Source organism: Podarcis muralis, chromosome 1, assembly GCF_964188315.1.
Source record: "Podarcis muralis chromosome 1, rPodMur119.hap1.1, whole genome shotgun sequence".
NCBI lineage: Eukaryota > Metazoa > Chordata > Lepidosauria > Squamata > Lacertidae > Podarcis > Podarcis muralis.
Genome location: NC_135655.1, coordinates 30,583,506 through 30,655,594, shown reverse-complemented (window position 1 = coordinate 30,655,594; position 72,089 = coordinate 30,583,506). Strand labels below are relative to the sequence as shown.

Genomic DNA, 72,089 nt, shown 5'->3' with positions numbered 1-72,089 from the left:
ACACATGGGAGAATAAAATAGGCACATTTGTTTTATGATACATGGACTAACAAATTCATAGTAGATAGCATGTGTGTGTGAGCTCCTTCTTCGGAATCTGGCCTGCTATGTCAAAGAAATTTTGAAATACTTCAGAACGGATCCGCAGTTACAGTGCTAAAGCTGCTTTCTGAACCGTACAGCTTTGTAGAGGAACTCAGGACGAGAGAAGCAGGCTCCCTTCAGCAATCACTAGAGGTCTCTCTCTACCAATGAGTTCTTGTCTGGAGGGCAAGAGGAGAGAAACACACTTGCTCTCAATAATTTCTTCATTGGGCACTTGACATCTCGCAGCTTTCTGGAGAGCACAAACCCAACTCACCTACAGAGGTCTGTATTTCTGTGGTCCAGTGCTCCCCTAGATGCAAACTGACAGGGAATGCCCTGCATCATGGCTTGCAATTGCTCCATAACTTCCGCAGCGCCTGAAGTGAAGGAGGGCCTTTTTGCACAGTTTCATGTACGATAAATGCATCTTTTGTTTCTCATTTGTTGCCTGTTTCCTCCAAGGTTGTGGAGGGACACAGCATTTTCCCACCTCTCAAAGCACAACGTTTTGTATTTGGGGATGTGCAATTGCTCATTCATTGTTATTATTTTCTGTGACATGATTAATGATGAAAAATACAACTCACCCACCTGCATGCCTGCACAATTTTGGGGCTGTGCACTCCCCTGTTTTACAGCTACAATAAAAAAAAGCACTTATCTAGTGAGAGGCAGAGTTCAGAACTTTTGTTGAGTTTTCTGAAAAATATGTGTAATCAGCTTTTTTCTTTTTTAAAAGGGAGGCCAATAGACTCCTGCAGCAACGCTAATTGTTATCTCTCCCGCCCCCATTACCTGGAGACAGGTGACTTTGTTACTGTCACTGTAAAAAAAAAGGTTTCCAGAAATATACTGCATTATATGAAATGGAGACATACAGGGAGGGAGCCAGGGGCTTGCCCAAGACTTAGGGGTCAGCAGAGGGACAGCCAAGCTTGCAGGAAACACCCATTTATTCAGGATGGTGAAAACTGTTAAGAGCTTCAAAAAGATTTCTCCAAATCTGTAACTGGGCAGCAAAAATGGCAATGCAAATAAACATAAAGTTGAAACAAAAATTCCTAACTTCTCACTGATGGGGCAGCAACAGCAGGCAAATGAGCTCAGGATCGTGATGGATAGTTCAATTAAGACATTAACTCATTGCGCAGGCAACGGATTATTTAAAAAGGGATTAAAATTAAAACTGCAAGTATAATGTCCATATGCCACATTAGGTATCCTATATTTGGCTCAGGTCGTCCCCTCTCAAAAAGGATATTATGGGACTGGAAAGATGCAAAAAGCAGAAACCAAAATGATCAGGCAGTTCCCCGGGAAATGTTTTTTTCCATTTCAGTTTAGGGAGCAACAACAAAATAACCAAGGAGATCCTGATAAAGGTTTATAAATGGTACATGATGTGGAAAAAGTGTCCAGAGTTTAGTTTTATTTTATCATTCTCTCTCCTAATTCTGTACTTGGTGTCATTCAGGATGGACAAAAGAACTTCATTGCACGGCACATAATTTTGCTGTTGCAAGATGTAGCAATGGCCATTATCTTAAATGGCTTTAAGAGGGGATTAAGCAAATTAATGGAGGACAGGGCTAGTCATGATGGCTAAACAAATCAGTATTATTGCTCAATAAATAGCCAATGTTGCCTAACTGCCCCAGAAACAAATCAGAACTATTCTTTGATAAACAGCTGAAGTTGTGTAACCTTTCCACAAAGAAATAAGGATGAACAGTCAACCTACAGGTCACTGAGAAGCGAACTTCATTTGGGGTTACAGAATGCAACATGGTCTAATTTGTGGTATGCATATGGAATAGTCAAGCCATCTTAACATTTGCCACATTTGAGTCCACGTGGCCGATTTCTGGGCACTGATTTAGATTGATTCTATATCACTTAACCAGAAAGAAATGCAGGGGGTATTCCCTTCTCAAAAAAATAAATAAATGCAGGTAATATTTTTCCTGGGCTATCCTTGTGTTAGGATACCACCCATGCAGATGGCCAGTCTGACCTAGTTCCTGTCAGCTCTTTGATCTATAAGGGGCCGAGATGGTTTGGCCTTATAGGTTTGCAGGCCTTAGAGCTCTATAGAGATATCAAAAGTGCTAAAATAGCATTTTCAGTCCCTGCAGTCAGCATCTTATTTAAGTGCTTTAAGAAAGTGATCTTGCTAAGGAAGCAAGTTTTATAAGGGATTTTCTAGGAAGTTCTTTCCCGTGTAGATAACTTTGTTATCTTGTCATCGTCGTGAAAACCCCCGGCACCGCCATCTTTTGTGCCACCTAGTCAGCAATTTCTTTGGTCGCCATTTGAATCCCTCGCAATCATCATCAATCTATCCAGCCTGCCACAAGGCTGGAGAGGATCAATCTAAGAGCAAAGAAGACTGGGCTGTTTGCAGATCTTTGGGGGCTCTCGGGGGAACCTCACAGCGTTTTGATGAGAGTGAGCGTGGCAGGAAGCTGGGGTGATAGATTGAAGAAGATGAGGCCATTGCTTGGTTGAGAGGTGATATGCAGCAGCTGTGACAGGTGCCTATGTCTGTCCCCTGAACCTGCAATCTCTCCTAATAGGGAAGATTGAGGAGCCCAGAATGAAACATGTCATGTCCAAGAGAGATGGGGAGACAGGTGGGGACTCCAGGGTTGCAAGCTGCAGAACGGAGATGAAGGGAGGGAAAGGAGCACTCGTGGCGACGCAGACACTCATCAATGTGTTCTTTGTACGCTTCCGAAATGGCAAAGCTCTTGTTAGATGGTGTTTTAAAACTTGCAGTTTGTTTGGTGAAATTGAAAGAATTAAACTGAGAAAAGGCAAATCCATAGCTGAATGCCAAAGAGACATGCTTCCAAGATAGTAACATCAAATTCAATGGGATTTCCTTCCAAACAGACGTTGTTTTGGATTGAGGTGTGATTCTTCTTCTTCCTGGGGAGTTATCTGATATTAACACTGCCAATTCTTCATCAAAGAAATCTCCTTTTCCATTAGTAATTTGAAGCCAGAGAGAAATTAAATGGGTATACCTTTTTGTTCTGCGTAAATCAGATAATCTGCCTTTAATAATTACAGATGGAAATCTGAACAGAGAGTACTTCATTCATGGAAGGAGTTTCTTTGAAGGAAAGCAGAGTTGCAACTCCCTTTCTGTGAACAGAAGATCCTTCCTTTCATGGGATGACTACATTGGATCCCACCCAATGTGTTAAACTATTTGTGTTGTAAAATTCTATAGCAGTTTCCCTGGGAAAGATGACCAAGGTAACCCATCTATGGCACAATCCAGATCTCCTACCTATCTTCCTTTCTTCTGTGCAAATTCCCCTCACTTCCTTGGTTTGCTTTACTTTGCTTCACTTTCCTTGGTGTAGCATTATCTCTATGGTTGTATGCACACTTCAGCCTCTGAAACACCCCAGTTTGAGTTTTTCTAATGGTGCTTTTGTAGACATTGTTTTTCAAGGTTTATAATTTCTCTGACAACTGCATATCTCTTTTTGCAGGGGACTCTGGGTATGCTCAGAGGCTGCTCGTTCTGGTGCCACAGAAGGGCTAATTACTGCCTGCAAATGTGTGTCTTATTATTGCAAGACATCAATGGCATTGTAAGCTCATTGTAAGAGTCTCTCTGCCCTATCTCCAGACAGGAAGGAACTTCACACAGCTTGATTTATTGAATGAGGACTGCAAAAGGACTGCAAAAGAAAAGAAAAGAAAAAGACACTTCAGGCTCAGATGTATTGGCCCCCTGTTATACCAATCAATTCCACTAGAGCCATTGTGGTTTCTTAAAGGGCAACACACAGCTATGTTTGGTTGACGGGCAATGCACGAAATGGATGCACCTCAAATCTATCAAACTGCCACCATAAGCAGTCAGATGATATGGTTCTTTGTGAAAATAGTTTATAGTGATTGCAGCATTAAGTTGATCAAGGCTTTGGGGTTTTGATAAACTGTAGGTATTACTTTTATTTATTTATTTTTATGCTATGGTGGAATCTAGTCCCTTTGCAATTGATCAGTACTTCCAATGGACCTGACTGATTCATTTGCATTTCTGGTTACAGAGCCATTTTGCAACTCAATTCCTTTTCCTAAAAATATGAAATAACAATTAAAAACAGTGACCACCCTGCTCCTCCCCACTTAATTAATTGTTTCATGAACTTGTTTGGTCCTAGAATTAGTTGTCTTCTATCCAATACTGAAATCGCCCATTTAAGCACAGGAGTAAACTTTTCATCCAATGTGCTTCTGGTTTTTATTATTATTCTCATCAGTTTGTCAAGTTTTTTAAATTACTGTTTGAGATCAATTTGATTTAACATAGTTGTGCAAGACCTGTGATAATAAAAGGAAAAATTATCCTTCTTGATTGAGTAGGCAAATTGCAAAAGACATTGGACTTGTATATGGTTGCAGCTGTTTGCGTTCCATTTACCGTAATCTGCATCATCCCCTAAACTGCAAAAACCCAAGACAGTGATCCAACTACTTGGGGAAAATCAGGCTCCAAATCACTCTGCTCAGGTTCGCAGAAAATTTGTTTCGGTGTTTTGGGGTAGATGGATCAGCTGTCAATTTCTGCCTCTCCCCTTTCCACGACCACTACTTCCTCAGTGCTTTCAATTCTTTTCCAAACTATTTCTCTCCTTTTGACCCCTCAGATTTGCACAATCAGAAAACTGCACAAGAAAACCATATTAAAAAATTCTAGGGGCAGGAATATAAAGGAGGGAAAAGTGGAGCATGGGAAGGAGAGAAAAAGTATACTTAGCGCCTCACACAAAAACACAGAGAACAGCTCAGACATAAACTGAATATACCATCACACAGAAAGCACCCTGCTCACACTCTCTCTCACACAGAAAGTGCCCCATACAAAGCAACAGGAAGTGTGTGCACAAACACAAAATCAGAAAATAATAATAATTCTACATTGGATATGTTGGGCAGCAATCTGAAAAGTGTGATTTTCAATTGGTTTTCTTCATTTTCCATCATAATCGTAAGGATGAGTCAGGATTATAGCCTTTTAAATATATATAATTCTTTTGGTCCCTCAGATCTACACAAAATCAGAAAACTGCACACAAACACATTTACAATTGCCTGACCGTGCACGTTTGCACAATTTAATGGCAATTTTAAAAAAACAAACCAGAACAAAAACAAGGTGCATGTGCAGCTATCTGTGCACATGCCCTATCAGTAATTAATTGGCACTATAGAATCAACAAATTAAAAGCAATGCCTACTGGTATGAATGTCAGGAGGGAGGGGGATGAAATTGCTCCTCGTATATAAAGTCAGATGCAGATCCCTCTGGTCTAATTCAAATGGGGAAAATGAAGATTAACAGCTGAATAATGTTCAAATGTAGACAAGCCCATAGGCACTGCTGTATTTAAACAGTTCCAAGTTAGAGAACCTTCCAGATCTACAGCAAAACACCTAGCGATCCAATAGTAGATCCTGGTCTATCTTCTGCCATGTACTCTAATCAAGAATTATGCTGCAAATATGTAGAGGCTGTTACATGAATACTAAGTTATGAGTGTTATCTTTGTGAGGCTTGCAAGTTTATCATTTGTTCATTTCTGGTTAAGTTACCATGTTTTGTGTTTCTTTTAAATGGGAGCAAATTTGCCCAGGCTGGGGCAGATTTAATCACTGTCAGCTAATTCATGTAACAAAAGGTGTGTAGATGATAATAATAATAATAATAATAATAATAATAATAATAATAATAATAATTTATTTATACCCCGCCCTCCCCAGCCAAGACCGGGCTCAGGGCAGCTAACAACCAATCATAAAAACAAGTTGATTAAAACACAACTTAAAAAACAAGATTAAAATACAGCATTAAAACATTAAGATGCAGCCTCTTCAGAAGAGGAGAAGGAAAAAAGAAAGAGGGGGAGGGAATCAAATTGATTCTAAGCCAAAGGCCAGGTGGAACAACTCTGTCTTACACGCCCTGCAGAAAGAAATCAGATCCCGCAGGGCCCTGGTCTCATGAGGCAGAGCGTTCCACCAGGCCAGAGCCAGTGTTGAAAAGGCCCTGGCTCTGGTTGAGGCTAGTCTAACTTCCTTAGAGCCCGGGACCTCTAGGGTGTTGCTATTTATGGACCTTAAGGTCCTTCGTGGGGCATACCAGGAGAGGCGGTCCCGTAGGTACGAGGGTCCCATCATTTCATTAGGATGCCATTCCAATCCTTCTCAGCCACACCTAAAACCACACCACTTTTTTCAACAGCTGCCATAGAGCAGAGGCGTAGCGTGGTGGGTGCTGTGGCCCCGGGCACAATTTTGAGAGGGGGCGCAAACAGGCACCCCCATAGCAGGCTCCTTCATCGGAGCCTGGCTCTGCACCAGAAGGAGCTGGACCTTTGGCTGCAGTGCTTGTGCCTGGTGCAGTTCTGCCCCTGGGTCACACCTGACCCGGCAGAGGAGAGCAGGTGAGTGGGTCTGACCTGGCAGCGGAGAGCATCCCACCTTGGCTGCGGCAAGGAACACCCAGCTGCAGTAGCTCTGCCTCCGCTGCCAGGCCTGACCTGATAGTGGGGAGTAAGGGGGAGAGGGAGCAGCAAAGCTGCTGCCCGCTATCCATGGCCACGGCCTGGCCGTAGCAGCTCTACTGCAGAATCAAGCCTGACCCGGTGGCAGAGAGTGGGAGTGGGAGGAAGTTTCTCCACGCCTCTCCTACCCTGAACTGTGGTGCCTGGGAGGGCATCCTCTACGCCCCGCCCCCCTTGGGGGCACGCTCCTGCACCCACCCCGGGCAGCACGGGCATATACTCCTCCGCTGCCATAGAGCCCATCTTGGGGCTTATCCACACCTCCATTTGCTCTGCTGCTTTCTCCCTGGAAAACCAGTGGTTTAGAGCTGAATCAGAACAAATGGCAATTGGGATTTTCGCAGGTTGCTGTTTGTTCTGAGTTAGCGCTAAAGAGCAGGTTTTCCAGGGGAAAGCAGCAGGGCTAAGGCAAAACTGCTTGGACCTGTGTCTAGAAAGTGCGGGACAAGCAGAAATGTGAAACAAAACTATCCGACTTTGTTTTTTTAAAAAACTGCTTCCACTTCACTACCGTCATTAGGCAGGCGACTGATTTTAGGTGCCATGAAAGGGCACCAAATGGTTAGTTATTACTGTATTTTTACTGCCAGCGAGGGAGGTGGAGAGATGCTTGTGGGATTTTCTGCTCAGCTGCCAAAATAACTTAGCTGGCCTTGGGCACCATGCGCCCCGACTTGATGGGCGAGCGCAACATTTGCTGCTCCACCATTTCTCCTTTAGGAAGCGTTGGGTACTGGTGGTGCCTTTGTAACCTTTTTTTTATAGCGTTGCACATGGCTCTGATCGCTATTGCTTTTCTAAAGGCATGCAGAGCAGCTCTGAGCAACAGCATGTTTCCTAAATGATTCATGTTTTGTGTGCTCACAGCTTATTTCCGTCATGTGCTCACCTGCTGTTTGCCCCTTCACCTTGGTGCATGGACATGCCTGCCTGCCATTTATAAGGCAACCTGTTTCTTCTGCCAAGAAAGAGCAGTGCTATGGGAAAGAATGGTGCAGTGGACGAGCTGCTGTGTTATACTAGTAATTTTACAGCAGATAAACTGCTCTGCTTGAGGGCTGCAGGCCCCAACAGGCTGTGAGGCAGGTGGCCCGGCTCTGCCGCTGAAGTCTATTCATTTTAATAAGAGGGACACCCTGTGTTATTAAGAAGAGTGTTTATTACTGTCGCGGTGTGCTGACAGCAGCTTCCATCATTGTTAAACGGCAGGTGTGGGGAGGAGGGCACGGAGCTACATACACTACTCTGAAAGACTGGGGCCCTGCTAGTCTGGGGGGTGGGAGTTGCAAGAGGCCCTTCCGGGCTCCCAGAGACTCTTCTAGCTGTGAAGCAAAATAGGTGTGCCTGAGAGATGCAGCTTGTTAAAGGGACAGAGTTGTTAGGAGCAGTGGTGTAGCGTGGGTTGCCAGAGCCCAGGGCCACGCAGAGGGGTGGGTGTGAGGGAAACAGGCGGAGTACGCATGCACATTCAACTGCCTAACGGCGTCCATATCACCCAAGAGATTGCAGCTGCAGAGGTAAGAGTTGTTCCATTGTCTGGAGAGGTCATTTCCTGGTTCGCATGGAGAAGCCATTTTCAATGGAGCCCAGCAACGGAAGCATGCTGCTGTATTGAGGCAGCACTGGTTATCAAAATTTTGTGCCCTTAACCATTCTGCACCTGGGGCAATCGCCCCTGTGGCCCGTCCATGCTACGCCACTGCCTTGGAGATCCCTTCCAACTCTACAATTCTACGATTCTATGATTCTATAACTATGTAGCATGGTAGAGGGACATGACTGATGACTTAGCCAGTACTGTATTGAGTTCACTGGGATGCACACTTGTCATTCCTGTTGTGAAGCTCGGGGGGATCTGTGTTTTGCACGGCCGCTGTAGAATTTGCTGCCTGTCTTCCCCATTCTGTGGATCTGCTTAAGGCTTCTTATTACATGAAAAGTTTCCCCTTGTAGTTTGGCCCGTATCTTCATGGTGTCCAGCCATTATAGTTTCCTGAATATCTAATCCTGCCTAAATATCAGCGGTATGTATAAAGCGGAATTTATGAAAATAGTAAAGTCCAATGAATAGGAGCCTGAGTGATGATCTGGTTTCCAGTTCAGATTTCAGCTCAGATATGAACTCAATGGGAAGCATCAGGCAAAGCCAATGTGGATGTCAAGTGTCCAGCCCATGCTCCATTTTTAATACATCTGTAATAATGCTGTTTATCTTACAGGTTTGTTGGAAAGGCAATAATTGTGAAGCACTCTGACCACCTAGCAAAAGCAGTAGATTAAAATATCATTAGGAAATAGGTATGATGTCTATTTTGGCACCGTGGGTACAGGTTTGTGGTTTGATTCAAATTTGTACCCAGTACAAATTTGCCAGTCGTGCAAGGACTGGCAAATTGCTTCTGTTGAATAGTGGGTAGAAATGGCAGACGACACAGCGATTTCTCCAAAGCAGCTCTTTTGTAAGCTGGAACAGAACTGAACAGCAAACAGCTCAGCCGGCCTGCTTTTATAGGCAGCCGGCTGTCAACATTGTAGCAACAACAACCCAGGGTTTCCCGCCTAAAATACATAACTGACGTGGACCTGAGTGAAAACTATCTACAGTATCCCCCTGCTGGCCCAGGGTGAGAACTTCAGTACATAACAGCTTCAGTCTGACTTTGAAACTAGTTCACAAAGCTTCGCCAGTCTACTAAATTTTGAAATTCTGAATAATTTAGTACTTTGAGAGTAGACAATTTATGACTAAAAAGTGCAACTGAGAGCCAAGTACAGTACTGTCATTTTACCACACATCTACACTTGAACTGTAACAAAATCCTTCCTTCACTTTGGATGATGGCTCAGGTGTGCAAGAGGCAGGAGAGCTTATTCCAGAGCAGTTTAGTTGCCTTTATGGGCTCAGAGAGACCTCAATTTCATAAGTCTGTACACAGCATTAAGTGAGAGAGCGGATGGGTTATTTTCTCCAGCCATTTCTCAGATGTTTTGGACTATAGTTATATGTAAAGCTGCCTTTAAAGACAGTTTGGAAACTTCACTTGGTGCAGAATTTGGCGGCCAGGTTGCTCAAAAGGGAAAAGCAGTTTGAACATATCACACCAATCTTGGCCTGACTGCATTGGCTGCCAGTTACCGTAGTTTCCAGGTCCAATTCAAAGTGCTGGTTTTGACCTATAAAGCCTTAAGTGGCTCAGGACTGCAATACCTCAAGGATCACCTCTTCCCATATAAACTGACCTGAACTCTGTGATCATCATCTGAAGCTCTTCCTTGTGTGCCTCATCCACAAGAGGTCCGGAGGGTGGCAACACAAGAATGGGCCTTTTCCACAGGATTCATCTGGCACCTTCATTATACACCCCAGACAATCTTACTCGACTCCAAGTGATCACCAACGAAGAAAGAAGATGACACCTTTAGGCCCCAGGCAAAAACATCCCTCTTCAACCAGGCCTTTGGCTGATTAATATTCTACAGTCTTTGAAATGTGTTTGTGGGAGGCTGGGTTATTGTTTCATTTTTGCTTTAACTATTCATTCTGTGCTTATATCCTGTATTTTTATCTTATGAACCGCTCTGAGATCTTCAGATGAAGGGTGGTACCTAAATTTAATAAATAATTTAGCTCCCATAAGCGCTTATCATCCCTTATGGCACGCTAGGGTTGATAGTAGTTGCAGACCAAAACATTTGGAGGGAACCAGCCTCATGTGCTGAAAACTAGCAGCTAAAGTCCTGACCTTCTTGTCCAGCTCAGCCCTCTCTGTTTGGACCTGTTGATAGAAACATCTTATGGTCACTGGTCTTTTTGCTGAAAACGGCTTTAGGTATTCGACTGGCGCTAACCCTCTTCCCTGGGGCTCTTGTCAACCAGGCATGACATTAAGGCTCTTCTAGGTCTTTGTAGGATGTGCAAGGTTGATGGGGACCGGCGCATGTCACTCTAGGCCACTTCCTCATCACCATAACTCTAGGGTGAATAACAAGAAGCCGAGAATCTGCTAGCGCAGGCTCTGGCACGGCACCCTTTCACTCTTTTATTTGCCCCAGAGATTTATGCTGCCTATCTCCCTTCCCTTTGTCCACTGGCCGGGCCCTATAAGTCATGTCCCCTGCCTGACAGGTCACATGGGCTGTGCTGCTGCTCTGTCAGAGTGAGTGATGCCAAGTAGTGATTAAAAGAGTAGAGGGGTGAGAGGTCAGCAGCAGACGGCATGATGGGAGTGTGGAATGTAATTATCAGTCCTATGACATACTGCTGGGGGCCTTAACGGATCAACACACATTGGCTGGGGGTGGGGAAGGAGGTTCTAAGGAATGGATGGACAGAGGAAACAGCAGAAGGAAATGTCTGGGGTTTTTCCTCGCCTTAACCCACCCCAAGCAAGCACAGGGACCGAAAGGGATATTCCCAAACATTCCATGCAAATCTACAGGGTTTGTAAGCCATTTAAACAGTTTTCTGGAAACAGGGCTGAGGAGTAACATCCTCAAGAGACCATTATGACATTAATGTTATGGACTACAACTTCCAGCATCCCTGGCGACTGGCCATGCTGGCTGACGGTGAAGGGAGGATGTAGTACACAACATCTGGAAGGCTGTAAAAGGATCCCTCAAGAGCTATATGAGATGGCTCAAGACACCCCAGTTTGGCTTGCCCTGCAAGACCCATTGCTATAACTGGTCTACGGTGGAGTCATAGGAGTGCTGCCTTTTGTGTGGTAATTGCAGTTATCATAGTTGTCTGGTTATTTGAAGGTTTTGTTATCTGTCGGAGTTATCTTTTAAACATCTGCAGGTCAAATGAAAAAGGGGTTTTCTCCAATATGAGCTTATTTATGTCATGAATGGGGTTTCAACAAGTTGCCAGAATTTGGGGCCCAGATTGAAGCACTCATATGGTGTTTTTTTATGCTTAATATTGAAGTGCTATAATTTAGACTATACTTCTCTGTAGACGGTAAAAGATTTATTATCTGCCTTTTATGTATTTACCGTATTTTTCGCTCTATAAGACGCACCAGACCACAAGACGCACCTAGTTTTTTGGAGGAGGAAAACAAGAAAAAAAATATTTTGAATCTCAGAAGCCAGAACAGCAAGAAGGATCGCTACGCAGTGAAAGCAGCAATCCCTCTTGCTGTTCTGGCTTCTGGGATAGCTGTGCAGCCTGCATTCGCTCCATAAGACGCACACACATTTCCCCTTACTTTTTAGGAGGGAAAAAGTGAGTCTTATAGAGCAAAAAATACGGTATTTAAAAGCACTTAATAAACGGCTTAATACCTAAGCTCTGTGCAATATATAGTTGTTGTTGTTGTTGTTGTTGTTGTTGTTGTTGTTGTTGTTGTTGTTGTTGTTGTTGTTAATATCCTGCTTTTCCCCCTAACAGGGACTCAAGACAGCTTACAGCTAAAATAGCTCTTACTGTTGAATAACTCTTACTGTCAGAAAGTTCTTTCTGGTGTTGTGTTGGAATCTCCTTTCTTGTAACTTGAACCCATTGGTACATGTCTTACCTTCCAGAGCAGGTGAAAACAAGCTTGTTGCATCTTCTATGTGACAGCCTTTAAGATATTTGTAGATGGCAATCATATTTCCTCTCAGTCTCCTCTTTTATAGGCTAAACGTACCTAGCTCCTTCAACTATTCCTCATAAGTCTTGGTTTCCAGACCCTTTATCATCTTGGTTGCCCTTCTTGGCACCCATTCCAGCTTATCAATATCCTTCTTAAATTGTGGTGCCCAGAACTGGACACATTATTCCAGGTGTGGTTTGACCAAGGCAGAATAGAGCCTTGGACCCTATACTTCTGTTGATGCAGCCCAGAATAGCATTAGCCTTTTTTGCTGCTGCATCACACTGTTGTCTCATGTTAAGCTTTTGTTTTACTAAGACCCCTAGATCCTTTTCACATATACTACTAGCAAGCCAAGTGCCCCCCATGTTATACTGGTGCCACTTGTTCTTCCTGCGTGTTAGTTTTGTTCGTTTAGACCCAGTTATCCAATCTGTTCAAGTCATCTTGCATCCAAAGGCAAACTTGAAATGCAGTAAGGGGGAAATGAACTCACTACATTTTAAGTTGTTAATGTGAAGATAGCAGTGGATTTTGATAAAACTGTATTGGATAACCATACAAAAGTGGAAATATATTGGACTTATGCTGTATTAGATGGGCCTTTGGTGTGATGCTGTAGACCTCTTTGTATACTGATTGTCAAGTACTGTAGTCCCATATAAACAGATCAGAGATGGATCAATCCGTTTCTGTTCTGTTTCCCTTGCATGTTCGTTCCCCTCTTAGTCCATTCTGTCCCAATTCTGCATAAATGTGCTGGGTTTAAAAAACAAAAAGCAAAAACAACCCCACCCCACTAAATGTTCTGCAGGGTGGTCCAATAATTGCCCCCCCCCCACTTTAAACATTTTTTTCTTCCTCAAACAGTTTTTTTCTAGGTTCTTGGAGCATTCTAGAAAATACAGTTACTGCCATTTGCCTTAAAGATGATGCTGAAGATGCTCTGGGAGAGATGGTATGCCCATGGGGATAGACATGTTTTCTTCTAAACAAGGCCTTTGGAAGGGGAGGGGTGTGTCATAATCTCCCATCACTCCCAGAGTCTAAAGGGGATTTTCAGCCTCATATTCAAGGCACCTCCACAGCAGTAGAAAACTTTAATCTACATAAAGATGTCCTTTCTGGCTTTAGACAGTTTGCCAAATCATTGCTATAGTGGAGAAGTAAATGGTTATGTTCAGCATTTGTTTATTCCCTTATCTAACCTTCACCCACCTGGTGCCCTCCAGCTAGGGCTGATGGGAACTGTAGTCCAAAGCATCGGGATGGCACCAGGTTGAAGGCTGCTGCAGTGAATGATAAAATAGCGTTGATCACATTGGTTGAGTAATATCAGCATATCCATGGCTTCTCTTACATATAGCTGATTAGTTCTGTGCAACTCTATAAATCATTTCTCAACTTAACAATAAAAGGGATTAATGTGCATATCACCAAAAGAGATTGCACATACCTATTGCAATAATCAGTGTTAGTTTTGGAAGTAGGGTTTCTTTCAAGAAGTTTGGCAGCAGCTATGTAAGACCTGGCAGTCTTATGCGGGGGAAAGTACCAAAGGTGCCAAACTGGTTACATAGGGCTGCCCTGGAAGCTGCAAGGTGTGCAGAACGTCATGGGCAGAATTTTAATTGGTAGAGTCAGGTGAAATCCTATTATACCAATTCTAAAAGAGCTGTATTGGTCACTCTCTCAAGCACAATTCAATGAACTGGTGCTGGCCCTAAATTGCTTTTAGGGCTGCCATTACCGGGATTTCAAAGGCGGAATTGCAATTTGATGTCCAAAGCGATGCTTTGTCCTGGATAGTAGGCAAGTCAATTGAAAATTATTCGTAAAAGCTCAACAACTTTTGGGGTGTCCAGGTTTTTACTTTTTGAAATATGGCAACCCTAAGTTAGACTATTGGTCGATCTAGCTCAGTATTATTGACACTGACGGGCTTCAGGTAGGAGTCTTTCCCGGAGACCACAGGGATTGGACCTGGGACCTTTCACCATATTATTGTAATTTATAAAGCTGTGACTCACGCATTCCCCGCCCCCAATACAACTGAGAGATCTGTAAGCTGAGTGATAAGATAAAAAGGAGTAGGGAAAATATAGAAAATAAAGAATTTACTAAAGAGCAGATTGAGGTTTTTTAAATTAAAAATCTGGGTTCAAAGCTGAATCTCTGATCTGTGAATTTAACTACACTAACTCATGGGCCATAATGAGTAAAAAATACTAGTGGAAACAGCTCAGTAACAAGTGAAATAATTCACGAAACTAGGCTGGCATACACTTGCAGAAATGAATTTTGGTATTCTTGAAATCCATTGCTAAAGCAAAACACAGCATCATGTGGCTGATTCATTATTCTGATTATATGTGCATTTTAGACTTCTCTCATAAATACTTGAACCACAGCTAGGCTACAACTTTATTTCAAATCACTCGAAGAAGTTCATGTGTATACACACACACACACACACACACACACACACACGTGTATATGTATGTGTGAAACTTGGTACAAGATGAACTTCTGATAAATTACTCCAGAACTGATAAATTGCTCCAGAAGAGAGTAGCAGAAAGTTGGATGAAGGGGTAAGAGGAAGGAAAAGCAGCCCGGGAGATGAGTGAAATGTAGCCCTGGAAATGGAGATCAGGGGTGCGGGGAAATGAGACATGGCAACGGAAGAAAGGGATTGGACAAAAACAGGCAGGGAGAATGAGAGCAATTGACAGGAGTGGAAGCTGCTGTGAGGAGGGGAGGTAAGAGTGTGAAAAGGGGGAGGTGTGAGAGCCCCAGTGAAGAGAAGACAGCGTGACTGTGCCTGATCTACACTGACGAGTACCAATGTTAACTGTCACCTCTCATCTCTAAACTAAATCACACCTGGAATTGGAGGCAGCGAGGAACTGATAGTCAGTCTCAGCAAGACGACAAGTCAATCAGAGCGGAGATGCGTGGAGAGACACCAGCTTTATAGGGCTCAGCGCCTTCATTCATCCTGGGATTTACACCTGTCAGCTTCCTGGAGGGGGGAGTGATGGCATTCACTTCAACACTGCTTAACATGGGACAGCAGTGACATGCCCTCCTTCTTGAAGCACACCTGTTTCTGTAGTTGCCCTCTTCCCTTCATGGTCACACTTTGCATCCCAAAAACCAGGGATGGCAAAACTGTAGGCCTCTGGATGTTGCTGGATGACAGCTGCCTTAATCCCTGACCATTGGGCATCCTAGCTGGGGCTGATGGGAGCTGGAATCCAACCACATCTGGTGGGACACAGCTTTGCCACTTCTCCCTAAGAGTATTGACTATGTATTTCAGACAGGATTGGCCAACCCTTTCATTCAGTAGGCTGAGGCAGCTTGCCTCAGGTGGCAGATTGTGGGAAATATAGTGGTACCTCTAGTTACGTACTTAATTCGTTCCGGAGGTCCGTTCTTAACCTGAAACTGTTCTTAATCTGAAGCACCACTTTAGCTAATGGGACCTCCTGCTGCCGCAGGAACACAATTTCTGTTCTCATCCTGAAGCAAAGTTCTTAACCCGAGGTACTATTTCTGGGTTAGCGGAGTCTGTAACCTGAAGTGTATGTAACCTGAAGCACATCTAACCCAATGTACCACTGTATTTATGCCAATTGTCAATTATTCAATCTGCAAATGGTATCTGCAACTCAACGTCACAGTGCAAAGAACTCCAATTCTATGTGCCAGGCAGCCACAACTTCTTCAGGAGATACCTTTCCACCTTTTGCCATTTTTTTAAAAAATTATCCACAACAGATACTCAGCATTGTGCGGTCACTGTGCCTTCTCGGTAATTGAACTGGATCTGTCTGTCATCTATCTATCTATCTATCTATCTATCTATCTATCTATCTATCTATCTATCATCTATCTATCTATCTATCTATCTATCTATCATCTATCTATCTATCTAATCTACCTCACCCCTTTAGATTTTCCCTCTATCAATCCTTCCCAGTGCCAGATTCCTGTCAGCTTTGGGTTTCTTGAAACTGATACCTTCTCCTTGTTTCTCAATAGCCCTGCTTTAACTACCTAAGCATCATAGCAGCACCTATGTTCCCTGTTAGCTAATACATGATGGTTTTTGCCACCACGAAGGATGCTATTTGGATGTTCTGCCTCATGCATCAAACTATTTTGGGCCTTCTCTGTTTTAAACAGTTGAAGGGAATATGAAAGATGAGCCATTCTGCACGCATCCATTTTTCTGTCTCACTATACTATTTTGTCGAATAGGTTTCACAGGGTGTTTTTTTTTAAGCACTACATAAACTTCCAAACCTTGTTTGACCAGAAACCAGTGGAGACTGGTCCATTAGAAAAAAAATAGGGAACTGCCCTACCAACTTCATTCTTGATTCCTTCAAGCCCAAAAGCCATATGACTTGCAACCAGTCCTGACTGTCTGCTCCCACCTCAGTCTCTGTTTTCCTTTTGTAGAACTCAGTAGGAAGAAGGACAGAACCTAAACTGGAATTAGTTGACTGTCCCTGTCATTGGTTCTGACTCTGCCTACTGTTGGCCTCCCTGCATTCTGCCCTGTGGGTCCTCCTGGTGGTTACCAGCCTCTACGGCCAGAAACCACAATAGGACAACAACAAATGAATGAGCACATGTATTGCAAACAATGATGGTTCTGTCAAACCAGCATAAACCTCCTGTAAGTGAATCATCTGTCCACAACTTTGTGTGAGTCAGGAATGGCACAATATGCTGTACTGGAGAGGTCCTGAAGCTCTTCCCACTTCCAGTCTATAAAGATGAGACCTGGACCATTCCAGGCTAGGGTTCAGATGGTGACACTGAAGGCAGTTAATTGAAATGACTGGTGATTCTAAGCAGCTTGAGTAAGTCCTCTGCTCTGCCATCATGTAACTACCCTGCTGCCTGGAGCTGTTGATATTTATTAGAAGAGAGAAATCAATGCCAGGTTGAAAAGCAAGCACTACCTCCCCAAATTCCCACAGTTACAAATCCTCTCCCTTTTTAAAAGCACCCCAGATCAGGACGCTCCCTGCTGGCTAAATCCTGGGTACCAAAGCTGGTGTTACAAGCTTTGAACAGCCTGATCTCTTAATCCAGCTGTGCTCATTCATTTGAAACTGAAAGCAGCTCCTTTTTATGTCGTCCGCTTCTCGGCATTAACTTCTCTTTGATGTAATTCTCGCTTCCGATGCTCTTTCCCTTCATGGGGAAGATTAGTGTGAAATTGGCCTGCTTCTCCAGAGACCGCAGTGTTAAGCCTCCAATACCGGATACTTATTGGAAATCTTTAACCAAAGTGGGCAGTTGGTAGGGGAGCTGAGGGGACTGCGTCTAGTGTTTTGGACTTCACGCTATTTGACGAACTGTGGCGCAAGAAACTGGGAGTACTGATGCTGCAAAATCCTAGCTTTTAACCACACTTTGCAAATAAGATCCAAGAGCCCTGCAGAGTAACCCAGAAGACATACTGACTGACCCACAAACGAAAACAAAGACACATATCCCCAACAACTTCCACTATAATATATTGCAAGCAGAAGTCCAATTTGCCATTGTGACCCCCAAACTATAGAATTCCCTGTTTCTTAAGACTTGGCTCTGTACCAGACATTTTCTCTCGAATTGCCATCCTTTGTTCATTCACTTTTCATGAAGCATCCAGATGACATTTCCCCCAGATGGTCGCATTTCAATGTTTTCTGTGTTGTCCTTATACACCTGTGGCATTCTTTTCACAATAAAATATAACTGCAATGCCAGTTTTTCTGGTGTGAACTGGCAAAACACTAAGGAGGCTTCCCAGCGCCCTGTGACTTTAATTAAAGATTCCTGTTCGCATGTACAACCCATTTTATTGCTTCCTGATTAGCGTAGCAGGGAGATTAGTGGCGAGTTGCTTCTTAATTAGTCAGTATTTGTTCCTTAAGTATACTGATTTCTCTCCATTATGTTTTTCTTTTCATTTTTTAAATGGCAAAATAGCACAGTTTTATAAGAAAACTTAAAAGGGGGAAATAATTAAAGGAAACTCACAGTCGTGCAGGAAAGAAGCTGATTAATTAAAGGCCAATTCATGACTAATCATCAAGATATGCTGAGAAACGAGCAATAAAAAACATAAATCCTGCAAGAAGGAAACATTTAATTAATGTTGCAGGGAACTTAAACGATACTCATTTTTGAGTAAATATAGGAGGATATTAGGATTGAGGAAGGGCATTGCTGGATAACACAGTGCTGTATTAAAAGCTGTGTAAATTTATCATTTTAATTCCATTTCCATCTAATTCCAGAAAAGCAATGTTTCATCTTTTGGAGGGAAGTAAATACCTATTTAAGATACCCCTTTAAGATGAAAATCCTCTGCCCTGATCTCTGAGCTGTGGGTTATGAGGTTATGAGGGAAAGGGGTGCACTTGGCAAATGCTCAGAGACACTATTATTTATCATTCCAACTGTTCCAGGCCAAGCTCTGACATGGGAAACGGTCACTTTCTCCTGTCCTTTCCATTGATGTCCCATAGAACCTCAGAGTTACATGGCAGTCCCTCAGAGTTCTTGGGTAGTTCTCAGACCAAATGGAGATCTGTTTAGGTTCAGCAAGGTTTCTGCATCATGTGCCTACAGACCATATCCTACGGTTTGGTTCAACTCATGCCCAGATAGACTCCTGCTGCTGCTACTCTGCCCCTTCTTAGGCCCACGTCCCTTGCATATCTCCAGTGCCACAGCCTCAGGAACAGCCTGGAGCACCCTCCCTGGGCTCAGCCTTGTGCTTCCTCTTCCTTGGACACCACCCCTCCCTCTCCCAGGTTCGCAAATCACTCCTTCCCATGTCAGCCAGCAAATTGGTTTATCCTCCCCCCATCTCGGCTTTCATTACCTTGCCGAAATGAAGCGATATCTCCTCGGTGGAGGCTTCCCGTCGCCGCAGCCGGTACCCAAATCATGAGAGCTGGCATAATAAATGAAGACAAAGTGCCGGCGGTCTGGGCCATCTCTCCCACTGCACCACCAGCCGCTGCCAGCTTCATTATTCGCTTAAGTTGCCGGAGAAAATTACTTAACCCTGACCCGTGTATTAGGGGCCTGTATTAATGCCGCGACAGGCGCCTCTTACAGCAAAGAACAATTTATTAGAGCCGAAACAGGCTGCTTTTCTCTGTCATTTTTCCAATCTGAGCTTTGAACACACATCATTAAACTTGTCTGACTCTCTCCCCTTCTCCATCATTCCTTTTTTATTTTTTTAAAACAGAAAGTGCTCTAGAGAATGGAGATTGTTCTGAACCTGCTAACAAAGTGCCTCGGACTTTGCCCCCTCCCATCTCCCATGCTTCCTATCCCTCCCTGTATCTCCATCTCTGTCTAATTTGTGTCTACTCCATTCCACACTTTCTTTCCTTTGTATTTCATGTTTTGAAGATTCTCCCTCACGGTCTCTCTCTCTCTCTCTCTCTGTTTTCCCATTCTGCCTTGTTATGGAAGGTTTCACTGAGGCATTTGCAAAACCGAGCTGGTTCTTAGCGAAAGCCTAACCCTGAGAGTTTTGCCATTGTATTTCACTGTTACAACCCAAGCCTATACATATTTACACAGAAGTAAATCCCACTGAGTTCACTCATAGGGGAGAAATGCAGAAGAGTAGGGAATATTAGGGTCTTCATAGGGCTGGGGGAGATATTTGATTCAGTTTGCATTTAAAAGCGAACCTATCTACCTAATTCACACTTTCTGAAAAATATGTGAACAAAAGCACAGTCATCCTTTAAAATTCACACTTTTCTGAATTTTGCAATGCAATTTTCCAGTCAAGTAATGCATAAAAATGCATAAAATAGTGCAGAGTGCATACATGTGCATATATACTGGTAAAAATAACATACACAAATGCTTTGCATACACAAATGCCCACCCTGTGGAACGTCCTCCCATCAGATGTCAAACAGATAAATGACGCTTTGACTTTTAGAAGACAACTGAATGCAGCCCGGTTCAGGGAAGTTTTTAATGGTTGATGCTTTATTGTGTTTTTAATATTTTGTTGGGAGCCACCTAGAGTGGCTGGGGCAACTCAGTCAGATGGGCAGCACATGTAACAACAACAACAAAAATATGTTTTGCAAATATGTCCTTATTGTGTAAAATTGCACACCAAAAAGTGTATACTAGGAGAAATTCATATGAAAACGCTGGAGAATTTTCACAAGGTCTTCTTTTTGGATGTGGAAATGTCAAGACTGGAAAATGAGAAACGAAGAGAAACAAAAATTGACAGATTCACCCAACCCTGATCTTCAGCCATTTCCCTGATCTCTGCAACAGGGTCAAACTAAATTAACATAGTAGCTTGGTGAGTATGTGGGCTCCCAGTGACTGTGGACACTTCACTCTTCCCTGTTTGTTATGCTACACCCTCTCATTGAGCTAAGCCATAGCTCATGATTTAGCTGTGTTCAGATTTATCAGGAGTTGGATAGAAATAAACTGAACTAAACTAAAACTGGCCTGTTTGGCACCTCATGCTGAGCCAAACCATGGCATAGTGCAGGGGTGCCCAAACTTTTTTCAAAGAGGGCCAGATTTGATGAAGTGAACATGTGTTGTTGAGGTTTTTTAAGGATTGAAGTTTACCCCCAAAATAGTTGAGCTTTTTTTAGGATTGAAGTTGCTGGGCTTTGGGGGGGATTTTACACCAGGTCATATACTGCCACAGAGGTGGCTTACAGATAAACTAAGAACAACTAAAAAATATAGAGGGGATCAAGTAAAATAAAATAAATAAGAACAGAATTAAAACTATCTGCTGTATTTACTTGAGTCTAATACAGTGTTTCCCAACCGGTGTTCCGCGGCACACTACTGTGCCGCGAGACGCTGCCTGGTGTGCCGTGGGAGGGAGGCGGGCGAGTCGCACGGCGTCTCGGCGTCGGGCGGCAGCGAGCCCAGGAAGCGGCCCAGCCGGCCGGGGTCGCCCGCCTGCAGCAGCGCCTCGCACCCGCACGAGACCTGCTCCGCCGAGAAGCGGGCGAGCGCGGAGGATCGGGCTCGGCGGAGGCCAGCCCCGCGCTTGGAGAGGACGCAGCAGCCGTCGCCAAACCCGATCCTCCTCCTCCTGCTCCGCCGCCGTCCTCTGGCTCTCGGCCAGGAGGAGCCTGCGGCGACGGGGCAGGCGCCGAAGTTGGCAGAAGTTGGCGCGCCTCATCGGCAGCGCCTTCGTCCTCCTCCTCCTGCCTCTGCTCTCCTCCGGCGGCGGGGGCGCGCCGCCCTCCCCGGCCGGGGGGCTCGGCGGGGCCCGCGGGGAAGGAGGCCATGTTCGCGGCGCGCGGGATCGCGGCCCCCCTCGCCCGCCTCCGGCCCGCTCCCCTCCCCCTGCGCGCTGCCCTAGCCGTGCGGGTCTCCTCCCCCTGCGCCGCCGTCCCCTTTCCACATCCTAGGAGCCGCGGTCCGCCTACCGCCCCCGGGCCGCGGCACGGCTCCCAGCCCGGGCTGGCCTCCGCCTCCTGGGACGCGCGCCCACCCCCGCGGCCCCCCAAACTTCGGAGCAACTCTCCAGACGCTTCTCCCCCGCCTCGGTCTCCCTCCTTTCCACTTCTCTTCCCCCCTTCCTTCCCTCTCTCTCCCACCCGCCTTTCCTTCTATTAACTTTCCTTTCCCCTCCCTTCGTCCTTCCTACTTTTACTCCTGGGCTCCTCCCCCCTTTGCGCAGCCACAAATCAATCTCTCTCTCTTTTTTCCCCTCTCTCTCTTCTTTGCTCAGACGCAAAAAAGCGCCGCTTTTTGGAAACCCGGACTGCTGTCCCCGCTGAAACAATACTTTAAAAAAGGAAGAACCCACTGGCTCTTATTTCTGTTTAAAGCAGTAGATCCCGAACTCTTTTGGCCCACTGCCCCCTTGGTTCCACATCCCCCAGTGTCCCCTATGCTTACTCTATAGAAAGCATTACAGGGGTTAACGCGGCTCGCTAAGGAAGATATTAATAGAATTCTGCATTTGGGGGGAGACCCTAACAGTCATCTACCATTACCTTCTATGCTGTTACTATTTTTTTATTTTTTTTTACATAAGTAAAAAGTGACCTTTCCCCATCTGGCATGGTGGTGTGCCTCGAGATTTTTTTCATGACACAAGTGTGCCTTTGCCCAAAAAAGGTTGGGAAACACTGGTCTAATACACCATCAAATCTAGTGTGCACCTCAAATTTCAGAACCTTAAAACCAAAAAAAGTATTTGCTGGCAAATGTAAATGTGCCATTGAATCTAATGCACACAATAATTTTTGCAACGTAATTTGGCCAAAAAGGGTAAGCATTAGAATCGAGTAAATACAGTATCTATGATCTATTAAACCATAAAATCACAGCAAAATCAGTATGCTACCATCCATCTCATTACATACAGTCAGTTCCAATAAACATTCACCTACTGACAGAAGGACAACAAGGAGGGAACCACTCTAACTTCTCTAGGGAGGGAGTTCCAAAGTCTGGGAGCAGCCACCAAGAAGGTCCTCTCCCAAACCCCCTACCAAGCATGCCTGCGTGTCATAGACTGGCTGGATGGAAAAGTGGTGGGCACCAGCTGGGGAACTCCCAGGGGAAGAAGGTTCAGAGCCAGAGGACTGGTGGTGGGACAACCATGAGTGGTTAGAGGGAGAAGAGAGAGCAGACTGGGAAGAGGAGGGGTCAGGAGCTGAAGAAGTAGCAGGGTTTAGTGAGCAGGAAGAGGCTGTGGCAGAGAGCAGTCCAGGCTCAGTGGCAGAAGCAAAGGGTGTGTGTGTGTGTGTGTGTGTGTGTGTGTGTGTGTGTCAAGAGGCAGAGATGAATCTGGCTGCTGAAGAAGCCAGTGAGTCTTCCCCACTTGCTGTGACCAGCTCCCCTCCTCCCTGGTCTCCCACAACACAGAGATGAATGAAGAGAGTAGAGCAAATAGAGACAAGACAAAGGAGCCTCAGTTTACTGGGAAAGGAACTGGGAGAGAAGCCTTAGAGAGCAGTGGGAATATGGGGACCTTCAGTCCTCGCAACTGCCCCATGGAGGAAACACCTCCTAGGATGAGTTGCTGAGATCACTAGGCCTGTGCTGTTTTGGTTTCTTTGAATGAAGAGTTACTGGTAACTTCACTGACACTGGGTGTTCAATTGCTAACGTATTCCTGACTCCAGCTCCTGACACTAAGAGGGTGGCAGGACCAAGAGAAGGGTCTCCCTTGAAGATCTCAGAACCTGGGCAGGGTTTGATATCCAAAGGGGCAGATGGAAGCTGAATCTCCACTTCCCACACACATACTTGTATTCCTGTAGTCCTTTTCTCCATTAGCCTTGGTCAGTGAGTCAAGCTGGGGTGGGGGGAGTATAAGACAGAGGAGGGGAGAGTTGCTAGAGACCTAGGAAACAGTTCAGTTAGATAGGAAGGGTTGTTCTCATACGGAGCAGAGCTAGGGTCAGGCTATCACATGAAGCTTGGCAACAAAACTGCTGTTTTTGCTGCTGCAGCTAATGTGAATTTCTAGGATTATATATCCACCCTTAAAAACGATGCTTCTTCCCTTGCTTGGTTCTCCAGTGATGCTTCTTCATTCCTTTCTTTTTTATGAGCCACTCTCTCAATTTCCAAGCAATTTTCTTTATGTATCTATATGTCGGGCTGGTTTTAAATCGGACCTGTCTTTCCCTTTCTTCTCCCTACTATTCTTCTTTTAATTAGGACATGATCCATCCCCTCCTACACCTCTACCCCTTGACTGGGTTCCTTTTGTGCTGAATACATTGCAACACTTCCAGTCATTATTGTGGATGTGAGGCCCCCCTCACACAACAGACAGATACTCAGTGGCCTGCTTCTCTGTGGACCAGACTCAGCACACTCAGGATAGACTCATTAAAAATCAAAACAAAAGAACCCTCCTCTTATAACTGGCACATCTCTTTCTCTCATTTTCTCTTTTTCCTATAATTTCTTCAGCCTCTTCCACAAGGCCGTAGCAAAAAAGCTGGCACCCACCTTGAGTTATTCCTTAGTGTTATTCTTTAACTTACTATAAATAGCATTATTCTTCCAGTTCATCAATATCAGTCTCTTGGCTACCATTAGATATGATCCCTTTTAATAAATGGATCGACAATATAACATATATAATTTATGAACGGACTGCTTACAGACGTAGGCTTTGTTTGGATTAATATGACAATATTTGGAATGAGTTTATACAAAATGTAGTAGGCTATTGAGATTTACATATGTATTAGGAAAATAATATCAAATTTATTTAAGAATGTATGGGTTAGGTTTTTTCCGTATATTGTATTTGTATATTGTTTCTTTCTACACATTTTTCTTTGAATCACTTTCTTTCTTTATAACATAAACCTTTTCAATAAAATATTAATACCAAAAAATTTACTATAAATAAAAAATCAATAAATAAAAAAGAAGTAAAAATAGTAATGTATTTTACTTACAAAAACATAAGGAAAATGTGAACCAATACTGTACTCATGTATTCAATAAGAAGTAAATGTGATCCCACCTTTTAGAGATCTGGTCAGTGAGTACTAAAACAAAGATGACTGGCAAACTGTTAGGCTATGTTAATATCTGATTTATTGTATTTAAGTATTTTAATATATATTAAATAATTATAATTTAACCATGTTAGACTAGCTGTAGTTGGGTTTTGCCAACTATGAGTTGGGTCTTTTGTTGCACTGATATGCAGCCAAATTCACAACCCAGCTTAGCTGAAGTACTAAGATACACAGGTACTTCAAGAAAGGTGTTTACTGCAGGATTGGTGCGGCTCATTAAGTGTTTCTGCATAAAAATGCCAGTTTATATTCTCCCCCAATCCATTCCCAGAAAAAAAAAATAAGTAAAAAAAAACCTTTAGGAAACCTTTAGGAAATGACCTGTTTGTGATATCTCGGTGACTCTTTCGCAAATTAACCAACCTTCCTACCTGGACTTCAGTCACTTTCAAAACCTGACAGAGGTGCACTTAATGCATTTCTGTCTTTCACAGATGCACACCAACAATGGTTCAGTGGTTCAAAAGTGCTTTGAGTATCATGAATCACAGATGGAGCCCAGGCAGACCCAACCACCTAACCATCTCAATGCGAAAGAACTGGATTCAGGCCCCACCTTGCTCTTCCTCTGATGACATAACTGACCCTGCCAAAGCTGACTATTATAGCCACTAGCGGTGAGGCCAAAGCGAAAAATGTGCAGCCCTGGGAGCAGGGGGATGGAGACATGGTTTTTCATCCTTAGGAACCCCTAGAAGAGATTGGATCACAAGCAAATTTGCATATAGATATGGGTGATCCAGTAGACATTGTGTGCTTTCAAAAAGCTTTTGATAGGGTCCCTCATCAGTATCTGGTTATGGAACAGGAAGCAAAGAATGGGAATAAATAGTACTCACAGTGGAGGGATGTAGAAAAGTCCCCAAGGAGCAGAAATGGGACATGTGCTTTTAAACTTCTCCATAAATGATCTAGAGAGGAGTGAGCATTGGGATAGTAAAGTTTGCTGATGATCAGATTGTTCCAGGTGGTTAAAACAAAAAGGAATTGCAAGGGGCTCCAAAATATATTTCTCTGTGCTGGGTGAATGGGCAGTACAACGGCAGATGCAATTCAATGCAAGCAAGCGATGCACATGGGGGTGGGGGAATTCCTAATTTTGTAAGTTAATGGGGTCTGAACTGGTGACTGACTAGGAACGAGTGGATAGCTTAGTGAAGATGTTAATCCAGTGTATGGCAGCTGTGAAAAAGGTGAATTCAGTGCTGAGAGATATTAGGAAAGAAATTGAAAATGAAGTTATTGTAGACCCAGAAGAGGTTCAGAAAACGGCAACAAAAATAACCGATGAGTTGGCACAAATGCCCCATGAAGAAAGGTTACAACATCTGGAGCTTTTTAATCTGGAAGAAATGAAAGTAAGGGGGATAGGCTAGAGCGCTATAAGATTATGTATGGTTTAAAGAACGTGAATAGAGAGAAGCTTCTCTCTGTCATAACACTAGAACCTGAGACCATCCAATGATGCTAAATGAAAGAAGATTAAGGACAAAAGGAAGTACTTCCTCACACAGTTTATAGTTAAACTGTGGAATTTGCTCCCACACGGTGATGTGGTGGCCACCAGCTTAGATGGCTTCAAAAGAGGATTAGACAAATTCATGGAGGATAATGCTACCAGTGGCTACTAGTCACAATGGTTATGTTCTACCTCCAGGGCAGGGGCTGCTCTCACACTCATGTTCCATTTCTGAGCTTCCCCTAGGAAAGCTCATCACTATGTTCTTCACCACTATGAGAACAGGATGCCAACTAGATGGACCTTTGGTCTGATCCAAAACTCTTCCCAAGTTCTCATGTAAAACATATGCTTTGAATGCAGAAGGTCTCCGCTTCAATCCCAGGCATCTCCAGGCAAGGTTGGCGAAGACTCTTGCCTGAAACTCTGGAGAGCTTCTGCCTGTCTATGTAGACAATACTGAGCTAGATTGTTTGACTTGTTATTAGGCAGCTTCCTATGTTCCGTTGCTGAATCCTCGGCCAGAAACTGCAAAGGGGTCACCTGGTACTAGGGGCAGAGGAAGAGAGTATCTAGCATGAGATGGAATGGCTGTTGCTGGAAGCCCCTCCCAAATTCCTCACTCTTTTGCTGCTCAGCCTGCTAGCTCTTCCAAGTTCTCTAATCACCTTCCTGCTGTAATGAGTCTCTCATCTCGCTGATGGAAATCAGGGTATTTGGTTATGAAAGGGACACTGTTAATAACACGATCTCCCTCCCTCTCCAGCCCCCTCCCAGCTTTCCACACAATTCTCTCAATTAACGATAGGCAGAAATTAATTTTTCCCCGGGACTGAAACAATTGCCTAGTGGAGGATTGTCAGCTCAGATCCAGATAGGAACCTTTCCCAGCAGAGCCCAGAGAAAAGAGGAGAGACCAAGGCGATAAGCAAGGCCCTATCAGCAACCACAGGACGCCGTAATACAAATGTTATCCTTAGAAATGTATTTAAAGAGGATATGTTTATAATTCGGAAGAGATTGTCAAACCGCTCTCTTTCCCCTCCCACGGCAGCTCCATCCTAACGCTTGCTCAGCTACTGCCTCCTCTTTGCCATCAAGCTCTCTATTGCCGGCACAGGGCTTGGCAGCGATCGTGGCCAATGAACATGCCCCTTTCCTTTTTGACTTACTGCCCACTGGATGGAACATCACAGGGGCAGCACTTGAAATGGGCGATAAACCTTACTGCCTCACTGCTTCCTGATCCTAAAAGGCAGGGGAAGGAGGTGGCAGGGTGTATTTGAGAAGCTCAGAGTAGCTTCCACACAGGGCTTCCAATGGAAGCAGTGTCTTAATGACAAGAGAGGTTCCTCTAGTGAATGGTGGCATAGCAAGCATATACATGGTAGAATGCAATCTGAAGCCATTTGACAAGAGCAATCTTGGTTCTTCCCAAGTTTGGAACCAGGACCAACTTGATCCCAAGAGCATTCTAAAATAAGATGCACTGTGCTTCAGGGAACAAGCACTCCAGAAGAGAGTCCTGCATCATCTGTGGTTCTCTTAGAAGGCTTTTTAGTGACTGAGGGCTGAACTGTGAACAACTACTTATCACTGTTTGTTCTGCAGGACACCGTATCTATCAATCCTGGGAGTCAACCAGAATTGCCAGCTGAACTGAGGGCCATTCTTATGGGTTCTCCATAAGTGTCTCCTTCTCCTCAAGTGCTGCTTTCTCCTTTAGGTGAGAACCTGGCATGGGCCATCAAATCCATAACTTAGCTAGGCAGTTAGCTGAAGCGTTTCTGACAATCCCGTATCCAAAGACTTCGGAAACTTCTTCAAGGCGGCGAGGAAGAAGCCAGAGGTGCAATTGTTGCTTTGTCCAGTCTTCAGTCCTTCCTTCTCTCTCTCTTTCAGCTCTGTCCTTCTCAATACCCAGGAAAGATTAACTCCTCTCCATGCGCCAGAGAAAGTTATTATCATTAATGAAGAATTAAAAGGGAGCGATTAATAAAAGGGCCTTATCTGGTAACGAGGAGGAGTCTGGACAATGGGAGGAAGATGGAGAAAATGAAAAACAATAAATATGAAGTGTAAAAGGAGGCGAGTGCTGCTCCCGCTCGTTAGATCACAGCTGCATCTCCTGAGGGGGGAAAGCTCCAAATTGCTAATTACTGCCTCTGAAAAGACCTCTCTCTGATATGTTTGCCGCTGAAAGGCTCCCATTAATGAAGCAGCAATGATGCCGTTTCCCTTTGACTTGCCTTCAATTCCCTCTCTGAGCTTCCTCCCAAGCCGGGAACAATGAGGCCCTAGGAGCTGGCAGCTCCCACAGGCCTCGCAGAGACTAGGCCGGGGGCAGCCGAGTGAGGGGAGCTGAGCCGGCTGTGAAATATGGAGGGGGGAGATAAGGCAAAGACAGAGGAAAGAGGCTCACTCCCAGGAGCCCAGGGAAAATTTGCAGTTATTATGAAGGAGATGAGACAGATTAAAAGCCCTTGTGTTCTGCACTGCCCTTTTATTTAGTGGCTTCATCTCGGAGATGAAAGAAGTTGGAAATGACTTTCTCTGCATTTTGCTGCAAGAAGCTTCATGGCACATTTTTTTTTTTTAACTTTATTCCTCCCTTTGTCTCTTGTTCCTTCTATCTTTCTCTTTAACCCCTGAAAGGTTAGCTGAGAAGCACCAGGGGTTGCAGAACATTCACTTAGCCAGAGCAAACCAGCTCATTTTCCCTACCCGAGCTGCTAATAAAAAGTTAGGCCTTCACAGGAAAGCTTAGCTGAGAGAAAGGCTTAGTGATGGCCAACGAGGCCTGTCCCAATATACTCACGTCGCTCGGGAGGGCTGAATGGTAAGAAAGATGCAAGCAGATGGTGCCTGTCTTAAAATAAGTACATAAAACATATAATACTTACTAGGAAAAAAACCTATTGCAAATAGACACTGTTTGTACATTTGTAATATAGTATTGGCAAATCATATGAATGCAAAGGACTGGGAATGTAGTGGAAGGATAAATGTAATAATTAGGTGTTCCATTTTCAAAGTGGTTGGGTAAATGTATATGAAATACATCAGAAGCAGGAAATCAGTTAGGGAGGCAATAAGGCTAACTGACAAATGTGCAGAAGTGTTATTGAGGGAACATAGGAAAATTAGAAGCTAAATGAAGTCTTTGCACTTCCATTTAGGAGGAAGTGCAAAGGGATGGCCACATCTGAGGTTCCTTCTTTTCTTTCTGGCAGTGTCTCTAAAGAACCTAATACAGTGGTACCTTGGGTTAAGAACTTAATTCGTTCTGGAGGTCCATTCTTAACCTGAAACTGTTCTTAACCTGAAGCACCACTTTGGCTAATGGGGCCTCCCGCTGCTGCTGCGCTGCCGGAACACAATTTCTGTTCTCATCCTGAAGTAAAGTTCTTAACCCGAGGTAATATTTCTGGGTTAGCGGAGTCTGTAACCTGAAGCGTATGTAACCCGAGGTACCACTGTACTGTAGTGATGATAAAGGATGCACTTCTGGAGTTAAAAAAAGCCAATTCAAAAAGTGAGAAGTCGCCAGATGTTGACACATTTTCCGAAACAGTAATTATTATTCTCTGGGGAAGGGCATCCAAGTCAATATAACAGAATTTACCTGTCCTAAAGGTCAGTAGTCATGCAGGGAACCACAATAAATTCATCCAAGTCAAATTAAATGGCTAGCTTGCTTTACAGCCTGAAATACAAAATGTTTGCTTGAATACTTAGTTCTAATAATGGGTTTGATTTGGTGGTACTATGCCTAGGAACCTGCTTCTGAAATAAGTCTTTGGTACTGGAACCTGAAGCCATTTTTAGAAGTGAAGAACTCTTAGCCTTTCTCACAACACAGTCCAGGACAGTCTTTACCTGTTTTAAAAGATGGTAGCCAGGAGAAGTATAAATTGGGAAATACTTCGGTATATCTTAATGCCGCTTGCTACCTGGGATAGATTTCTGTGTCACCAAGGAAACCTGTGTAACCTATGTCTCTTATGCATTATCTAGAATTAATTTTATCTGCATATGGAAGCAGGCTGGACAAGTGAAGCTCTGAACGTGTTAAGAGCAGGGGTTGTCATCCTGGTCCCTACTGCCCATTAGTGGGCGTTTCAGGATTCTAGGTGGGCAGTAGGGGGTTCTACGGCGTAAGCTGAATTCTCCTTCCATTGAGCACTGGTGGGTGGTAAGGAAATTTTTACCATCGAAAAAGATGCATTAGTGGGTGGTAGGTATAAAAAGGTTGACTACCCCTGTGTTAGTGTTTCTGCTCTTCAAAAATGAGTCCTCTCAGCCAGATTTCCTCTCTTCCACACATTATCTGAATCTGTGGATATAACTTCTTCACTTACCCATGATTTAAGCTGTGTAACCTTAATATGACAGACTGGAGAGCATATGGGGCCACAATAACCACTGAAGTTATGATTTCTATGCACAGGTCAAGATAGGAAGGAAAAGAGAGTCCAAACAAAGGATCTGCCAAAGCACAAATCTTAAGTGAATCAATACAAGAATGTCAGAACTTCAATATGGAGAAATGTTACTTTCAGTTATATAAAGGCTAGAGGTCAGAGAACTACTCACTGGTATTTTCATAAATAAGAACTTCATAAACTGTGGCAAGACTCTGTATACACTAGTAAATCAGGCAGGTGAACTGAAGGTTAGAGGCATAGATGTACTGTAGGTCACTTGACTTGATTTCTACACACAATATGGTTCCCCAACATGATGTTGCTAAATGGGTCCATGTGGAAATATGCAGTGTGGGGGTGAAATTCAGTAGATTGGTTTTAGCTATAGCAACATAAGCAGTGGCCTGGAGCATTGCAGATATGCCCTGCAAATGAGGGCAGAACCAATAGCCACATAAGGGGTAGTTCCAGTAGTCCAGGAGGGTCAATAAGGTATTGCATAAGTTAAAGGTGCCATAGCTGCGTATGTGGTGGCAAGCACAGGTTATTGCCATTAGTACAAGAATGTTAGTAGCTACCCTTGCGCAACTGCGAGGGTTCAGGTCCCAGAAACACAGTCCTGATATTATTACTCCTGGACCAAAGAGCAGGTAGGATTGGGGCACCGAGTATTTAGTTTGTTCCTCACAAACTAATCATCATCATCATTTATTATTTGTACCCCGCCCATCTGGCTGAGTTTCCCCAGCTACTCTGGGCGGCTCCAAACAGATTAAAAACAGAATAAAACATCAAACATTAAAAACTTCCCTAAACAGGGCTGCCTTCAAGTGTCTTCTAAGAAAAGTCAGATAGCTCTCTGAAAAGTGTGCTGCCTTCATTGAATTGTCAGGAAGCAAATGCCATATTTAGCCATTCTTATCACAATGTGGTCGGAGGATTTCTATGGTTCTGTGGAGGGATCGGGCATGAGATTAGTCACTTATATGGAAATCACTCCATGAGAAACAGATTTGACAACCCGAATAATAGGGTAATTCTCACCTTCTAAGACAATTCCATAATAAAAAGTCTATAGTTTTTATGTGGACATAAAAGATTTATTTTTAGACTAAAGTTGTTGTCCATATCCATTTTGTATCCTTGATATTTGCAGAGGTTCACGGTTCATGTGTTCTAAGATTATATTCCTGTAGTATGGGGATTAACAGCAGGACAACAAAAGAGGATTTTGTGAGCCCTTGTGGTTGCCACCACTGTATGGCTTGAGTACCTCATTGCCCTTGCTACATTTGAACATATTTTATACAAATTCCAACTTTGTGTGGATACATATCTGGACATTTTGGAAGGCTTATATCATTTTTATATAAATTAATTGTTAACGGTTACTGTATTGCTAATGGGAGCTGATTGGCTTCCCCCGTCACATTTTGTTAAATTTGTTACAAAAAATCATTAAAAATAAATAAAAGTGTATCCAGTTCACCAATTCCATGTGAATACCACCAAATAAAGTGATGAACTGCCTCACAACTCGGGGCAGTCTAATGCAGCCATCCTCTGTCTAGCGCCTTTTTGATCTTTCAGACTACAACTCCAGTCCAAATGGGTAATGATCAGGGATGATGGGAGTTGCAGTCCAAAATCCTTGAGCAGCCTGTTGCATTTCCATGCAGGCCAATAAGGAATGTCTTTCCCTTCCTCTTTGGCAAGCGGGCTGTCCCCACCCCATGCTAGTGCACTCACTTGCCTGCATGGAATTCCTTATTGCCAATGGTTAGTAGGTGACTCATTAAACACAAGGCTGACTTCCCACCACCTTTTCGTACAGTCATGCTGGCTAAGAGTGCAGTTCTACAGTGTGGGAGGAAGTGTGGTATCCCCCACCTGTTCCAAGACGTGATTGCTTTCACTGCCCCCATGTTATTATACTCTGCTCTACATCAATTCCAATCTTCTCATAATTGTGTAGACTAAACTCACCATTCTAAACTTCAAGTTTGTGCTGAATGCATGGGGTAACTTCTTTATTAATGCCTTTGTGCTGAATGCGCGGGGTAACTTCTTTATTAATGCCTTTTCTCTACTGAGTCCCCCCCCACCATTATTCTCAAAACAGCTCTGTGGTGTATGTTAGACTGAGAGTAACTTGCCCAAGGTCACTCAAGGAGCTCCATAACTGAATGGGGATTCGTTAAATATACAAAGCCCCAAATAAAGAACAGTACTAACTTATTCTACATAGGTGGAAAAGACAAGAGCAATAGTCTGCTCTGGACACAAAATCTAAAGTGAAAGCAATAATCTGACTGAATGCTCTGGACACAAAATCTAAAGTGAAAGAACCACAGTCCTGATGTTCTGACTTCTGGCAGCAGATGTACCGAACAATTAATTTTTTTTTGCAGTCAAGCAGGTGTAGTCAGTGCCTGCATAGGAACCTGCTCTGTACCCAGATCTGAGTATCCATGAGGAGGAAAAACACAATATAAATGGAACAAAGAAAAAAGGGACCGCTTGGGCTGATGCTCACTTTGCATAGGACATCTAAGCACAAAATACACGCGTACCTTCTGAACTGCGAAAGAGGCACGCGCGTAAAATGCGACGTTTGCCTCTCCCTCTCGCTTTACTAACGTAGTCTGAAGGAGCAAAAACGAGAACCTCGTGGCATCTTAAAACTTATTATGGCACAAGCTTTCGTCCATTTCATCAGACGGGAAAATAAAGCCTCGGGGAGGACCAAAAACGCTTTCCACCTCGCCACCGATCTGGACACGCGGGTGGCGTGTTTTGTCCTTGGGACCTAACTCGTAGTTGCTGGGCGTGGATAAGCCCTTCTCGAGAAGGACAGAGCCCCACCTCCCTCACAGGGGGATGCTGCTGGGCTGGGCTGCCGCCTTCTAGCTCCGCGCGGAAGCCACCCCAAGGATGTCTGGACATGACAGGCAAGTGGGGAAGAGGAGGAAACCCGCTCAGCACCGTCCCCTCCTCCTCCCGCCTCAGCCGAGGCACTGCGGCGTCCGAGAGAGCGAGAGAGACGAAGCCGGTCAGGGGTGTGACGTCACCGCTTCTGCAAGGGGAGGAAGTGACGTTCTGACCCCCACCCCGTTCGCCCGCAGATCTCCGCTCCGAGGACCGGAAGTGGCGTGTGGAACGGACTCGGCGCCGAGTTGGAGAGGCCTACGGAAGAGGCGGCTGTGGTGAGGAGTGGATGAGGCCTGAGAGGCCGTCGCGGGAGCCGGGTAAGCCGTCGGAAAGGGCCGGGGGCGAAGTCTCCGGAAGGCGAGGCCGAACTGCGGAAACGGGCGAGGGAGGAAAGGGGGGGGGGGAGGCCGGCCGGGCTGGGTAGAGCGAAGAGGCCCTTGGTGCTTCAGGGGAGGCAGCCCGAGCAGGCGGGCGGGGTGCGGTGGTTGTTTACGGAGGCGGCCGCCGCGCAGGGAAGACTGTTGGGCTCCCGTCGAGTCCGCCCATCTCGCCGTCCCGTCGACGCAGGCAGAGACACGAGGACAATAGGCCCCTTTCCTATTGTTGCTCGCCATTCGCTGGTATTCGGTGCCATCCTGCTGAAGGGGGAGGCAGTTTCTGAAGGAGAAGGTAAGCAGGGAAGTAGCTGGCGTTGCCTGCATTGGCTGTCAGCGGCCATCCTCCTGGGTTTCAGGCAGGTGTCCTTGCTAGGGAGCGAACCTGGGGCTGCCTGCCCGTTAGGGTTCAGGCAGCAGCTGGGATAAGAATGAGGGTTAGGAAAAAGGAATAGCCTCTCCTGTTTCCATTCTCTCACCAAACGCTAATGCAAAGTGGCAGGCCGGGTGAAATGGATGTAAGAGCAAGTTAGGAGCAGCGTTGCAAACCGAAAATTATTTCTTAACTTGTCTCTTGTAACAAGTTTGCTAGCCATCTCTTTTTTGATACTATATGTGGCATGCTTTATGGATGGTCACGTACGTGTAGTGATAAAAACGGTTCTAAAGACTACAGGGTGCCAGATGGGATCACAATCCCACCACACACTTCCTCAAAGCAGCTTAGGGTGGTGAACATTGTTTCACTTCACTTATTCTTGCAGCGAACCCATCGGATATATTAGACTGAGATGTGATAACTCTTGTTGTGTACAGTACTTCATCCAGGTTACTCGTACAGCCTGGTTATATAGCTGAAATGGTTTCGTAAGGCTCCTTGGGCCGTAGTTCCTACTTGTCATGGAGAGACTGAACAGAGCTTTTCTTTCCTGTGAGGAGTTTTTGGGGTCAGTTTTCTTTCCCCATGTTTCCTTAAGTAGAAAAGTAGTCTTGGGGTGTGTTTGAGGCAAAGTACACTTCAGTACCTTTAGCTGGAAAGGTGAAGAATTTTTAAAAAGGCAAGCCACAATTGTGGTATAGAATCAAAAACAGTTTTTGGTAGATGTGCATTGGTTACTAGGCTGAAAGTACATGATGTGAATTTTATGTTCTAACATGATGGCTAGTTCTAATTGTTTACTTTTATTTTGGCAGACATTGCCCATGGATGAATTGGTGCATGATTTGGCCTCAGCCCTTGAGCAGACTTCTGAACAGAACAAGCTGGATGAGCTGTGGGAAGAAATGACTCTTAGCCCAAGGCAGCAGCGACGGCAGCTTCGCAAAAGGCGAGGACGCAAACGGCGTTCAGACCTAACACACCAAGCAGAGCATGCTTGTTGCTACAGTGGAGCATCTGAATCCAGCCTGGATGAAGTTGTTGAGGACTGCCGGGAAGTGCTGACTGCTAACTTCAGTGACTCAGATGACATGGCAGTAGCCAAACGCCATCCAACGCTCAGTGCAACTCTGAGAAGTAAGCAGCACTCGTGGCACGAGTCAGACTCATTCACTGAGAATGCACCTTGCCGGCCGCTAAGGCGCCGCCGAAAAGTTAAGCGTGTGACTTCAGAGGTGGCTGCTAGCCTCCAGCAAAAACTCAGAGTATCTGAATGGAGTTATGAGAAGGGTTGCAGGTTCAAATCTGCTAAGAAGCAGCGCTTGTCACGTTGGAAGGAGAATGCTCCTTGGACATCATCAAGCCGAGGACTTTGTGAGTCGGCAGAGACGAGAGCCTTCCTCAACAAAGGGGGAAGAAATGAGAGGATGGAATGTGAAGCAGATGAACAGAAACAAGGCTCTGATGAAAACATGTCAGAATGGTGAGATGTCTAGGCCTTTCTCTTGTATCATGTAGCTGTGTAGTGCATATTGCTATAACATACTGTATTTCATTTGACAAGCTGTGAACTACTTGGAGCAAAATCCTCCAAAGAAAGGGCATACAAATTAACGGTACATGCTGATGATTGCAGTAGAGTTGTGAATAATAGAAAGGGACTCCAAGGGTCATCTAGTCCAGTGTTTCCCAACCTTGGGTCTCCAGCTGTTTTTGGACTACAACTCCCATCATCCCTTGCTAGCAAGACCAATGGTCAGGGGTGATGGGAATTGTAGTCCAACAGCAGCTGGAGACCCAAGGTTGGGAAACACTGATCTAGTCCAACCCCCTGCAGTGTAGGAATGTCAACTAAAGCAACCAAGACAAATGACCATCACACCTCTGCTTTAAAACCCGTCCACAACCTCACAAGAAATAGGACCACTGTAGAAATGGAGCCTTTAATGTTTAGATATTTTTTTTTTAGTAGCAATTGTGTTCTTTCCAGGCAGGACATTAGCTGAGTTCTTGCATTAATTTATATCACAATCCTGTGCTTATATACTCAGAAGTAAGTTCCACTGTGTTCAATGGAACCTACTTTCTAGAAGGGTGTTTAGGATTGCAGTTCAAAGCTTTGTGCTGTCAAATGCTTTTGTTGCCATTTGTAAGGCTGACACAGGGATGTTTTGGAGGGACAATAGTAAAATTGTAGCCAACCAATGTTCATAGGAACAGTAAATTTGTACTTCTATTAGTAGGGCTAACAAAATTGATTCAGGTCTTTTAGACTTGCTAAGTATATCTTAACTTCCTTTTGGTAACGCTAAATAGATTTTTCTTTGTAGTGCTTGATTCTAACTAAAACACCATGCTGAATCACCACCTTAGTTGCTGCACTCCATGGCTTGTTAAATACTAGACTTATCAGACCACCCACTTGTTTCCCTCTTTGTTGTTCACTTATTTTCTCCTTTGACGGGCAGTTTGTTTGGTGATAGCCTGAAGTAGCTCTTGAGAGCCCGGTTGAGCTAATGTATTAGAGGTTGCCTGGGGGGGGGGGGAATCCCTACTCCTAGAAGGCAAGTGACAGAGACAGAGTGTCAGCCTCCCCCACCTCCTTCAGCCCAGCCTGACCTTCTGCACCCCCTCTGTGCCTCTTGTTTTCTTATTTTTATAGAAAATCAATATCCTTCCTGACACAAACAATAGCTCAGGAGCAGGACTAAATGGGGGAGAGCTGAGATCTGTCCATCACCTCTCAATTTAACTCTTCCAGGCTATTTAATTATAGGCATGCTTTGCTCCAGGTGTTTGCAACAGTGCAACTGCTAAATGAGGGCCATTTTAACAAAAGATTGGATGATCAATAACACTCTATAGCAGTAGCTTGTCGGATCAATAGCATTCATTATTTTGTGGTTAAAGTAAGTAGCCTCCATTGTAACTGGAGGTCATTAATCAGTGCTTACTGGACTGCAAGGCCTATACTAAAGGATAGTGTGCTTTGCCATCTGTGTGCAGGTTGAAGAAACTGGTTTCCTTGCATGAACCTTTGCGCTGAAGCTACAGTAAAATATATAATTCTGTAGACCTGTAACAACCATCTAGTGATTTATTAGTTTAGTTTAGTTCCACCACCGTACCTTGGGAATTTGGAGTAGGTGGTGGTGCTTCTAAAACAGAGTGTTGTATATAAAATGTAAAAGAAATACAATACAGTGGTACCCCGCAAGACGAACGCCTCGCGAGACGAAAAACTCGCAAAACGAAAGGTTTTTTCGTTTTCGAGTTGCCTCGCAAGATGAATTTCCCTATGGGCTTGCTTCGCAAAACGAAGCTTGCCCCGGGGACAGCGGGTCTTCTCTTTTGAAGCAAGGGGCGGCGGGGAGATCGCTTCTCCCCACCGCCCCTTGCTTCAAAAGAGGTCTGCCCCCGGACCTCTTTTGAAGCAAGGGGCTGCGGGGAGATCGCTTCTCCCGGTGCTCCGAAGCGGGGTGGGGGGGCGGGAACACCTGCCCCAGCCGCCGGGCTTCGTAGCGCTGCTGCGAAGCCGGGCAGGGGGGCGGGAACACCTGCCCCAGCCGCCGGGCTTCGTAGCGCTGCTGCGAAGCCGGGCGGGGGGCGGGAACACCTGCCCCAGCCACCCCGCTTCGGAACGCTGCTCCGAAGCGGGGTGGGGGGGCGGGAACACCTGCCCCAGCCGCCGGGCTTCGTAGCGCTGCTGCGAAGCCGGGCAGGGGGACGGGAACACCTGCCCCAGCCGCCGGGCTTCGTAGCGCTGCTGCGAAGCCGGGCGGGGGGCGGGAACACCTGCCCCAGCCACCCCGCTTCGGAACGCTGCTCCGAAGCGGGGTGGGGGGGCGGGAACACCTGCCCCAGCCGCCGGGCTTCGTAGCGCTGCTGCGAAGCCGGGCGGGGGGCGGGAACACCTGCCCCAGCCACCCCGCTTCGGAACGCTGCTCCGAAGTGGGGTGGGGGGGCGGGAACACCTGCCCCAGCCGCCGGGCTTCGTAGCGCTGCTGCGAAGCCGGGCGGGGGGCGGGAACACCTGCCCCAGCCACCCCGCTTCGGAACGCTGCTCCGAAGCGGGGTGGGGGGGGCAGGAACACCTGCCTCAGCCGCCAAGCTTCGTAGCGCTGCTGCGAAGCCGGGTGGGGGGCGGGAACACCTGCCCCAGCCACCCCGCTTCGGAACGCTGCTCCGAAGTGGGGGGGGCAGGAACACCTGCCCCAGCCGCCGGGCTTCGTAGCGCTGCTGCGAAGCCGGGCAGGGGGCGGGAACACCTGCCCCAGCCACCCCGCTTCGGAACGCTGCTCCGAAGCGGGGTGGGGGGGGCGGGAACACCTGCCCCAGCCGCCGGGCTTCGTAGCGCTGCTGCGAAGCCGGGCGGGGGGCGGGAACACCTGCCCCAGCCACCCCGCTTCGGAACGCTGCTCCGAAGCGGGGTGTGGGGGCGGGAACACCTGCCCCAGCCGCCGGGCTTCGTAGCGCTGCTGCGAAGCCGGGCGGGGGGGGGGCGGGAACACCTTCTGAAGGCGGGCGGGGGGCGAAAGTCTTTGTCCCCCCTGCCTGCCTTCCCAGGGGCTTTTAAATCGCCTCGGACAGCGGAGAAGTCCTCCGCTGTCCTGGGGCGATTTTAAAATGCCGCCCGCCAGCATTTTAAGATCGCCCAGACAGCGGAGAAGTCCGCTGTCCCAGGGTTTTTTAAAATGCTGGGGGTGGGAAGAAAAGCCCTTGTCCCCCCCCCCCAGCCTTCAGAAGAGGTCCGGGGACGGTCTGTCCCCGGACCTGGTCTGAAGGCGGTTTCCCTAGGAACGCATTAATTGATTTTCAATGCATTCCTATGGGAAACCGTGCATCGCAAGACGAAAAAACCGCAAGACGAAGAGACTTGCGGAACGAATTAATTTCGTCTTGCGAGGCACCACTGTATGAACTCCTGACAACATGCCCAAACAAGAAGGCCTTGGTTGGAAGATTCCCCAATGCTGTCAAGTGTTAGAAATCCATATATATAAGCTAATTACCAAATGGCACCTTAAACCTAGGTTGTGGTCGCAGCCACAGAATGTCTAGGTGCCATTTTTTGTGTGGGGTTTATGTAATTTACTATTGTTGTTATTCATTTCTATACCACTTCATATTTGAAAGAAAAAAATCCCGAAGCGCTTTTCAGCATATTAAAACATCGAATAAAACAGTGCAGAATAAAACAAATAAAAGTTTCAAGGAAAATATTTCAGATCCTTCTCTTAAGTGACATTTTGCTTTCCCTACACTGTATTTATTTACCTACTTAAATTTTATATAGCTGCTCCATAGTAGAAGTGCTCTAGGAAGCCTCTTTAACAAAAGACTGGTATTAAGCTGATGTCAGGCATTATGTTCCCCATTCCTGTGTGTAAAATGTTTGCATTTCCTGGAGATATTATAAATGATGATGCAAATTTGGAGTGGTACTTCTTATAGCTCAGACTATAGTGGTTAAGAGTGTCAGAATAGGACCTTGGAGATCAGGGTTCAAATCCCCACTCAGTCATGAAGCTCACTGGGTGACCTTGGGCCAGTTATAGCCTCTTAACCTTCCTCACAGGATCATTGTAAGGATTCCGAGGATGGGGTGAACCATGCACTCCTTGGAGAAAAAGGTGGGATATAAATGCACTTAATAAGGCTTTTCTGCTTACCTGCTTAAGAAAGTTGGGAGTCAGCCAGATGGAGAAGTCAGTTGCCAATCTGGCATCCAGAGATCTCCACATAGTTGCAGTTGGACCCACTCCTGTCACAAAACGCACCTGGCAACTAGCGAAATGCAAACCCTGGTTCTGTGATGTTGTCTTCTGTGGCTGCACTGAAAGCCTCTTTAATAAAAGACTGGTATTGAGCTGATGTCAGGCATTACGTTCCCCATTCCTGTGTGTAATATGTTGGTATTTCCTGTGTGCAAATTTGGAGTGGTATTTCTTGTAGCTCAGACTATAGTGTGATTGCTTCTTGAAGTTTTATAGTAGTAAAAAGCTGGTTTTCAGAAGTTAGAAGGAACATAAGAAGTACATAAGAGTGCCAAATCAGCAGTTATCTTTTGTTATTGTATTTGTATTCCACGCTTCATTAAAATAGGCCAGAATGAATGTTTAACTTCACAACAATCCTGAAAGGCGGATTATATACACAGTAACTTGTGCAAGTAACCCAGTGAAGTTCATGGCTGCATGCAGCCTTGCAAATAAGTGTACAGTGGTACCTTGGTTTAAGAACAGCTTAGTTTATGAACAACTTGGATTAAGAACACTGCAAACCCAGAAGTAGGTGTTTTGGTTTGTGAACTTTGCCTTGGAAGCAGAACATGTTTCGCTTCCTGTTGAGTGTGTTCCATTTGTAAATTGAGTCCCCTGCTACTATGGGAAAGCACACCTTGGCTTAAGAATGTTTTGGTTTAAGAACAGACTTCTGGAACGGATTAAATTTGTGAACCAAGGTACCACTGTAAATGTTACTTGTTACCTTTTTTAAAAAAGCCAGTTTGGGCATATGTTATTACTTTGTAGCATGGCTGACTTGCCAGACTGCTGTGTCTGGAGGCTGATTTTAATTCACTGCAGATGACCAGATGAATGACTAGAAGTTTGTGAGCAGGGATTATTCTATCCTGGGTTCATTAGTTATCTGTTTGTTAAATTTATATCCCATCTGTCCTCCCAAAGGTGCTCACACTTAGCAGCACTTAGCCTACTGTATTATCTTGAGTTGTTGACAAGAAACTGAGTTGTATTCAACAAAGTTGTCCTGTTTGTGCAAAACTTCTTCTGTAACTGCTCTTTTCCTCCCCACCATGTCCTCCCAAATCTATTCTGGGAATTTCTCCCAACTCTCTGAAGCAGATTAGGGGGTGGATGGGGAGAGGAAGATGTAGGGGAAATTCTGTTGTGCAAATGGGACTATTTCATTGGATAATATCCTGAGAGGCTCCTGATTATATCTTTTAGATTCATTTTGTGAAATAATACTTTATGAAAGTGAAAGAAAGCAGAATAGTTGACAGGGTATTGTCTAAGTGTTTGTTTGGTACTGGGAATTGTTTGCTTGACATACAATGAATAGCTATAGAGCTTCAGAAATAATCAAATTATTTTGCATTTTAATGAAATCAATAGGCAAAGAAAGTTAATCACTGTACATACACCGCTATCCTATAAGAAATGTAAGTCCCCTTTCCAACTGCATCTTCTTATCCATCAGATTTTGTCAATGGTGTCCCTTTGGTGTTAACTAATCTAATACTCATCTGCTGGTTAAAATTCAAGTTTCATCAGTTAGCGTGACAAAATGACTGTAAGGCTGAGAAATTCTGTAATGTTTCCACTGCTCATAAAACATGTCTCATATCATCATTCACTTTGCCTTGCAAACACCCAATCAGTTGTTCTCATTTTCTTTGTACTCTTAATTATTCTGTAACAGATTGCTGGCATGTCTGAAGGAGAATATAATTTCATTCCCTACAGTTATTTTTCTTCAAATACATCTTCTTATTTGCTCATTGTGTCATGATTGAACAGTGCCAAATAACTGAAGAACCAACATTCTTTATTCCATGACTATTGAAGGAAGTATGTAGAACTGCCTTTGAACACTTCTTGAAAGCTAGTAAACGGAGTGTATTTCATCAGTCCTGAAGCAACTTCACTGGTTTCTGGGCAAAATAGAAAATGCTGATGATTACCTTTAAACCATTAAATGGTTTAAGATCTAGCTACCTGAAGGACCATTTTCTGCTGCATGAGACTGCCCAAAGGCTATTATTTTTACTGGATGTCACCCTCCGAGTCTCCCCACAACACTCATGCATACTTTGAAGCTAGATGGGCAGCAGCCAGAGAAAGGGCTTTCCTAGTGTCAAGTCTGATGTCTTTGCTGGCACCATGTGAAGACCCTTTTTTATTTGCCCAGGCCTACAATAACTGGTTTTATTGCAGGGATAGCCAACATGATGTTTTGAACTACAAGTCCCATGAAACCTGACAGTTGACCATGTTGGCTGGCGGCCTGGGGCTGATGGGAACTGTAGTCCAAACCATCTGAAAGGCACCATGTTGACTACTCCTATTTTCTTGATTCTTCTGGTTTTTATTTGCTGTTATGCTCTGCTGTTTCTTGTAGTTTAAATCATGAAATGTAACGCGTTCCAAGTGAATTTTGTGCTTGTCTTTCCCAATGCACCACAATAATTGAATTGTTCTAATCCCAGTATTAAATCCCCCCATACAAATTTAGTGTTCTTGGAAGCCAGTCATTTTACAGATATCTGTATTACTTATTTTCAAGTTGAACTTTGGTGTTCAGGGGAGCACTATCTCTTAATAGAATTGCAGTGACCAAATTGAAAGCCTGGCGTAATTGGCAGCTGCTTATGTGCTTCATATAATTCTTTCTTATAAGACATGATGCCATTTGAAAGAGAGGCTAAAATATTGTATGTTATGTCACTGGAACAGGCCAATAGTCCAGCATCCTGTTGCAGTGGCCAAACAGATGCCTGTGGGAAGCACACAAGCAGGACCTGAATGCAGTAGCATCCTGTCTACCTGTGATTCCCAGAAAACTGGTATTCAGAAACATACTACTTTTGACAGTGGAGGTGTTAATACACAGTATTACCATTGTGTTTGCACTATATTCTTCATTATGACTGTAGGAGAAGAAGAAATAGAGTATAAAGCAGCTAGATGTCATTGGCACACATTAACAATTTTTATCTTGTATTTTCATATTGTGAACCGCCCTTCCTGTACGGATGAAGAGCAGCATACAAATTTAATTTATAACAATAATAATAACACTTACTCTCCCATAATTGGGTAACTGAAACACCTGTTTGCTTACCCTCTCCTGGTTTCTTTCTTAGTAAAATAGCATCTGCAGGAATATTAATCAATGTCTCTAAACTAATTTGCTTTTTAGGATTACTGTATATCAAAACCCTTTATAAGATTCATATGTGATACTCATCTAAATTGATAGGCCACCACTGTGCTGCTCATTTAAGTGTCTCCTGACATCCCATGTGTGGGTCAACCAGGCTGTAAAGACGAATAAAGCAATACCATTATTGTGTGCTGTCTAGAAAGTGCTTTGAGACCCTCCTGCAGTGAAGAGTTTTTGCAAAGTGGATTATATCAATTGCATTTGTGCTTAATTTTCTCTGTTCTCTTTTCAGTGAAACCAGTAGTGTGTGCAGCAGTAGTGACACTGGCCTTTTTACCAATGATGAAGGTCGCCAAGGTAACTACATTCTTATGTTTCTCTTCTTTAATTTTATGCTTAAAGTATTTATACATTTATTTATTTATTTATTTATTAAATTTGCATACTGCCCTTCATCTGAAGATAACAGGGCTGTTCACAACTTCAGAATACAAAATGAGAACACAAAGTGCATAATAAAACAAAAACAAAGCAATAACACACACACCCAACACGTTTAAAGGGCCATAGAATGTTAATCAGCCAAAGGCCTAGTTATAGAGAAACGTTTTTGTCTGGTGCCTAAAGATATGTAATGAAGGCATCCAGCTGAGCCTCCCTGGGGAGAGCAGTCTACAAATGAAGAACCACCACCAAAAAGGCCTGTTCTCATGGAGGAGGCACTTGAAGAAGGTCCTTGGATGATAATCACAGACTAAAGCTTATTGCATAATAAATGTGTTAGTCTTTAAGCTGCTACAAGACTTTCTGTTAATTTAGATCATGACTCTTGTTCAGTATCAAAACAGTCCTTTTTTGTTACTTTCTAAATCATAATAAAACTGGAGAGCTAGCAAGCTGTCAGAGAATATTTAGCAGCATCCATGTTGAGAAATATAGAATATTAGAAAAAAATGGCCAACTGCTCTCAGCACTGTGCTTTTTTGATGTGTAAGGATGAAGTAGAAAAGACCACTACTCAGAGTTAATGTCCTAATTAGGTAAGTGCTAGACAATAGGAGTACCAGAAAATATTGGGTTTCATGTATTCTTAATTGGTCTTGAGAGAAAACTCTATGCCTTTTCTAAATGCTTATGTCTTGTGTTTGGTTTTGTTCAGTAAACTTGTAATTGTTCTTCTGTTGCAACAAATCTATGCCTTCCTTCAAAGCAGTGGTTTTCTCATGGGGCAGTTGCATTGTCTCAGCATTGAAATACTGTGTGTATTTGAGAAAATGTGACCCCCCCCCACTTTTGTGAGTCTTGTTTGGATTCCCCCCCCCCCCCCAGTTTTTTGAAGGCTGAGGGGTCTTCCTCTAGCTTTCAAATTCAGGTTGATTTTTTTTTTACAACGTATATATAGTTGTATAATAAGAATAATAATTTATTGTTTCTACTCTGCCCATCTGACCGGGTTTCCCCAGCCACTTTGGGCGGCTTCCAACAGAATATTAAAATACAATAGTCTATTAAACATTAAAAGCTTCCCTAAACAGGGCTGCCTTCAGATGTCTTCTAAAGTCTGGTAGTTGTTTTTCTCTTTGACATCTGGTGGGAGGGTGTTCCTCAGGGCAGCTGCCACTACTGAGAAGGCCTTCTGCCTGGTTCCCTGTAACTTGGCTTCTCGCAGAGAGGGAACCACCAGAAGGCCCTCGGCACTAGACCTCAGTGTCCGAGCAGGATGATGGGGGTGGAGACCTTTAAAGGTAGCCCTACATAGAGCGTATCATAAAGCTGTGCAGTTGCTAACAAACTATTTCTTACCATAGACAATGAGTTAACAATTAAACGTGTTCTTGTGCTCAAACATAAAGAACAAATTCACCTTGGAACACAAACAATAATGTTCAGACATTTTGTTATACATGTAGGATAAAGTTCTGCGTTCTAGGTACATGAGCAAACATAATGGTTCTAGCAAGGAATATTCATACAACTGAATGCTGCTTATTTCATTGTTATAGCTTGGAGAGAACCAACAGTGTTCAAATGATGTCGATTTTTGGAGTGTTGGATCAGCTTTTTCCTTCTCTTTTAGGTGATGATGAACAGAGCGATTGGTTCTATGAGGGAGAATGTGTCTCAGGATTTACGGTCCCTAACCTCCTACCCAAATGGGGAACTGACCGCCAGTCTGACATGGAACGAATGGATTCCAGCCTTGAAAAAATCTCAGATCCAACATTCCTTCTGCCCTCTCGGCCAGCTACGAGAGGTGAGATTCTCAATAAATGTTGTGGAGAAAGTTGACACAGTTGAAATGCTTGCGGGTAACATCCGGTTTTGTGTGAGCAGACTCCTCCTTCCTTTTCCTGCTTGTAGCTTCTAAAATCTGCTGGGGGTGGGGCTCTGGAGATGATATGGAGCTAGAAGGGGAGGAGTGGGGGAGAGAGGTTGTGAAAGTGGAGGTTCATTGTGCAGTCAGACAGACACTGTATGTCAGTCAGATTCCTTAATAGATGTGTGAAATTTGTCACTCACCATGTAGCTGAGAAGCAAATACTAATTTATTGTGGATAAATGCAGGCTGACTTACAGAAAGGTGTTCTATGTATGATTATGCCTCTTATCCTAAGTAGCTTGGTCAGTACCTTCAACTTTCAGTGCTCTTGGTGCGAGAATACTACTCACCTAGCATGCACTACAACAGTGTCAGAAGAGGGTGCTTTAACCCATGCTGCCTTCTTGCCATATGGCTATGGTCACTCTTCATATAGGTTATGTAAATAGAGAGAAATACAGAGGGCATAGGGGACGCGGGTGGCGCTGTGGGTTAAAGCCTCAGCGCCTAGGACTTGCCGATCGAAAGGTCGGCGGTTCGAATCCCCGCGGTGGGGTGCGCTCCTGTTGCTCGGTCCCAGCTCCTGCCAACCTAGCAGTTCGAAAGCACCCCCGGGTGCAAGTAGATAAATAGGGACCGCTTACTAGCGGGAAGGTAAACGGCGTTCCGTGTGCTGTGCTGGCTCACCAGATGCAGCTTGTCATGCTGGCCACGTGACCCAGAAGTGTCTGCGGACAGCGCTGGCCCCCGGCCTATAGAGTGAGATGGGCGCACAACCCTAGAGTCTGTCAAGACTGGCCCATATGGGCAGGGGTACCTTTACCTTTACCTTTTACAGAGAGCATAACAGCATGCCCAAGCTCAATATTGTAGGTAGATTTGGAAACTGGAATGCAGTCTAGTTTCTTGTTTCTGTATTACAACTGACTGTTTATTGTGGTCTTTGTTTTGGTAGTGTTCTGTCTTCAGCGTTTTCTTCTTTCCTCTCCCCACCCAGGGTTTCATGCCCGCTTGAACCGTCTTCCCAGTGTTCCTACCCGCTACCTCAGGAAGGGCCGTAGGAGGCTGGTGAGCAAGGTATTGCTTTTTTGAGAATAGTAATTTGTTGGTGACTGCTGCATCACTTGCAGGAGATCTACCTGCAGCTGAAAGTGGACCATGCAACAATTTGCCCAGCCACATTTTCCATCTTTGACTTGTTTTCAATTCAGTTCGGGGTTGTATGTTCCTACTTGTGATTTTATTGCCCCAGTCCACTTTTTGTGTTGTCTCCACCTTCAACTCTGCCCACCTGTAGCAGAGAGTCACAGAATCAGAAAACCAGATAATAAAATAATCATTAGGAGCTGGAACCCTTCCAATACATATTCTTTAATACTTATTATTAAAGACAGAAAATAAAGCTTTGATTGGTTATGATGGTTCCAGCCAAAGCAGGAACATGTATATAATTTGACTGCAGTTTTTATGTGATTGCTTAGCTGGAGAAAGTAGAATAAATAAACAAATGCAAGCACTCCAAGAAAACCAGAAGTGCACTGCTTGAAGCGGGAGACACAAGTTGAAACATGATCCTGCAGGGGTAGGCAGGGAAAGAAGGAAAGGAGGTAGAAGCAGACCACTCCCAATGCCTATCCCAGGAAAGAGCATGAAATCCTGTTCAGGAGCTATTTTATAACTGGTTCAGAAGAGGAACAAATTTATCTTTGGGTTTTTCTTGGATTGACATGTGGTCTGATTCAGCAGTAAACAGCAGGCTTTCCTGGGGAAAGTCGTGGGACAAAATACTGTCTCGGACCCTTGATGATAGATCGATACAAAATACTTGACCAAATCACAGAACAAAGAAAAGTTAAATTTGCTTCATGTGTTGACATATGTCAAAACTTCTTAGCTACTTGCAAATAGTCATGGTAAAGCTAATTTTAAGAAGTCCATAAGCTTCAGGAAACTAGACAATAGGACAGTGCTGAGGAAAGGAGGGTGGTGGCTATAAAAGTGCAGTATACTACTACTACTACTACTACTACTTTATTATTTATACCCCACCCATCTGGCTGGGTTTCCCCAGACACTCTGGGTGGCTTCCAACCAAATATTAAAAACAATACTGGAAGAGCCAGTTGTAAGGTGCAAGGAAGGAATCCCTGAAATGCAGTATTATTAGCTGGGGTGGAAGATTTTGTAATACTTTGTAATACATAGTCACTGGTATATAGTGTGGAACGTGTGTTGTGTTTAAATGCTGAAAGGTAAAGGCTGTTGACTGCAGGGATTCTGGTTTTGAGTTATGCATCATAAGCATTTGTATGGTAAAGCTGGAGTTCTGCAACCTTTGCTTTCTAAACTTTAAGGGGCTGGTTGAATATAGTTTGCAGAGTTTGTTGTGGGAAGCTGGACCCTTTAAATAGTTTACTCACCTGGAGCTCTCGCTGAAGGAAAATTAATCCTTGTCTGAGTGGAAGTTGGAAGCTCTGTGGGTTGGATCCAGGCATCTCCCTCTGTAAACATAATTCCTTGTGTTTTTGGACAGGACTGATGTAGACTCTTCTGGAGGCAGAGTGAGGCAGGGTGTGTTCATTTTAGCCAATTTCCTCTTCGACCACTTCCAACACTGGAGTGTAGGGTCTCCCAAACCTGCATAGCAGATATTTGGAGAGATGCACAAAGGGAAGGGAGAATGGGCAAAAGTTGCTTCTCACCTCCCTCCTTGTGGAATTAGTAAAATTCCACTCAGTGTAACTCCAGATCTAGTTCTCTGCATTGGGAGTTTGTGTTCATAAAGCCTATATGTTAACTGGTTCATCTGTACAGGAGGGTGGTGTCCCTTCCTTTTTTGTTCTCTGTCTTTGACAGATTTTTCACACCCCAGCTCTATTAATCTTGCTAAGTTAAATACTGTTGAATTGCATATTTAGTTGTGGTGAATACAGTGCCTTTGAATAGGCCACTGGTAAGAGCCTAGGGCCCTAAGCTTTTAGGAGGCACTTCTAATGAACCAAAATAAGAATAATATTTACTTGTTTAATTTATCTTCATCACCTTAAAGGGATCTATGTCATTTGCAGTGGAGGTCACTGCTCTCCCTCCCCCATTCTCTTCTAAATTGTAATAATAAATAATGAGTTTCATTCAAAGCTCCCCGCCAGCGAGCTGCTAATTACCCAAAGTACGGCTTGTAATTTACACAGTAATAAACCGTAAATTTAAACATTACGGCACTTTAAGTTAATAATTTCTCTACTGTAACAAATAGCCTATCTTTCACCCCTGCTGCTGCTTCCCCACAAACCTTGCATGTGATAGTGTTCAGAGTTCCTGGCCATAAGCTACCCATTGATGATCAGATCCTGATCCCAATCTTCTGGCAATTTGTTCTGTGTGGCAAGCAACCTCATGCACAGAACTGTGAGTATATGCAACTACAGGACACTGAGTGGAGTTTCTGAAAGCTATTTTATCTACTAAGAACATACCATTGCCCTCTCTGTCTTGGGTACCTTTGCTTTTATTCATGTGAAATAATAAGGCTGGGGGTACCAGAAATGACTGCAAGCTGCCTCATGTGATTAATCACTTGTGAGGGATGGGTAATGTTTCAGATCGGAGGGCTGATCTTTGATGAGTGACCACATTTCTTATATTCTAATCCAGTCCTAGGTTTTTGTTGTTTTACATGCACAAACAGGAGCAGACTAATCAGTTTTTATTTGGGACTTGCTCATTTACTCAAGATTGTTAAGTAGTTCTGGTTAACACAGGTAGAACATGATGTGACATATATACACTTAAAAAAAAACCCCACATGCAGCACCACTGAAGCACTTTAGCATCTGTTGACCCTAATGAACTGGAGCAGAAAATAAGTGAATTAAGACTCTTGTGGCTTTAGGTCAGAGCTTTTAAATAACCAAGAGCAAAGCGGGTGGTCTTAAACGTACCTTTCCTACTTCCCTAAACAGAGCAGAAAAAATGCAAGCCGATGAAAGAAAAACAGAAGGAACTTGAAGCAAGAGGAAATAAAATCCTCTTCACTTTCTGCACAATAACTTTAATAGGGATAGTGAATGTATGAAACTTTAACATGTTCATGTGAATGTTTGAGATTTTATCTAGGAGTTCTTAATCTAGGAGTTCTTCATCTAGGAGTTCTTATCTAGGAGTTCTTATCTAGGAGTTTCCTGTTCTTAAATCACTCCCAGCAATATTCAGACTGAATCCATCATGTTAGTTCTATGCAGTGTAGGAAACATGAATTTCCATTACATTTTTCTCTTATCAGCATGAAGGTTAATTATTATTATTATTATTTATTATTATTATTATTATTATTATTAATATAGCACCCATCTAGCTGCGTTTCCCCACTCTGGGCGGCTTCCAACAAAATATTAAAAATACATTAAAACACCAGTCATTAAAGGGCTGCCTGCAAATGTTAACTTCTTGCAAGGCTGCTGGAGTCACACTTCTTGATTGCTCAGAGGGTAATGCATTTATTCTGACCCCATGTGAACAAGAATGCACTGTCTTATGGGTGTGTCATGTGTGTCTGTGCTGCCTGATTTTTGGAGGGAGAGTGCCTGAGGCTCATATTTCATGTGATAGCAGCAGACCTGTTCGTTTAAGCCTGAGTCTGCCCCAATCACACATAGAAATGGAGATAGGAGACCTAGTTTTAAGAGCATATGGGGCACATCGGTGAGAGGAATCAAACTTGCCTTTCTGCTGCAGCTTACCTTCCTGAAGTCCCTCTCAGCCAGGTTCTCTTCAGTATCCAACCCTGACAGTCCAGGTAACATACTATAGGGGATTAGCTGGGGGAGGGTTCAGATCCCAATACCTGTGTGCTCCTCTTCTCTTAAAATCTGCCTTTTACTGCATCCTTTTTAAAACCCAATTGAGGCAGGCCCAGATTTAAATAAATAGGCCATCCAGTGTCATCTGCCATTGTAGCCTCAGCTCTCCCCCCTGTCACTTTGTGTTTCAGGAGACCATCATGAGTGCTATGGGCACTGAGAGGATTAGCCACATCATTGGTGATTCCTGCCAAAAAGAGTAAGCACCTGAATGCTGCTGACAGGTCTATAAGTCTGGGGAGGGGGAGGGGGGGAGGCTCATAATACAGAATTTTTCCTTTCTTTAACTTGCAGAGAGGATCCTCCCATTTTATTAGAAAGCCATCTCTTAAAGAAGGGATTATGTGCTTGCCTTTCTGTATTCCTGTTGCATTTCCTATCCTCTTCCCACTGTGCATAAAAAAAAAAAGAAGCCAGTGCAATGCTCCTGTCAATGTAATCAACTTCCTCATTCTTGCACTGTGTGAATTGGCAAAATGCACAAGAACCCAGCATAGACTCATAAAAGAAACTTCAGTATTAGAAGTACCTGAGCTGCTGGGCTATGGTAGGGAGGGTACCCAAGGTAGTCGCCAGCTTCTGTTACTAATGAATTATCTACATTTCTGAATTAGTATATCCTCTTGGACACATGTGGGTGGGTGGATGAGCATGCCTGAAATTGCCCTTTTATTTATGGGGTGCTGGTTTCCCTACTCTTTGCTGTTAATTTAAGGGTGGCATCCATTGGATTGAGTTTCTCTCATCCATTGATACCTAGATTAATTCCCCTTGTCTTAAACCTGTCTTTAATGCACCTGTCTTACATGGATGTTTAATTCTCTTCTTTTCTTCTCTGTGCATCTGTTTTCCCCTCCTTTTTTCCAATTCTTTTCTCATGCTTCCTCCAATTTCGTCTCTTCTACCATCTCTCTAGTTTCTGGTTGCCGTCAATGGGAATGAGAGATCGCAACCAGGTAAGATGGCTGTACTTTGCTTCTCTTGTATATTCTCACTTGATTTCTGTCTCTAGAAAGAATGAAATCGCCTCCAATTTCTTCCACGTTTGCAGCCTGTGTGCAAGGCTGAAAGACCTTCCTTTGGTCATACACTGTATGCTGGAAGACCTTACTTTACAATGACTCCTTGTATGAAACAGTGCCCTAGGGCCTAAAACTTTGGCCTTCTCCTACATTTTCCCTCTTTCTAGCTGCCTTTCCATCTAGCTTTCTGATTATTTAAAGCATTTTTGGGGTGCATTTTTCTATCGGTTCATCTTGAACCACCAATAAAGTGTAGTGGTTAGAGCATCAGACTAGGATCTGAGAATCCATGGTTCAAATCCCCTCTTGGCCATTAGCTCAGCTGGTGATTTTTAGGCTAAGAAATAGTGACTGACCCAACCCATTTCACAGGGTTATTGTGAGGATGAAATGAGGAGAGGGAGAAACAAATGCCACCTTGAGCTCCTTGAAGGAGAGGTGGGATGTAAATGTAAGAATAAATAAAATTTCATGTGATTTTCCAGAACATAGTGTCTTCTCCCTCTGCCCCTTTTAATTGTTTGTTCATTATCAATAACAACAACATTCTCTCCATGTCTTCAAAAGAAGTCTTACTGCATTTGATAGTTGGTTTAACGTGGTTATTTAGCCATGCTGGTACTTTCTTAGCTGTGCTGGTAAGACAGAGAGAAAGCTGGTAATTCCAAGTATATTTAGAGATGGTTTTTCCATGTTCTGGTTCCCACTGCTAATAGGGAGAGCCACTGAATATTTACACTTCAATTCTCCCAATTAAATTTGCAGCCTCAACTAACTTACACCAGTGTAAAAGGTTAATGGACTAACTCCTGAATGTACAGAGTTGTTGTTGGTTCAGTTACAATTTAATCAATTAGATGAGGTCTGTGTTCCTCATTTGATAGCAAAAAATATATATCTTAATAAGCTCAAAAGTGTAGTATAAAAATCTGCAGTGACATACTTCATTTTGAACTCATAATCCATATGAAAGTAAATCTGATTACAGTATGCCCAAACTTTTTCCAACCAGCTGTTCACATTCTTTTGAAGTTCCTTGGGTTTTATAGTGAGCTTCCGGTAACTGGATAACTTATATGTTTATATTGTTCAAAATTAAAGTAAGAGGGCATCTATTTTTAAAGGAAATAGTGCTTTTTTTGCAGTACCCAGTCAATCTAGCAATTTGAATTTCTTTGAAGTTTGGTTGGGAGCAAGTGGTAAGAGGCACTACAGCTGTTTAGAAGGTTGGAATTTGCAGGCTTCCATAGACATAGTTAATAGGGTAAAAACTGACAACTTGCAATGCTGTAGTTTATTGGTGCTTTTCCTTACTATTTATTTAAGTTCTCTGTGATTGAACTGATCCAGCTGTTTAGCAGGGCCTTCCTGAGACTACGCTACAACAGATAGGTTGATGGGGAGTTGCATGTTAAAATCTTCTCATGCACATGGGAGGAAGCCATTGAGGTCAGCTGTATCATTGACATGTTAGTTTTGCACATGCAGGAAGAATGTGTGTTAGCATCCAACTGTTTAATTCACTCCATGTGGTCCAGAAGGACTGTATCATATGTTCTGTTAATGTTTGAATAGTGTTTAGGTGTTTTTTTTTTAAAGAACCTCAAGTGCTGCTCCCTTGCCTTCTAGAAGAAAATATTTCTCGTTGTGGTAAAAGTTTTGTTCTTTTTCTGGAGAAATAAATGCAGTATGCTGTGATCATTAGTACTGGTGAAGCTGATTGCTTCAGTTCCTCACATCTCTGTAAAGAACAATTTGTTTCTGCAGTTGAGTTTTGCAGATGATCTTGTGATGCTAAAGTGGCATCTATGCTGGTGGTTCTCAAGTTGACTATGATCAAAGAAACATCTCGCAGTGAAGGTGGATGTCAATCTCCTTTGTACACAGCTCTGTACACAGACTTAACTGGTAGAGGTTTTCTTTGTTACTTGAGAGTGGAGAAAGGTGTTGCCTTCTTGACTAGGTGTGTTCAAAGTCCAGTTGGTTTTCTCCTTCAGATGAGTGAGCAGTGTGGCCTGGGGTCAGAAATTGCCCTACATATGGAATGTAAGACTCCAGATAATGTGAGAGAGACTGGGTAAGGATAGTTCAACTGTCTGTATTCACTTAACGTTACTTCACATGTTGTTAACCAATTCTCTCTTGTCTTTCCAGTTCAATCCGCTATCTCCTCTCTATTCTTTGGATGTTCTTGCTGATGCTTCCCACCGAAGGTGCTCACCAGCACACTGCACAGCCAGGTAACCATCACCTTCTGCTTTCATTGTGAGGAATGGTATGGTATCTCTTGGTTTGTGGAGTATGCATGTCAGAAACAAATTGCATAGGTGACTTCCTTTTCTACTTCCTTTTCTACTTCTTTGGGTTAAAACATTTTTATCCTGCTTTTCCTCAAGAGTCCAAGGCAGCAAACTACAACAACTGCAGAACTGCGCTGCAGCATAAAGCAAATACCATTAAAAATACCCATTAAAATGATAACACTCTCTTGGTTTCTGTATTGAATTTGAATTGATTTTATGTATATGTTGTTAGTGTTACATGTGAACTGGGCCAATGAATTTGGATGACTGATACCTGGACAAGGAGCAGACTTTGTGTTGTGCATCAGAAAGCTCAATATAATAGCAAGGGAATAATTGAATAGGGAGGTTAAAGAAATTTTAAATGTGAGGAATGGCTCTATCCATTATTCAATTTAGCCTAGGAGTCTGAAGAAAATGCTAACTAAAAGTAGAAAATGTAAAAATCCAAAATAGCCACTTCAAATTATTGTCATGGGAGCGGGCAACATATATTATATGAAGGATATTTTATTATTTAATCTGGTGCCTCAGTGAGGGATATGTGAGATTAGGAAGAAATTTTCATTAGAGATCTTTGAAGTTTTCACTCTTGTTCTATAGTTCTGGCAGAATGTCATGACTAGTGATGAAATGTTGAGTGGAGTGGACTTGTGCTAGAGCAGGCATATCCAACTCCCAAGAGACTGTGATCTACTCCCAGTATAAAAAACTGACAGTGATCTACCCATTGTCATTGGAGGGAGGAGGAGCATGCATGGTGTGAGTGGATTGCCCAGAATTGCTGAGCTTTTTTTAGGAGGAAAGTGCCCTTTTTGGGGGAGAATTGCACAGAGTTTTTTTTAGCTTTCCCCACATAACTTTTTGTACACGATAAGGATCCCGTGATCTACCAGGGTCAGCTGGGGATCTACCAGTAGATCACGACCTACTGGTTGGACATACCTGTGCTAGAGGGTCAAGAAGGTTTCATTTGCATTGCTAAAATGGAAAGATTCAGTATTATTTAACAACCCAGACTTGGGTGGGCAAATTCTACTGTAATATGTAGCTTGTCTTGTCCTTTTTGAGCCATTTGTAATGTTTATTAAACCTATTGCTTCAGTACCTTGTTCATTTTTTTGTCATTGGCACACATACTCTGTAGAGGTGTGTGGTTGGAAGTACCTTACGTTATGGCAGGAACTTGCTTAGATAACCTTAATATTCTCTGCAGCTCTTATTCTGTTATGATGATGAAAGCCAGTAGCTTAAACTTGGATGAGCCTTGAGCTCGGCTTGTAAATAGCTACTTGTCAAGTTTCTGGTAGTGAATTTAATTTGATTCCAAGTGATGTTTTTAAGCTTTAGGTCAGACATAGGCAAACTCGGCCCTCCAGATGTTTTGGGACTACAGCTCCCATCATCCCTGACCACTGGTCCTGTTAGCCAGGGATGATGGGAGTTGTAGTCCCAAAAATATCTGGAGGGCCGAGTTTGCCTGTGCCTGCTTTAGGTCTTACTTTGTATATCTGATGACGGACATCTATGTATATATGCAGTTAGGTGAGCAAGTAAACATGTTTTGGGGCTTGTAACTTATGAGTGGGCCCTGCTAATGGGTGGGAATCAATTAGCCCCATCAGTGGAGGACCTGCATAAGGAACTCCACTTTCCAGAATTGGCTTGTGAGGGGCGGTCAGTCTGGAGAACCCCTGGAATAGCATTCAGGGGAAGCGGTGGGGGAATTGTTCCTTCAGGCAAGCTGAAATGACAGCTGATCAGCTTAGCGCAAGGTGAATTCCTCCCATAATTTCCAAGCTTATTGAGGCTGTATTACTTAAGAGATATAATATTCTGGCATGTAGCAGAAAGAAAAGCATCCTTCAAAAAGTGCAGCACCTTGGGCCACAGTTGCCCATACTAGCTCTATGCCATGTAAATTATTTCCCTACTGCTCAAACTGCCAGTTCTTATAAGCACTGTCTGCCTCCGGAAAGCCTTTCACAAATGTATTATGCAATTGGAAGCACTGTTATCAGGCAAATTTTGTTTTTTTCACCTGTCTGCCTTAACCTATGTTTTCTTTACCTCCCTAGTGGTTTCCGGTGAAATTCATCTAGGTAGCATAGTCACTGTCTTGTAACCCATTGCTTCATTTAAACAGAGCCGCCAGCCAGATTGCTGAGTGTAGAGCCATGGGTGTGCGAGGAGCGGCTTTTTGGTGTCAAGGAGAAGGCTCTGCATGGAGGGTTCCTTGGAAGATGCAGTTAAAAGGCTGTATAAATTGTAGTATACCAAGACTTTCTTTTCAGCTGTCTGTCTGTGATGTGGTGAGACTTCTCTCAAAGTGTCAGAAGCAGCACTGGGAATTCCACACCCATCATTAGAAGTGGTGTGGGAGGGGGTGGGTGGGTTTGGTGACTCTGTTATCATTAGTAGTATAATTTTATTTTGCAAAGCGACGAGAGTCCCCCCCCCCCCCGCTTTCCCTCCCTTTTTGCCATCCTCCTTGGGGATAGTTGGTGTATTAATTTGCTGTATTGCCTCCTGGCTGTTCCCAGGCTGTTTTGATTCTTCATCATGGAATTTTAATGGCCTGCCGCTTCTTGGGAGGCATGTGAGAGAGCGCATCTCAGGGACCGCTTTCCTTCTTTCCACATGCCTGTAATTGCGGCTCTTTAAGAGCACAAAGCATTTACTAATCATGCCCTGTCTGTTGTAGCTTCTGTTTGACAATGCACTTTTTAAAAGTGGAAAGCATGAAGAAGTTGGCATTGAGAATATGTTCCTCAGTACCAGTGTGAATTGCATTGAGGTAGCAGGTTGAACTTACTGCTTTCCGTGTATCGAGGTGGCAGAATAAAGGTTCCCTGTCTTCGCTTTCCTTGGAAATGCTTAGAGCAGGAAGCTTTTTTAGCCTAAAGCCTGGGCAAGTTTCTGGGGGCCACATTCCAGTGGTACATGGGGCAGACGTGCACATTAGCTATATATTGCCCATGCAAAAGTTGGCAGTTACAATTCTCCATCCAGGCAAGCAGAAGGCATTGCCAGCGGTAAAAGACATCTCAGGCAGGCAAAAGCACAGAGCATGGCCAGTGATGTCAGGAGAGTCCCAAGGGTCAGTTAGATGACTGGGGAGGGGTCACATTGGGCGCTTGGGCTTGAGCTTCCTCATTCCTGGCTTAGGGCATTCATTGCCTTAGTGGTTGGTTGGTTGGCCATTTGGGATGGGATGGTATTTCTCAGTATAGCTCAAGATTTCCTAAGCAGAGCCAAGCCTCCTGTCCCAATTCTTTCCACTGATTAAGACCAGGTATTATTAAGAGTCTGGTCTCAGTATGAGATCTGCCAAGTTCAAGTTAAGACAGGATTAATATGTGGCCCATGTCGCCAGAGGAAATATAACCCATGAAGAATGCTAAAGCAGAGCCCATACTGTGGCGGCCACAGATGAAAATCTCACTGCAGCATGATATACCATCAACCTACATTATGAAGCCCACATTCAGAGTTGCATACAGTGGTAATGCATTAGGTGCCTTTCTGAGCCCTTGGAAAACATTTTTCTCATCCTGGGTCACCATCTTTCTGGTATGTGACTGCAAATGTAGTTTAAGGAGGGACACCAAGTAGACAACCAAACCATCTCTTTATCTGTGTCTGCTGTGCTGCCAAATGCAGGTGTTGCATCAACATAGGTAGCTCCATAGTGTGTGTGTGTGTGTGTGTGTGTGTGTGTGTGTGTGTATTAATCACTGATGGGTGCTAGTGGCCAGCATAATGGAAAAGAAATACAGAGACCTCTGTTGAAAGTTGCCCGTGAGTAATGTGAACATGTGTGGCAATGGTTCCATGCTGTTGTTTTGTTATAAACACATCTGATGCTGACTGTTGGAGAAGAGGGTGGAGGGCTACATTTTGGATAGGCCAGTCTGGTTGCCAGTCTCTCTAGTACATGTGTAGTGAATTTTTTTTGAATGAATTGGTTATCATTTGTTACCAGGACCCTTTTCTGTGCTGTGCAATGGGTTAATCCTTGCATGCAAAGATGTTGTGTTCGCTGGATGGGATGAGCAACTTGTAGTGATTTCTACCTATGATGTGCAGATCAGAATTGGGTGCCCAGCTGGCTGGTGGTGTTTCAAAGAAGAGAAGGATCTCTGTTCTCACTATTAATTTTGACCTTTGAAGGCATCAGAAATAGCCCCAGGTTGTACCTCAAGGCTTAGAAAAAGCACCTTTTATGCATCTGGTATTTGCAGTGGAAACTGTTAAGTACAACTGCAACAGCTGAGCTGAATACTGTCACAGTAGCAATACCCTTGATAGGAAGTGTCTTCTACTGAATGTTTCCTTCTGCGTGAGGATAGCTGAGCTAATCATTTTCAAGGCGATCAGTTAATAAGCACATTTCCTTATTTGCATTGGTACAATCCATATATTTTGCTTTCTAAAATGGGGAAAATACAAGAGTCTTCAACTGTATTATCTACAGAGGCCTGAAAATTGAGGTTCTTAGGAAACTCATGAAATTCCTAAGTTTGATATTATAATAACAAAGGATCATATTTTTCAACTGAAACACTTTTCTGTTCTAAAGGGAATGCTTTGTATGGCTGTCTCTCAGAAGATCAATTGCAATTAAACATTTCAAGAAGGGTGCTTGTTTAATGTACAATAATACCTCTGTGAAAGTCTGTCCTGTCGACCGTCCATTTCAGCAAACGTCCACGGCAAACCTGGAAGTACTAGAATGGGTTACTTCTGGGTTTGCCACTCGTGCATGTGCAGAAGTACTAAATTGCTCTTCGCGCATGCGCAGAGCGGCACTTTGTCGAGCATCCCTTTCGTGGAGCGTCCGGGGCTCCGGAACGGATCCTGGACTCAAAACAGGGTACCACTGTAGAGGATTCCTTGAGATGCCTAGTTCCATCTTGTTTGCATTATGCATAGGGGAAAACAAGGCTCACTTTTCTGGGGGAGTGGAGGGAGCTCTATTGCCAGCCTAAATATGATGATTCTAGTGTTCCAACCTAATGCTTATTAGACAAGAGAGTAAAACTTCACCTGCAGTTGGGAGTTTCCACCTTTGCAGATCAACCTTAAGATCTGTGTATGGTGTCCTGCTTTATGTGCCTGCCAGTGAAATCAGTGAGGTTTGTGAGTGCGTGAAACAAGTCCTTCTTGGTGGTGGCCCTGCAATTGGTACTTAAAAAATAAATAATAAATAAAGGGACTGTCAAGATGGTGTTTGTTGCCTTAATTTTTTAATCATTATACTTTATTTCTTCCTTTTTAGGCAGACCAATATACATCTCGGACCCCCATGTTCAAGGGACATAAAGAGGAAGAGGAAGCCTGTAATGGCAACAGCCTCCCTTTCCAGCCCAACTTCAGGTAAATTGGCTAAACCTCAGTATAAATGGTTAATGATTTAGGGGGCTACTGTTTTGAAGGAGCAGGAAAACACCTGAATTTTAAGAAAGATCTGCCCTTTCAGCTGTTCCCCTGTGAGATACGGGGGCTTCCCAGGGCAGGGTTGTATCACTTGCATTGCACAAATGCCACATTTAGTATGGGATGCAGAAAGTTCATGTTCTACTCCTTGTGACTGTGGCAGTCAGTTGGGAAATGCCTGGATAATGCCTGATGAATCATCAAAAGGCAGCTTTGCTGCAGTTTGCTTGCTGTTAAAAAGTTTAGTAAAAATATTTAGAAAATAATAATCAAAAGGCATTGAGGGCACTCAGCTCCTGATGGCCAGGATTAGGGCTTAATAATATTTCCTTGCTCTTCTGCCTTCTGTGACTAGCAGGGGCAGAATTGGTCATGCAACCAAGTATATGCATGTTAATTTAGCTCATGTAATTTAGTTTGCAGAACTTGGCCTTCCTTTGCACATTAACATCACTGTTTTTTTAAAAAAGCAGAGAGTTTACCCCAGCCGTTTCCAGCCTAGTGACCTGTGGCTGTGCCGCCTAAAGTTGATGGGAATTGTAGTCCAAACTATCTGGAGGCCAGCAGTTGCAAAGTCTGGTTGACACAGTCCAACTACCAGTAGTGAAGTGTTTGGAAGTTAAAGGAAATAGGACATGGATGCTGGCTTCTCCCTTGTGCCAATCTCTTGGTACTTTGCCTAAAAAGCATCTTACTCATTGAGAGAAACTGTTTTGTGCTTTGAGAGTATGCTTTATTTTCTTAAAGCAGAAGAAACAACATTTCTGGATGAGAGAGGAGTAGGCTGGTATCCCAAGAAAATGTAGGTTATTGGATTGAAGGCCACCCACACATAAAAATAATTAATAATAATAATAATAATAATAATAATAATAATAATAATAATATACCACCCTTCATCCAAAGATCACAGCGCTGTTCACAACTTAAAAATACAAAATGAGAACACAAAATGCATAATAAAACAAAAGCAAACCAATAACTCCCGCCTCCCTAAACACATTTAAAAGGCCATAGAATATTCATCAGCTAAAGGCCTGGTTATAGAGAAATATCTTCACCTGGTCCCTAAAGAAAAAGCATTAATTTGAACAAAAAAAGTGAACTCCCATTGATTAGGAAATGCTTGGACAGAATGAGGTAGCAATTAATCAGCTAATAAGGATTAATTAAATAGAACCAGCTCCTTGGTTTGCCAGCACTGCTGCCTTCTTCATTGCCAGTCCTAATGTTTTTTTCCCATATCTTTTGCCCCTTGATGTTTCCGGTCTCTACACAGCTTTGTGTGTGTTCTGTTCAGGCATGCTTCCTCCACTCTAAATGCACATGCAGGCAGATCTACTACCCTTGTACTACTCCTACAGGCTCAAGTAACAAAATAAAATATTGGTGTGGGTGGTCGTAGTAATCTTGCAATGCATAACTACCATAGGGCTGGCCCTACAATTAACTACAGTGAGGTGACTGCCTCAGGCAGCAGAAGATGCAGGTGTGTATGTAGAGAGGCGACAAACTGTTGAAACACAGAGCTGCATGTGTGCCTTGTGGCCTGACACAAGCAGAATGTCTGCTCATGGATCTCTGCATATGTGAATGTGCACACAGTTCTTAAAGAATAGCAGAAAGGAGGAGCAGTCAGTGAGGCAGTGAGTGGAATGAGAAGAGTATTGCTAAACATTTGTCCATAGCAGTTGTCTCAGGAAGGTTTTATGGATCCTGTCTTGCACTAAGAAACCTGAAGTGCAGTGATAGTTGGAATAAATGCAGGGTTAGATAGCGACTACTCAGTTGCTGTCTGCTGTATTTCTTGGAACAAATTACGTACAAATTATCTGGAGCAGACAACTATTACAATATTAAATATTCCTTCTGTGTTGTGGTTCCTTTTTGTGAAAATTCATTCTCTCAGAGAAGGCAAAAAAGGTAGCCCCTGGTATGCTCTAATGCTATCTGTCTCAATTTCTTTAGCAACTTTTTTACTTTTCCAGGTTTCTTTTAATATAGGGGTCCTTAATTTTATATGGACTTACTAGCCAGCCATATATTGTGGTTGCACTCGCTGAAGTTCTCTGTGTGTGCTAGAGAACTCTGAATTTGTGTTGCATGTTGTGCTGAGCTTTGGAGCAGGCAGAAGCGCTGCAAACTCGTTTTGTCTTTCCCGGAGCTCAGCACAGCCAAACCCCTGTGCATCAGCATCAGGGTAGGTAGCGTTAAGAAGGGACCACACTGAGGGCCAAAGACAGGGATAGGCAAACTCGGCCCTCCAGATGTTTTGGGACTACAACTCACATCATCCCTAGCTAACAGGACCAGTGGTCAGGGATGATGGGAATTGTAGCCCCAAAACATCTGGAGGGCTGAGTTTGCCTGTGCCTGGCAAAAGACATGGCCTCAGGCAAGCTGGCAAGTGGCTTGAATTAGATTGATGGTTTTATCGTGTCTTTTTTTAGTCCCAAGGCCATAATAATAATAATAATAATAATAATAATAATAATAATAATAATAATAATAATAATTTATTATTTATACCCCGCCCATCTGGCTGAGTTTCCCCAGCCACTCATACAAAGTATGAACTGTTATCATAAGACAAAACAATTTGAAACCAGGTTTGTGCACTGGATGCAACAGGATCCTGAAATGAATTAGATTGATTTGGGGCAACCTGGGATTTAGCTAGATTGGGTTGAGACATCGCTAGATCACCCCAGGTCAGCCCAGATCCATCCAGAACAACCCAGGGCTTTCAGATGGAGGACATTGTCACAGTGTAGGGTGGAGAGAAAGAGACATATAGGCTGCCTGTGTGTATCTCTTCCCCCCAGCCAGCATGGTTAATGGTCGCATACGAGGGGAGTTTGAGCCCAACAGTGTGTGGAAGATCACAGATTGGCCACCTCTATTTACAGTCAGCTGAGCTAGAAATGGCCCTCTCCTTTATTAGAAAAGAATGTGAGGGGAGAGATGAGAGCCAGTATTCCAAGGAAGCAAGATATCTTTCTGTGTTTTTCTGTGATACATGGGGTATGCACATCTCTGGCCAAAGGATTCTTCTCCCCCTGGTATGCTTTCAGTCAGCACTGACTTGGACATTTCCTCTCTGACTAGCTTGTTGGACTCAATTTTCTTTCACTGTAGATCTAGCTTCACGTGACGACTTTGTGTTGGCAGTGAAAGATTGGTGTGAGTCACCATTCAGGCCCTGGCCTGAGAATGAGGGGGGGTTGTACAAGCAAGGATGCCCCATTTGGACTAGACAGTGCCTCCAACACAGATCTCTGGCTGAGCCCAACAGCTCTCATCTCACTTGTTGACCAGGTCCTGCTTCAGTGAACTCCTTTTATGCAACCCGTGTGCCCCAGAGAGGTGAAGGACACAGCCTGAGCTGGCTCCATCAGTCAGCAGAACAAATGGGCTTGCTCTGCCTAACATCGGGCCATCTCGGATTCCACCTCTTTTATAGAGATGAGTGATGAAGAGAGGCTCGTTCCGCTTTGCCGCTGTATTAATACACATCAGGGGCCAGCTCCCGGCACTAAATCACGCTACTGCATACATCTGTTATCGGACTCCTCACCACCGTGATGAACAAGACTGCAGATAGAGGCTTCCTCATGTCATTCTTTATAGGATTTTCCTAAAAGAATAAATAGCTCAAATCTCTGCCAACACTCTCCCCTGTCATTGTGATGAATTTAGCTTCTTTCTTAAACATGCAGCAACAAATCTTCCTTTGTCGTAGACCCCTCCCCCTCCCCACCTACAGAAAGTTTTGTTGAATTTGACTGAATTTAGATGATGATAGTCAGGCCACTTAAGATGCATCCAGTGGTGGCAACGGAAGCTGCAATCTGGAGGGTTGTGTTTTCTTTTAACCTAATATATATTTAATGGCACCTGTACAAGGTCATGCCCACTTACTCTGGGTGAATCTGGAACTACAATTCCTTGGCAATCCCTAAGAAACGGTTTACACATGAGAACCCTATGTGACCACCTCACGCTTCTAGAGCAGCTGCCATCCCTAAAAATGGGGTTATATACACCACTGTTGCCACTCCACCGTGGAGACCCTAAGTCACACTTGCGCAAGGGCTTTTGCAGTTCCACATGCTCCCGGGGCAGTTGTGTGTGTGGGTCAGACGCCACAAATAGTCCTCAATTGAAAGTATGGTAACGTTCTACCTACTCTATTGCTGGGCAGTGGTTGAGGCCTAGGATATTACGCAGGCTTAATAGCAGGGTATTATAGCAGGCTTAATAGAATTTGATTCTTAACTAGACTTGGAGACCACCCCGCCCCCTCAAAATACCTCCCAAATCTACCTGAGAAACAGTTTTATGTTCCCTTGTTTTAGGCATGTCTCATAGCCTCACAGTCAGTGGCGTAGCGTGGGGGGTGCTGGGGGGGCCGGCCGCACCGGGCGCAACGTCTGGGGTTAGGGCAAATCCACAGGTTAGGGGGCGCAAATCCACAGGTTAGGGGGCGCAAATTACTTGCCTTGCCCCGGGTGCTGACAACCCACGCTACGCCACTGCTCACAGTTGCCCTTAGCTTTTAAGAATGTGAGCTGCATTTGGACCCTCTTACAGCTGGCCTTGCATTTGCTCATGGTCCAGCTGTCTTCAAGGAGGAGGTGGTTTCATTAGTGGCCTTTTAGGCAACGTATTCTTGCTCAATTTATTTCAGTCACTTCAATGGGACGAATAAAAGCATTGCTAGTTTTCTTTCCACCGCTTTCCTGCAGCATGGGTAGACACTGCAAGGTGTGCTCAAGCTGCTTCAGTGACAATCAAGTGAACGTCATCCATTTTCTTTTGTGCAAGGCTGATTTCTCTTTTAGCAGGAGAGTTTGGCTGCATTTCTGACGAGTTTAAAATGGTGCTTAGACTGGTTCCCACCTTTATCCCTAAAGTTGTTGCTTCACTTTTTCCACAAGGAAAATGTGTTATTTCTTTCTGCCGACTGCATATTTGTGGCGGATCATGTATTCTTTGAAACATGGGTCTTTAGAAGCAGAATAAAGAATCAAAAGCAAGCAGGTGCCAATTTGTCCAAGCACGACCACAGAATTTTGGCTGTTTGGGCAGAGAATTCCAATTTCTGTTTGATGCAGAATAAACACAACCTTGTGTATATTAAACACAGAACAGGGACTATTTATTTGGTCAGGTCACTTCCACAGCTAAGAGCAGAGGTGAGTATCTGGATGTTGCTGGACTACAATTCCCATCATCCCCGACCAATGGCTATGCTGACTGGGGCTCATGTGAGCTGTAGTTCAACAGCTTCAGGAGAGCCATGGGTTCCCCATTCCTGGGTTAGAGCAAAAGAAAGTCTTCACTGCTGGGAGCTCTCTAGTGCTGAAACCAGGAATGGTTTTCAGAAGCTCTGGAGTTATCCACATCATGCTTTAAATTGGCACTGTTCTCCCTTTCTGCCCACCCCCATGGCACCCTGCAGTCTGCATAAAGAGGAGGGTGCATTGATGATGTTTTTGTGTTTTTATTGTGACTGACCGCCCCTTCCCTCCTCAGCAACACGCTGGCTATGAGCAGGGCATTTATTGGCAGAGGGTGTAGCTTTCTACATAGCGTTTTGAAATGCAAATAATGAACAAATGAAACAATGCTTGGAATCTACATAGTATTCTAGTCTTTTAGAGCCCTGTAAACCTGGCTGAAAGTAAACGAATAGGGTAGGCAGTCATGGCAGTGGAAGCATACGGCGGGGCTTGGCACCTAACGTTTGATGTGCAAATTGTACCTTGCTTTGATGTTCCTGTTCATTGTATTTCTCTTCCTTTTTTATTGTGATGTTCCAGCAGCTTTATCCATCCACATAGATACTTCAGACCCAGGCCCGCCTGTGCCACACTCCCAGAGGCACCAGAACTGACTGAACAGGCAGAAGCCATTCATCAGAGACGAGCTGCAGCGCTACTACCCCAGGCAGCTTTCTAAGAAAATGCCACAGGAGATGGTCCTTGACTGCACTAGATGGAGGCAGCTCTTCCTTTGTCAACCAGTTGGGCTTTTTAATATGTTGGACTTTGGAGTACGTCAGAATTTTCCTTCCGGCAATAGCTATCTCTTCAGTGTTAGCATGTGACACACACCTCTGTCAGCATGATATGTTTACCCCACTCATCCTGCAAATCATGTTTGTAAATCTATATAAAAATGCATAATCAGTGTTGGGGGTTTCCATATTTCCAGTGTTCCTGCTATTGCTATGCAAGTATTTGTCGCACACTCTCGTTTCTAGCCCCAGAAGCTGCTTGGTGGCATATGCAAAATGGTATTTGGCTATTGCAGGCGCCTGTCTTCGTTGCAAAGCTCTTCATTTCTCAGACACATCTCAGTTGTTAGCAGAGTCCTGTGTTTAATAGAAGAAATTCTATTTGCAGTTCTTTGGGAAGCTGAGCCTGTGTCGTTTGTAAGCATAAGACCCGAAAAGAAGCCAGCAGTGATCCCTGAGCTAGAGTGGAGGTTAACAGAGGATAAACTGTTTTATCAGAACTGGGTGACTTGAATTTTATATTGGGAACATTTCCAAAAGCAACGTGTTGGTCAGTATTTTGAGGTTTGCTTCCCCCCACTTTAACATAGCATTATTGTTTCAGTTTTTCCTCCTGTATCACTGGGGTATCCTAGTATTGCTTTTAAACTATGGTTCCTTCCTTGCGATCCTCTTTCCTGTGTATCCTACTGCATGAGCCAGTGGAACCATAAATGCAAAAATGGGACTGTCATGTCAGGAAGCTTTCCAATATATAACCTTAAAGCGAATGACAATGAAATGGACTCTACCAACAGTAGCTTTTTCTGTTTTGGAAACTATTACAGTATAAGAATCATTTGAGACAGTAACCTGAACTCCATAAGTTGCTATGAGAATAGCCGTTTAGATGTGTGGTTTCAAAATAGCCTTTGTGGATGACAACCACTTGCTCTGTTGTCTTCAAGCTGGGATGTTTCCTGCGGTATAAAAAAGGAATCTCCCATTTTGGCAGTATGTCCTCAGAAGCGCATACTGTGTTTTATTCTACATTTCCTGATTACAGTGTACTCACTATGATGTAGATGTGTTATATAGTAAAGAGTGGTGCCTTCTCCCAACAACTCTTTCATTGCTATCCTTTTTCCAGTATAAGTGAACGAGGCTGCAAAATAGTCCCAATTCCTAGATGCCAGCATCAAAATGAGAAGTCCAGACAACCATGTTTTTCTAGCACTATTTACATTAGAGCACAGCACATCCTCCTCCTCCTCCGATTATTGTCTGGAGCCTCCCTTGTGGGGTTGTTTTCTCAAGATGTGCCTCGGTGCGCGCACACAGAGTCAACTATTATATTTTTGATTGGATCCTGTTGGCTTGAACGTATAAGGAGAGGGTGATTTATGCTTGCAGGCTTTCTGTAGGCATTAGGTTGGCCTCTGGAAATGCTGGTCTAGATAGGCCTTTGGTCTGATCCAGCCGGGCTTTTCATACGCTCTTAAGGCCAGAGCAAATGGAATCAGGCTTGCTTCTGTGCATACAGAACCTCTCATGAGAAGCAAATCAGTGTTGTTTCGATGTAGATGAAGGGTTAGCATGTTTCCCTTATTTTTGCCTTACAACTCATAAAACGGAAAGTGTGATACAGGCACAGGAAAATGTACTTGCTGTACAAAAATGATAGCCCTGGAGAGCATTTCTGGTTGTGTTAATGAATTTGATCTGGGTTTATCAAATAATTCAGAGCAGCTCACACATGCCTTACTAGAAGAGTCACATTAGTGATGCCTGAGCCTTTTGCACCAACCATGTATCCCAGGCACAAGCTCTGATCTTCAAATGCTCTGAGTCCTAAATACTCTGAAATTGACTGAGTAAAGGAGCCTTTTAATCCTGTGTGAAGAATGCACAAGACAAGGATTTATTTGAATGGATCGGTGAAGTCTTGAGAGACCTTGGAGAGCACCACCATTATCAATACATTACATCTGTGTTACTCATGTTACTGTCTCCTGTGCAAACTCCCATGTAAATGAATGTGAGCTACCATTTTGTTTTTTGTAGCCAATCAGACACACCTATGTTGCACAATAGGCATTAGCCTGTGTCCCAAATATCTTGTAAAGCTTTTTCTGTGTCTAGAGTACAGAATCAGTAGTTGTTGGAGCACAGGTTAAGATGGGGCTCAGATGAAAATATTCAGTAACTGAGTTGCATTAAGTGATGATGAGTTGCACCGTCACCAATTCCTTATTTTGTTTGCACTTAAAACTAGCTTTCCCCATATAACACTTTTAAAATGTAACAAAAACCTGTACCTGGTTGCTTCAAGGTGTCTCAAACGCAGCCCAAACTTGCTAGTGTGTGGCTTTGTTACTGAGCTCTGAGATTTTTATTTCCTTTAAAAGAAATAATTTGTAAGAATGTAAAATGCTTATATTGATGTGTACAGTCACTGCTATACTTAACGGGCCACATACTCAAAATAGGATGATTGTTTAGCATGTGAACCATGTAAGCTGGGCCTTATGAATTCCACACAATAATTTCCACAGAATAAAGGGCAGATTCTTCTTTAAAGGAAAGCATATTCTTTTAAGGAGAAGAAGCTCAATTCTGTGACTAAAATACATTTATGCAAGTAATGCATATTGTGCCAAGTTCTGACTGCAGTGTGGGATATGGATTTCTTTTTAAAACAAATGTTTTACCAGGCAGAGGAGGTGGCAAGCAACAAAGTCGAAGCAGCGAGAGGCAGTAAAAGTGTGAACAGAATCTAGAGGGCATCTGTAACAGCTGCCAAATTATTATGATTATGATGATGATTATTATTATTAAAATATGATCACACAATTGTGGAACCCACAGGACCCTGTATATAAGTCTTTGAAAAATTACAACCATGTAACAAGTTAAAAGATTTTCTGTATTACACTGTGGGTCCATTCAGGCATGTTCTCTAGTCCAGGCATGTCCAAAGTCCATTTCGAGCATCCCTGCTCTAGTCCTTCAAATCAGTGTGTAGGATTGATGTGTACTTCAGTACAGTCATACCTCGGGTTGAAGTTGCTTCAGGTTGAGCGTTTTCAGGTTGCTCTCCGCGGTGACCCGGAAGTAATGGAACACGTTACTTCCGGGTTTCGCCACATGTGCAGACGCTCAAAATGACCCGTTCGCATCCAGAGGTACCACTGTATTTCTTTTTTATTTTAACCTGTATACCGAGCTTGTGACATGCCCCCCCCCAAATAATGTAATCAGCTGGACATAGTTGCTCACATTGTGACAATTCATTTAGGAGATACAAGTTACTTTTAACTTATACTGTACGACAAGATCTAATAATCATAGGCTACTAATTCCCTACAACAACAGCTGCATCAAAGATGAACTAGCCAATTAATTGAGCTGGATAAATATTGTGAATGGGGACACACATCCAGATGAGCATCACCATGAGCAATGCATGGGATAGGCTGATACTGTGTGTATATCTCTCTTGCTAGATCAGGTGCCATTTTTGTTCTTATCTAATGAAGTTTATTTCATGCACAAGGCTTCTAAACTGATGCATGTGTGGAGAACCTGGATAAAGAAGTATTTCTCCTTCATGACACTAGAATTTGGAGGCATTCAATGAAACTTTTAGCAAATTCAGGACACTAGAGCCAGTATGGTGTAGTGGTTAAGAGTGGTGGACTTGTAATCTGGTGAACCGGGTTCGCGTCCCCACTCCTCCACAGCTGCTGGGTGACCTTGGGCTAGTCACACTGCTCTGAAGTCTCAGCCTCACTCACCTCAGAGTGTTTGTTGTGGGGGAGGAAGGGAAAGGAGATTGTTAGCTGCTTTGAGACTCCTTAGGGGAGTGATAAAGCGGGATATCAAATCCAAACTCCTCTTCTTCTACCCCCCTTCCCCCCAAAAGTCTTTGTTCTGTGCAGAATTTATGGAATTTGCTGCCAAGAATTGTGATGGCCAGTAGCTTATACAGTTTTAGGTGGGATTAGACAAATTAATGGAGTTAAAGTCTTGTCAATGGCTACCAGGCATAATGGTTATATGCAATTTCTGGGATCAGATGCAGTGTGCTGGTGAATATTTGTGGCTCATAAGAGTGGCTTTTCAACAGCTGCCACGTGCATGATGCTCTAAACTTGCTGCATGTATCCATGTGAGCAGTCCTATATGCTCTGACTTCTGCATTGGGCTCCAGCATGCGTTGGTTTTGCTACCACAGGCAGTTTTTGCCAATGGCATGTGGATAAACCAACAAGGAGAAGCAGTATCTAAAGCAGCTTGCCGCATAGGGCAACTGCCCTGTGCATATAGCTTCACGGAGCTCACACATGGCAAGAGGAGCATCAGAAACACTCCCTAATATCCCTCACCCTCAACATTGCAACCTGGCATGGCAGATCTAGGAGCCAAATGCACATAATAGGCTGCTTTCAGTTGTAACTGGATGTTTGCGCTTATCTTTGGCACTTTAACATTAAACTGGAAGCAATGCTGTGAAAATCTCCATGCTGACCTATTGTATCTGTATAGTTCAAATGGGGAAGGGGCCAGCCCAGGCTGAAAATTTTGTCTAGAGTAATGGAGCTAGATGCATATCATGTTTGGGCCAAATACCATTGACAAGCCCCATGCAGAGCTACTAACCAGGGCCTACCTTCTGGCCTAGCCACACTGCTCTGCATATGTCATGTTGCCAAGCATTTATCTTTTAAACAACAGCTTCATGCCTGAAAGAGGCAACCAGTTAGTTGCCTTTGTAACCAAATTCCTGAAAAGGAACATAAAAACATTCTTTACAATTGAAAGGTGTGGGTGGGAACTTTCTGTCCACCTATTTTCCTCCCCCATTTGTTTTCTACAGCAGAACTTTAATTTTCACATTTCCTTAGACACATTGATTTGTGATGCCAAATGCAGTTGTCCGGTGAACTCATGGGGACTCTGTTTTGCAGGCACTGTACTACAGTTGGACTTTGTGTTCCTTTTGCAGTATTTTGTGAATGCTTATTTTAATCTGTATATAATATGTCAGTCATATCACAATTTGAGATATCCAAGGCTTTGCATCAATTCATGTAGCGTTTCTGATTTCAGAGAGGAAGAGCTTAGAATAAGTGCTTGCATTGAGGCCTGTTTCTCATGGAGGTGGCAAAACCGGAGACTGAGCTGTAGTGCTACAGACTCAGATGGAGGCGCTCAGGATTGAATGCTTTCTTCATGCCAAAAATGTTCTCTCCATGTAAAAAATAAGAACCATGTACATTTGGGGAGAAGAAAAACTGGATTGTGTCTGGCGCAGGGTGACAAAGATAGTAAGGGGCCTTGGGATCAAGTCCTACATCTAAAGGTTGAAGGTGCTGAGTATTTTTAGCATGGAAAAGAGGCAATGTGAACGCTACCTTGAAACATTGAAGATAGATATAAATGATGGAGCGCATTTGTTTTCTGTTGCCCCAGAAGGTAGTACCCAAACAAACAGGTTCAAATGATAGGAAGGGGGAATTTGACTAAAATTTAGGAAGAACTTCAACTTACCCGTCTGTAGAACAGACTGCTTTGGAAGATGGTAGAGTCTCCATTACATTTCCAATATGAAGTTGCTTAGTTACCTGTTGGGAATGCTGTAGCCATGAATTTCCTACGTCCTGTACGGGGGTAGGAGGAGATGCCCTTTTAAGGCACGTTCCTCTTCCTGTGAATTGAGTGGGCTAAAGCCCTTGTTGACAAGTAAAAGGATTTCTTTTGTGAGGAGAATTCATCGTGTAGGCATTCTGCAGTCTGGAGCAGTAAATCCCAGTGACATGTTTTCCATCTTACATAGAACTTGGCCTCTATGTGTGAGGGTTTATTGTTATGTAGGGTTTATTCTAAGCTCGCTCACTTCCCTTTTATTTCTTTTAACTCCATGGAGCTGCTCATATGAGTAAGCTCTGGAAACTTGCTAAAGGACAACTATTCTGAGCAGGAACATGTCCTGTCTTCAAATGATTGGGCATCCTTGTGCCAGTTTTGTAATATAGCAGGCACTTCCCTTCTACAGAAGTTCTACTCCCTGCAATCTCCATAAGGCTTCTTGACTACACACAAGTCACTTGTGGGTGAATCAAGTTTTTGGCAAGTCTTTCATTCTCAAGGCCTTTGCAAACGCCTTTTGGGGCAAGTGACATGCTATGTTGTGCTTCTGGAATTTATTTTAGAAAATGCTGTTTAGATTGCAGCTTGCATAATACGTTAAATAAAGATCTCCTGCTAACCACGACATGTGTTCTTTTTAATTGTTGGCAAGTCTCCATCCAGATGTCAAATTCCCCTAGTGCTCAGTCTGAGCATGGTGCGAAAGAGGCATCTCTGTATGGATGATCCGTACAGGAATTGGTATGGTCTGTGCAGATTAAGCTAAGGTTGCCATAAGTATGGAATTTTTGGGACATAGACAGCATTTGGCCCTTGTAAACAGCATCAGGGTGGAAATCGCTGAAAGCTCAACAGCTTTGGGCAAAAAAGCTTGACAACTTTTGTGTCCAGATGTTCACTTTTTGAAATATGGCAACCCTAATTAAGGATGATGGGTGTTAATCAGAAAAGCCTGCATAGTGAATTTGAGACTGATGGAATGACTGCTCACATTCTTCTCTACGCAGGTTATGGTATACAGTGCTAAGATGTTATGCATTTTAGGTTATAAACAAGTAGTTCCTGTACTTTTTTGTTCTTCTGTATTCCTAACATCCCAATGAGGTAAGTCTATCTTCCTGCACTTGTGGAACTCAGGCTGGGTCA

At 43.8% G+C, this 72,089-nt stretch overlaps 1 protein-coding gene across 10 annotated transcripts; it reads left to right on the top strand.

Annotated features, from left to right (window-relative positions):
• Positions 1 to 33,849: 33,849 nt before the first annotated feature.
• Positions 33,850 to 71,565, top strand: GPATCH2L (G-patch domain containing 2 like). 10 transcript variants are annotated; one of them, XM_028719140.2, is made up of 10 exons: positions 33,850 to 34,001; positions 35,253 to 35,920; positions 43,640 to 43,704; positions 45,425 to 45,601; positions 46,665 to 46,744; positions 50,658 to 50,725; positions 51,443 to 51,482; positions 53,703 to 53,788; positions 59,133 to 59,230; positions 65,137 to 71,565. In XM_028719140.2, exons 2-10 carry the CDS (start codon positions 35,262 to 35,264, stop codon positions 65,187 to 65,189), a joined length of 1,326 nt encoding a protein of 441 aa, XP_028574973.2. In that variant the 5' UTR covers positions 33,850 to 34,001; positions 35,253 to 35,261; the 3' UTR covers positions 65,190 to 71,565. The 10 variants fall into 10 exon arrangements, 7 of the variants coding, with proteins under 7 accessions (XP_028574973.2, XP_028574962.2, XP_028574943.2 ...); XM_028719129.2 differs by having other exon boundaries at positions 65,119 to 71,565; XM_028719110.2 differs by having other exon boundaries at positions 65,116 to 71,565.
• The last annotated feature ends 524 nt before the right edge of the window (positions 71,566 to 72,089 follow it).

Coding starts and splice junctions, on each gene's coding strand:
- GPATCH2L (XM_028719166.2), top strand. CDS start 35,262: ATGGATGAATTGGTGCATGATTTGGCCTCAGCCCTTGAGCAGACTTCT. Junction 51,483..53,702: donor GAATGAGAGATCGCAACCAG/GTAAGATGGCTG, acceptor TTGTCTTTCCAG/TTCAATCCGCTATCTCCTCT. Junction 53,789..59,132: donor CCAGCACACTGCACAGCCAG/GTAACCATCACC, acceptor CTTCCTTTTTAG/GCAGACCAATATACATCTCG.